The sequence below is a fragment of the Oncorhynchus kisutch genome, linkage group LG3 (genome assembly GCF_002021735.2).
Source record: "Oncorhynchus kisutch isolate 150728-3 linkage group LG3, Okis_V2, whole genome shotgun sequence".
Lineage (NCBI taxonomy): Eukaryota > Metazoa > Chordata > Actinopteri > Salmoniformes > Salmonidae > Oncorhynchus > Oncorhynchus kisutch.
This window is the reverse complement of record NC_034176.2, coordinates 13655638-13727726: the sequence shown is the minus strand read 5'-3', so window position 1 is coordinate 13727726 and position 72089 is coordinate 13655638. Positions and strand designations below refer to the sequence as shown.

The following is a 72089-nucleotide window of genomic DNA, read 5'->3' as shown; positions in this document are numbered from 1 at the left end:
ACTCTAAACACACACAAAAAAAACTATACAAAAACTAGCGTACCCACCCTAGTCACGCCCTGACCTAACCAAAATATAAAAACAGATATCCAAGGTCAGGGCGTGACAGTGGGATCTTGTCTTTGTTTGTTGCACTCCTAAGCTTTTTGTTTGTTGAGTTGTTTATTTTTCAATTTTTTGGGCGGAACATTTTAATAAAGAAAATGTGCGCCTACCACGCTGCACCTTGGTCTTCATTTAACGACGGACGTTACAGGATCAAATAACTCTAATATTTTTTAGCATACAATATAGCTCAGTATTTATATTATTCAGTTTTTGCTCATCTGTATCAAGGGATCCAATAATGCTGGACCTCACTGTATGTGTGAGTACATACAGTGCCTTGCAAAAGTATTCATCTCCCTTGGCGTTTTTCCTATTTTGTTGCATTACAACCTGTAATTTAAATTGATTTTTATTTGGATTTCATGTAATGGACATACATATACACAAAATAGTCCAAATTGGTGAAGTGAAAAAAAAGTACATGTTTCAAAATATTCTAATAAATATAAAATGGAAAAGTGATGTGTGTATATGTATTCACCCCCTTTGCTATGAAGCCCCTAAATAAGATCTGGTGCAGCCAACTAGCCTTAGAAGTGACATAATTAGTCAAATAAAGTCCATCTGTGTGCAATCTAAGTGTCACATGATCTGTCACATGATCTCAGTATATATATATACATCTGTTCTGAAAGGCCCCAGAGTCTGTAACACCACTAAGCAAGGGGCACCACCAAGCAAGCGGCATCATGAAGACCAAGGAGCTCTCCAAACAGGTCAGAGACAAAGTTGTGGAGAAGTACAGATCAGAGTTGGGTTATAAAAAATATCTGGAACTTTGAACATCCCACGGAGCACCATTAAATCCACTATTAAAAAATTGAAAGAATATGGCACCACAACAAACCACCTAAACTCACGGACCAGGCAAGGAAGGCATTAATCAGAGGCAACAAAGAAACCAAAGATAACCCTGAAGGAGCTGCAAAGTTCCAGAGAGGAGATTGGAGTATCTGTCAATAGGACCACTTTAAACCGTACACTCCACAGAGCTGGGCTTTATGGATGAGTGGCCAAAAATAAGCAAACACATTTGGTGGTCGCCAAAGGGCATGTGGGTACTCCCCAAACATATATAAGAAGGTACTCTGGTCATATTTTTGGCCATCAAAGAAAACACTTTTTTGCGCAAACCCAACACCTAGCATGGTGGTGGCAGCATCATGCTTTGGGGATGTTTTTCATTGGCAGGGACTGAGAAACTGGTCAGAATTGAAGGAATGATGTATGGCCCTAAATACAGGGAAATTATTGAGAGAAACCTGTTTCGGTCTTCTAGAGATTTGAGATTGGGACGGAGGTTCACCTTCCAGCAGGAAAATTACCCTAAGCATACTGGTAAAGCAACACTCGAGTGGTTTCAGGGAAAACATTTAAATGTCTTGGAATGGCCTAGTCAAAGCACAGACCTCAATCCAATTGAGAATCTGTGGTATGACTTAACTTCTTGGATATAGGGGGCGCTATTTAAATTTTTGGATGAAAAACGTTCCCGTTTTACACAAGATATTTTGTCACGAAAAGATGCTCGACTATGCTAATTGACAGCTTTGGAAAGAAAACACTCTGAAGTTTCCAAAACTGCAAAGATATTGTCTGTGAGTGCCACAGAACTGATGTTACAGAAAAAACCCAGATAAAAATACAATCAGGAAGTGCCGCATTTTTTGAAACCGCCTCATGGCAATGACTCCTTATATGGCTGTGGAGGAGCTAGGAGTCAGCTCACCTTTTCCATGTTTTCCCCAAGGTGTCTGCAGCATTGTGACGTATTTGTAGGCATATCATTAGAAGATTGACCATAAGACACTACATCTACCAGGTGGTCGCTTGGTGTCCTCCGTCGCAATTATTGCGTAATCTCCAGCTGCAGTATTTTTCCGTTTGCCTCGGATGAGAAACCGACTGCCAGGAATGATTTTTCATCGAATAGAATTGTGAAAAACACCTTGAGGACTGATTCTAAACAATGTTTGCCATGATTCTGTCGATATTATGGAGATAATTTGGAAAAAAGTTCGGTGTTGTGTTGACTGCATTTTCGGGTTTTTTTCTTAGCCAAACGTGATGAACAAAACGGAGCTATTTCTCTTACACAAATAATATTTTTGGAAAAAATGAACATTTGCTATCTAACTGAGAGTCTCGTCATTGAAAACACCCGAAGTTCTTCAAAGGTAAATTATTTTATTTGAATGCTTTTCTTGTTTTTGTGAAAATGTTGCCTGCTGAATGCTAGGCTTAATGCTATGCTAGGCTATCAATACTCTTACACAAATGCTTGTGTAGCTTTGGTTAAAGCATATTTAGAAAATCTGAGATGACAGTGTTGTTAACAAAAGGCTAAGCTTGTGTTTCAATATATTTATTTCATTTCATTTGCAATTTTCATGAATAGGAAACGTTATGGTAATGAGCTTGTAATGAGCTTGAGGCTATGATTACGCTCCCGGATACGGGATTGCTCGACGCTAGAGGTTAAAGATTGCTGTACACCAGCAGAACCATCCAACTTGAAGGAGCTAGAGCAGTTTTGCCTTGAAGAATTGGCAACAATCCCAGTGGCTAGATGTGCCGAGCTATAGAGATACACCCCAAGAGACTTGCAGCTGTAATTGCTGCAAAAGGTGGCTCTACAAAGTATTGACTTTGGGGGGGTGAATAGTTATGCACTCTCAAGTTTTCATTTTTTGTCTTATTTCTTGTTTGTTTCACAAGAAAAATATTTTGCATCTTCAAAGTGGTAGGCATGTTGTGTAAATCAAATGATACAAACCCCCCCAAAAATCCATGTTAATTCCGGGTTGTAAGCAACAAAATAGGAAAAATGCCTAAAGGGGGTGAATACTTCCGCAAGCCACTGTATGTGGGTGTGTTTGTCTGTGTATGGATTTCATGTGTTTACGCTGAGTAACGTATTTGCGAGCTTGTGCTTGTCTGTTTGTTGTTTACCGGGTAGCTGTTTGTGAGCCACAGTAGCCACCTGTTGTACTGTGGTCCTGTGGTCCTGTGGTCCTGTTGTACTGTGGTCATGTGGTCCTGTTGTACTGTGGTCCTGTGGTCCTGCTGTGTGGTGGTCCTGTGCTCCTGCTGTGTGGTGGTCCTGTGTTGTAGTCCAGGCCTGTGACATGCCATACTGCAGTGTTTAGGGGTTTCAACGAATCACGGCTATTTCACACGCCCCCTGCAAAATGAGTGACCCAGAAACAGAATAGACAAGCCAAGCAGAAGCATAAAACCAGATCAGATGATTTTTAACAGTGAATGGTCATCTAAATGTTTCATTCATTCTGTTTTGGTACAGTGTCAGTGTGATAAAAGGTAATGTTCAGTTGGTAAGGTTGAAGCCCTCATTAGCTATTTCTATGAACCTATCAATACACAAGCATGCACTCACAAACACATGCACGCAGGCATACACACACACACACACACACACACACACACACACACACACACACACACACACACACACACACACACACACACACACACACACACACACACACACACACACACACACGCACACACACACACAAATGCGTGCTGGCATGCACGTATACACACACACACACAGGAGAGCAAACATCACATTACTTGTCATGTTAAAACATAGAGCAGAGTACAGTACAAAATGTCTATTTGGTCTAAAATAACAGAGATCAAATGTTACCATCATGTTAAAAAGGGGAGACGGAGAGAAGGGGACATAGGCTACACAGTGATATGCAGGGATGACAGTGAAATAGCTAGCCTACTTGACAAATGCCTTCATGTGAAGGGTATGTTTAAACTCCTTCCACACTCTCGCCATGCTCTGAACAGGATTAAGTTTCTCACACCTCGCAAGGTCATGAATGCAACATCAAAATGGCTGGGGGCCTTGTGGGATCAGGCTTTTCACGGCTGGCTGTTTGTCACACGTATGTTCACTTATACACACACGCACATACACATGGACACACACACACACATACACACACACACACACAACAACAACACTTATGTTTAGTAACTCCACAACTTCCACCTGGTGTGGGCAGCATTTAGGGGGTCATGTACAGCACATAAACTGTAGGCCACACTGTGTGTGTGTGTGTTTGTGTGCGTATCCATAATACACTTGAGAAAAGGGATCATGAGGCATCGCTGAGTAGCTACTGTACATATAGAAGTGCAAAGTGACTAAATCTCTTCTGAATGTTTGTCCAGAGAAGTGGATTATGGGGAATGGGCATTTCTGTACCAGCCTGCTGAGCCTGATACACCCTTAGTCTGGTGTATCTTGCCCTGGGAGAGCCTTAATTAGGAGGGTATTGGGTCTACTGTACCAGCGCTCAAAGTCTCACATCAGAATCAGGCGTTCATCCATGTATCTAAAATGTACAATTTTGAAGGGTTTAAGGTTAGGTTTAGTCATTAACTCCGAATTGTTAAGGTTAGGTATTAACTGTGAATGGTTATTGGTGCTGGAGGGGATGGCTGCCGTTTTACGGTATCCTAAACAACTGTGAATGGTTATTGGTGCTGGAGGGGATGGCTGCTGTTTTACGGTATCCTAAACAACTGTGAATGGTTATTGGTGCTGGAGGGGATGGCTGCCGTTTTACGGTATCCTAAACAACTGTGAATGGTTATTGGTGCTGGAGGGGATGGCTGCCGTTTTACGGTATCCTAAACAACTGTGAATGGTTATTGGTGCTGGAGGGGATGGCTGATGTTTTACGGTATCCTAAACAACTGTGAATGGTTATTGGTGCTGGAGGGGATGGCTGCCGTTTTACGGTATCCTAAACAACTGTGAATGGTTATTGGTGCTGGAGGGGATGGCTGCCATTTTACGGTATCCTAAACAACTGTGCTATTTTGTTTGCTTTTATTTTGTTTGTTTTTTCGCATTGTTTGTAACTCATTTTCTACATAATTTTGCTGCTACCGTCTCTTATAACTGAAAAGAGCTTCTGGACATCAGAATAGCCATTACGCACCTCAAACTATATGAAGATTTTTTCTTTAATGAGTCCTACGCAAAGGATATACTGCTTTGTCAAGACAAGGCCCAAATCCTGTCATCAGCGTGAAGAAAAGACTGAGGAAAATGGGGAGGAGGGCGGGGTGCCTTATCAGAATTAACAGAAAAGTAGGTAAATCACCACTTCCCTACATATTATTGGCCAGTGTGCAATCTTTGGAAAACAAAATGAACAATCTACGATTAAGACCATCCTACCAAAGGGACATAACATTTTTCTAGATTTATGTTTCACCAAGACGTGGCTGAACGGCGACACGGATAATATTGAGCTGTCTGGCATCTTCGTGCATCGGCAGCACAGATCAGCTACGTCTGTTAAGACGCGGGGTGGGGGTGTGTGTCTATTTGTCAGTAACTGCTGGTGCGCGATGTCTAATATTAAAGAAGTCTCTAGGTATAGAGATATAGTAGATCCTCAGGATATGCTGTAGACCACACTACCTACCAAGAGAGTTCTCATCTATATTATTTGTAGCAGTCTATTATTACCACAAACCGATGCTGGCACTAAGACCGCACTCAACAAGCTGTAAAACACCATAAGCAAACAAGTAAAATGCTTATCCAGAAGCGTGGCACTCCTATTGGCTAGGGACTTTAATGCAGGGAAACTTAAATCCGTTTAACTTAATTTCTACCAGCATGTTAAATGTGCAACCAGAGGAAAACAATTCTAGACTACCTTTACTCCACACACAGAGATGCATACAAAGCTCTCCCTCGCCCTCCATTTGGCAAATCTGACCATAATTATATCCTCCTGATTTGTGCTTACAAGCAAAAACTAAAGCAGGAAGTACCAGTGACTTGCTCAATACGGAAGTAATCACTGTGACTGTACGTACACTTCCCAACCAGAAGCCATGGACAACAGGAAACATCCCAAGAAAGCGAAGGTAACCTGTCTAAATGATTACCGACCAGTAGCATTCACGTCAGTAGCCATGAAGTGCTATGAAAGGCTGGTCATGGCTCACAACACCATCTTGCTGGAAACCTGAGACCCACTCCAATTGCCGTTCTGCCCTAAAAGATCCACAGATGACGCAATCTCAATCAGACTCCACACTGCCCTTTCCCACCTGGACAAAATGAACACCTATGTGAGAATGCTGTTCATTAACAACAGCTCAGCATTCAACAACATAGTGCCTACAAAGCTCATCACTAAGCTAAGGATCCTGGGACTAAACACCACCCTCTGCAACTGGATTCTGCAACTGGATCCCACCCCCACATGGCAAGGGTAGGCAACAACACATCCGCCACGTTGATCCTCAACACGGGGCCCTTCAGGGGTGCGTGATCAGTCCCCTCATGTACTCCCTGTTCACCCACAACTGTGTGGCCAAGCATGACTCCAACACCACCATTAAGTTTGCTGATGACACAACGTCTGTAAGCCTGATCACCGACAACGATGATACAAACTATAGGGAGGAGGTCAGAGACCTGGCAGTGTGGTGCCAGGACAACAACCTCTCTCTCATTGTGAGCAAGACAAAGGAGCAGATCATGGCCTACAGGAAAAGGAGGGCCGAATAGGCCTCCATTAACATCGACGGGGTTGTTTTGGAGCGGGTCGAGAGTTTCAAGTTCCTTGGTGTCCTCGTCACCAACGATCTATCATGGTCCAAACACACCAAGACAGTCGTGAAGCGTGCACGACAACACCTTTTCTCCCTCAGGATACTGAAAAGATTTGGCATGGGTCCCCAGATCCTCAAAAAGTTCTAGAGCTGCACCATCGAGAGCATCCTGACCTGTTGCATCACCACCTGGTACGGCAACTGCTCGGCTTCTGACCATAAGGCTCTACATAGGGTAGAGCGTATGAGCCAGTACATCCCTGGGGCCAAGCTTCCTGCCATCCAGGACCTATGTACTAGGCGATGTCAGAGGAAGGCCCCAAAAAATGGTGAAAAGCTTCAGTCACCAAAGTCAGAGACGGTTCTCTCTGCTACCGCACTGCAAGCGGTACCGGAGTGTCAAGTATAGGACCAGAAGGCTCCTTAACAGTTTGTACCCCCAAGTCATAATACTCCTGAGCAATTCATCAAATGGCCACCTGGACTATTTACATCCACCATCCCCGTCCATAACCAAAACCTACTTGAAGGTGCTCACTGCTGTCCCTAGTGGCCAGTTTCTCCATCATCTCCCCATCTCCCATGTCCTCAGATATAGATGAACATCTAATATTGACTTGTATCACGGGTGACCTGGTTGATTGAGCGGCATCTGAGGCCTGTGAATTTCCCAGACCTTTCCAGGGGCTTATATACAGGCGGGGGATGGCTAGACAGGGATAACATCTAGAGGCTTCTGTCCTTTCCTGTCACACATGCCACGGCATGGCATGCATACACGTATGCACATACTAGTGTATATGCACAAGCACATGCATATGCTTGCATGTACGCTTGCATGTACGCTTGCATGTGTGTGTTAGATGAAGATGCAGATGTGTACACACACACACACACACGCACACACACACACGCACACACACACACGCACACTTAATCCCCAAACCCCCCACTGCTTGGCATCAGGATTGTGTGACAGGACAAGCCCTGGGCCCTCTCCTTCTCAGACAACCAGGAAGGGCTTCAGTTCTCAGCCTGGAGTTTGGAAATAATCACTCTGATAGGGGAGGAAGACAGAGGACAGATGAGGACAGATGAGGAGGAGAGAGGACAGATGAGGACAGATGAGGACAGAGGAGAGGGGAGGAGAGAGGAGGAGAGAGGAGGACATAGAACAGATGAGGACAGAGGAGAGAGGAGGGGAGAAGTGGAGAGGAGGATCGAGGAGAGATGAGGAGAGAGGAGGACAGAGGAGAGAGGAGGACAGAGGAGAGACGAGGACAAAGAATAGAGGAGAACAGAGGAGAAGAGGAGAGGAGGGGAGAAGAGGAGAGGAGAGGAGGAGAGGGGAGAGGAGAACCACAATGACTCAGTAAACAGGCCTGGGGGCTAAGAGGTGCATGTCCCCGCCCCAGTGCTTACAGGACTCCTCCCAGCCCAGGAGGGCTGCTTTGTAAGATTGGTAAGGCTGATGTCACACCACTTGAATGAGAGTACAGAGAAAAGGAATCTCTGTGGCCTGTAAAACCCTCACCTCTCAGTAACACAGAGCAGAACTGATACGGCCTAACCACAACTCACCCACATTAGTCAGCAACCATGTAAGGCCACATGTAGGAAAGTCATAAAGCTACTTTGAAACCCCCCCCCCCATGACCCCCCAAAACCCAAGCCAGTGAAATGAAGGAGCGAGCAGAGTGACGTTTGATGAATGAACAGCTCTTTATTGAGATGATGAAAAGTGGCTGGCAGGGAGAGAGAGGCAGTAAGAAAGGGGACAAAGGCCATCTCAATCAGCGGACCACTATGTTTTTCATTGCCCTCCTTTGTGTGGCTGTCATTTTGGCCGGGAGCGGGGTGGCGGTGGCGTGGAGGGAGAGGCGGGCGCTCAGGGAAGCATAAGGTAATCCCTTAAGTGGGAGACTTTAACTCTCCCACACAGTAAACAGGAGGGCATTGTTAATGGCTAATGTTACAGAACCACAAGAGCATCCAGTGCACTGTGTGGGTGTGTTAGACAAGCAATGTGTGTGTGTGTGTGTGTGGCTGTGTGTGTGTGTGTGGCTGTGTGTGTGTGGCTGTGTGTGTGTGGCTGTGTGAGTGTGTGGCTGTGTGAGTGTGTGTACCACAAAATCCATGTGACAGAGTACACTGCCCTGCAGTCAAGTGGCACAGGAAGGGGAACAGATGCTTCTCTTCCAGGAGAATCAAGCCACTGCATTGGACATTTCACTGATCACCTCCCAATTCAATTAAGGACCGCCAACCATCAATTTTGGAAATGTGTGTGTATTTGTGTGTGTGTGTGTGTGTGTGTGTGTGTGTGTGTCGGGGGGGAGGGTGTTAGTATCTGGGTAAGGGGCACAGGGGTGACCCCTCCAGTGAAGCAGGGCAGGACAATACAATAAGAGTCTTGTTAATGAGGTCACGGCATACCTCCCACCTGTTACCCAGAAAACAACACCGCACCAGCTGAGTGCTTCCCTGGGATGGTTCATTTGAGGCCCTCCTTTCTTCATTTAGCCAACGGTCCATTTATTTATCTCCCTGTCTGGAGATTCACATGGCTTACAAAGATTCCTGTCTGCACACTGTAAACTGCACTCTGCCAGTATAATGTTTAGTCTAACCCTTGCTGGAGAAGTGAGGACAGGAGAGGACAAAAAATGACAGGACAAGAGAGGACAGGACAGGAGAAAAGAAGAGAGGAGAGAACAGGACAGGAGAGGAGAAGAAAGGAGAGGACGGGAGAAAAGAAGAGAGGAGAGAACAGGACAGGAGAGGAGAAGATAGACGAGGACAGGAAAGGAGACGATAGAGGAGGACAGGAGAGGAGAAGATAGGAGAGGACAGGAAAGGAGACGATAGAGGAGGACAGGAAAGGAGATGATATAGGAGGACATGAGAGGAGAAGATAGGAGAGGAGAAGATAGGAGAGGACAGGAGAAGATAGGAGAGGACTGGAGAGAAGTGGAGAGTGGAGGACAGGGGATGACAGGAGAGAACAGGAAAGGAGAGGACAGGAAAGGAGAGTAGAGGACCCGAGAGTAGAGGACAGGAGAGTAGAGGACAGGAGAGAAGAGTACATGAAAGGAGAAGAGAGAAAAGAGGAGAGGACAGTCAAGGACAAGAGAGAGAGAGGACAGGACAGGAGAGGAGAAGAGAAGAGAGGACAGGGCAGAGAGAAGTAGACAGGACAAGAAATGAGAGGAGGACAGGACAAGAGAGGACAGGAGATGAGAAGAGAGAACAGAAGAGAAGAGTAAAGGACAGGAGAGGACAGGAGAGGAGAGAAGAAGAGAGGAAAGGAGAGGAGAGAAGAAAAGAGGAGAGAAGAAGAGAGGAGAGGACAGGAGAGGAGAGAAGAAGAGAGGAGGGGAAAGGAGAGGGGAAGAGACTAGAGGATAGGACAGGACTGGATAGGAAAGAAGTAGAGAGTAGAGGACAGGAGAGGGGAAGAGAGGAGAGGGGAAGAGAGGAGAGGAGAGGGGAAGAGAGGAGAGGAGAGGATGGGAGTGGGGTAGTATTGACAGAGAGAGAAGAGATAGTATTGACAGACAGAGAAGAGATAGTATTGACAGAGAGAGAAGAGATAGTATTGACAGACAGAGAAGAGATAGTATTGACAGAGAGAGAAGAGATATTATTGACAGAGAGAGAAGAGATAGTATTGAGAGACAGAGAAGAGATAGTATTGACAGAGAGAGAAGAGATATTATTGACAGAGAGAGAAGAGATAGTATTAACAGACAGATAGTATTGACAGACAGAGAAGAGATAGTATTGACAGACAGATAGTATTGACAGACATAGAAGAGCTAGTATTGACAGAGAGAGAATCGATAGTATTGACAGAGAGAGAAGAGATAGTATTGACAGACAGATAGTATAGACAGACAGAGAAGAGATAGTATTGACAGACAGATAGTATTGACAGACATAGAAGAGATAGTATTGACAGAGAGAGAATAGAAAGTATAGACAGACAGAGAAGAGATAGTATAGACAGGCAGAGAAGAGATAGTATAGACAGACAAAGAAGAGATAGTATTGACAGACAGATAGTATAGACAGACAGAGAAGAGATAGTATTGGCAAGGTTGTTTTCATTTTCAAATTGCTGTACAGAAATAGCATACGCGTCTTGAGCCATGTGAATAAAGGTAATACAGGAGGACATATTAGTGCAAAATCAAGAAGTGCATATCAAGAAGTACATAAAAATTAATAAAATATGAACAAATAGCTATCTCACATCTTATACTTTATATGCCTTGTTATAAAAATGACATCATTGGTACATGGTCAGGAATATGTTGGTTTTGTGTGATTCTCTGTAGACTATATTCACATAATCTAAAATACATCTTTATGACGTTGTTTGTTGTACAAACGTTTGATTTTACTCTGCAAAGAATCTGTTTCACAAATGGCTGCTTACTTCAGAGGTGTTCCGTTACACTGGTAGAACATTGGAAGGGGGGTTGAGAGTAAAAAGATAGAAAGAAAGTGAGACGAATCAGTCAAGAGAGAGTGGGAATGCAAAACAAACTCCCAATGCCATTCCTTCTTTCAAAGTGTGAAAATCTCTATAAACCCATCACCTCCAATGACAGGCATGACAAGAGGAGAAACAGAGGAGATGGAGAGAAACAGAGAGAGACAGAGAGAGACAGAAAGAGAGAAACAAAGAGAAACATAAACAGAGAGAAACAGATAGAGACAGATAGAAACAGAGAGAGACAGAGAAACAGTGAGAGACAGAGAAACAGAGAGAGACAGAGAGACACAGAGAGAGAGATAGAAACAGAGAGAGACAGAGAAAGACAGAGAAACATTGAGAGACAGATAGAAACAGAGAGAGACAGAGAGACACAGAGAGATAGAAACAGAGAGAGACAGAGAGAGAAAGATAGAGACAGATAGAAACAGAGAGAGACAGAGAGACATAGAGAGAGAGATAGAAACAGAGAGAGACAGAGAGAGACAGAGAGAGACAGAGAAACAGTGAGAGACAGATAGAAACAGAGAGAGACAGAGAGACACAGAGAGAGATAGAAACAGAGAGAGACAGAGAGAGAAAGATAGAGACAGATAGAAACAGTGAGAGACAGAGAGAGAGACAGAGAAACAGTGAGAGACAGATAGAAACAGAGAGAGACAGAGAGAGACAGAGAGAGACAGTGAGAGACAGAGAAACAGTGAGAGACAGAGAGAGACAGAGAAACAGTGAGAGACAGAGAGAGACAGAGAGAGACAGAGAGAAACAGAGAGAGACAGAGAGACAGAGAAACAGTGAGAGACAGATAGAAACAGAGAGATACAGAGAGAGACAGAGAGAGACAGAGAAACAGTGAGAGACAGAGAGAGACAGAGAGAGACAGAGAGAAACAGAGAGAGACAGAGAAACAGTGAGAGACAGATAGAAACAGAGAGAGACAGAGAGACACAGAGAGAGAGATAGAAACAGAGAGAGACAGAGAAAGACAGAGAAACATTGAGAGACAGATAGAAACAGAGAGAGACAGAGAGACACAGAGAGAGATAGAAACAGAGAGAGACAGAGAGAGAAAGATAGAGACAGATAGAAACAGAGAGAGACAGAGAGACATAGAGAGAGAGATAGAAACAGAGAGAGACAGAGAGAGACAGAGAGAGACAGAGAAACAGTGAGAGACAGATAGAAACAGAGAGAGACAGAGAGACACAGAGAGAGATAGAAACAGAGAGAGACAGAGAGAGAAAGATAGAGACAGATAGAAACAGTGAGAGACAGAGAGAGAGACAGAGAAACAGTGAGAGACAGATAGAAACAGAGAGAGACAGAGAGAGACAGAGAGAGACAGTGAGAGACAGAGAAACAGTGAGAGACAGAGAGAGACAGAGAAACAGTGAGAGACAGAGAGAGACAGAGAGAGACAGAGAGAAACAGAGAGAGACAGAGAGACAGAGAAACAGTGAGAGACAGATAGAAACAGAGAGATACAGAGAGAGACAGAGAGAGACAGAGAAACAGTGAGAGACAGAGAGAGACAGAGAGAGACAGAGAGAAACAGAGAGAGACAGAGAGACAGAAAAACAGTGAGAGACAGATAGAGACAGAGAGAGACAGAGAGAGACAGATAGAGACAGAGAGAGACAGAGAGAGACAGATAGAGACAGATAGAGACAGAGAGAGACAGAGAGAGACAGAGAGAGACAGAGAGAGACAGATAGAGACAGATAAACAGTGAGAGACAGATAGAAACAGAGAGATACAGAGAGAGACAGAGAGAGACAGAGAGAGACAGAGAGACAGAGAGAAACAGAGAGAGACAGAGAGACAGAGAAACAGTGAGAGACAGATAGAGACAGAGAGAAAGAGAGACAGATAGAGACAGAGAGAAAGAGAGAGAAAGAGAGAGACAGAGAGAGACAGAGAGAGACAGAGAGAGACAGAGAGAGACAGATAGAGAGAGACAGAGAGAGACAGAGAGAGACAAAGAGAGACAGAGAGAGACAGATAGAGACAGAGAGAAAGAGAGAGACAGATAGAGACAGAGAGAAAGAGAGAGACAGAGAGAGACAGATAAACAGTGAGAGACAGATAGAAACAGAGAGATACAGAGAGAGACAGAGAGAGACAGAGAGAGACAGAGAGAAACAGAGAGAGTGCTCACTGCCCACAAAATGAGGTGGAAACTGAGCTGCACTTCCTAACCTCCTGCCCAATGTATGACCATATTAGAGAGACATATTTCCCTCAGATTACACAGATCCACAAAGAATTCGAAAACAAATCCAATTTTGAAAAACTCCCATATCTACTGGGTGAAATTCCACAGTGTGCCATCACAGCAGCAAGATTTGTGACCTGTTGCCACGAGAAAAGGGCAACCAGTGAAGAACAAACACCATTGTAAATACAACCCATATTTATGCTTATTTATTTTATCTTGTGTCCTTTAGCCATTTGTACATTGTTAGAACACTGTATATATATATATAATATGACATTTGTAATGTCTTTACTGTTTTAACTTCTGTATGTGTAATGTTTACTGTTAATTTTTGTTGTTTTTCACTTTATATATTCACTTTGTATGTTGTCTACCTCACTTGCTTTGGCAATGTTAACACATGTTTCCCATGCCAATAAAGCCCTTGAATTGAATTGAATTGAATTGAATTGAGAGACAGATAGAGACAGAGAGAGACAGAGAGAAACAGAGAGAGACAGAGAGAGACAGAGAGAGACAGAGACAGAAAGAGACAGAGAGAGACAGAGAGAGACAGAGACAGAAAGAGACAGATAGAGACAGAGACAGAGAGAGACAGATAGAGACAGAGATAAACAGAGAGAGACAGATAGAAACAGAGAGAGACAGATAGAAACAGAGAGAGACAGAGAGAGACAGAGAGAAACAGCGACAGAGAGAGACAGAGAGATACAGAGAGAGGCAGAGACAGAAAGAGACCGATAGAGACAGAGAGAGACAGATAGAGACAGAGATAAACAGAGAGAGACAGATAGAAACAGAGAGAGACAGAGAGAGACAGAGAGAAACAGCGACAGAGAGAGACAGAGAGATACAGAGAGAGGCAGAGACAGAAAGAGACAGATAGAGACAGATAGAGACAGAGCTAAACAGAGAGAGACAGAGAGAAACAGAGAGAGACAGAGAGAAACAGAGAGAAACAGAGAGAAACAGAGAGAAACAGGGGGAGACAGCGAGAGACAGATCGAAACAGAGAGAAACAGACAGAGAGAAACAGAGAGAGGGAATCAGAGAGAGTGATGGACAGAGAGAGAGTGAAACAGAGAAACAGAGAGAAACAGTGGGAGACGGACAAACAGAGAGAGAGAAACAGTGGGAGAAAAACAGAGCGACAGAGAGAGAGACAGAAAGAAAGAAACAGAGAGAGACAGAGAGAGACAGAGAGAAACAGAGAGAGACAGAGAGAAACAGAGACAGAGCGATTCATTATCTTAGCTGTGTCTGCTAAGATAATAAAGTGGTGCCTCCCAATTCACTTTTAAATGTCCTCCACAGTTGCCTGCACACTATCAATTACAGACAGTCAGATCCCACAACCAGACCCAACCAGTCTGTCCCAGACTAAGCCAGGTAGACCTACACCCAGACCCAGCCAGTCAGTCCCACACTCAGACCAAACCAGTCAGTCCCACACTCAGACCCAACCAGTCAATCCCAGACCAAGCCAGTCAGTCCCACACTCAGACTCAGACCCAGCCAGTCAGTCCCAGACCAAGCCAGTCAAACCCACACCCAGACCCAGCCAGTCAGTCCCAGACCCAGCCAGTCAGTCCCAGGCCCAGACCCAGCCAGTCAGTCCCAGACCAAGCCAGTCAAACCCACACCCAGACCCAGCCAGTCAGTCCCAGACTCAGCCAGTCAGACCCAGGCTCCTTCCCCAGCCAGTCAGTCCCAGACCCAGCCAGTCAAACCCAAGCCCAGACCCAACCAGTCAAACCCACACCCAGACCCAGCCAGTCAGTCCCAGACCCAGCCAGTCAGACCCAGGCCCAGACCCAACCAGTCAAACCAACACCCAGACCCAGCCAGTCAGTCCCAGACTCAGCCAGTCAGATCCAGGCTCCTTCCCCAGCCAGTCAGTCCCAGACCCAGCCAGTCAGACCCAGAACCAGCCAGTCATACCCACACCCAGACCCAGCCAGTCAGATCCAGGCTCCTTCCCCAGCCAGTCAGATCCAGGCTCCTCACACCTAACATAACCATCCACGAGCAGAGCACAGCAGAGCCACCACTAGAATGTCTATAGTCCAGGGATTATGACCCCAAACTGGACCGATTACCAATGTTTACACATGGTATGGTCCTAGACTATGAGATTACACATGGTATGGTCCTAGACTATGAGATTACACATGGTATGGTCCTAGACTATGAGATTACACATGGTATGGTCCTAGACTATGAGATTACACATGGTATGGTCCTAGACTATGAGATTACACATGGTATGGTCCTAGACTATGAGATTACACATGGTATGGTCCTAGACTATGAGATTACACATGGTATGGTCCTAGACTATGAGATTACACATGGTATGGTCCTAGACTACGCAACATACAAAATGTACAACATGTAGACCTATCCGAAATTCAGCCATACACAACAACTGTCATTTTGCCACAAGAAATCACATGACACACACACAGGCTCAAGATCAGCAGTCCCTCAACACAATAATTTTTTTTGTTGCCTTTATTTAACTAGGAAAGTCAGTTTAAGAACAAACTCTTATTTACAATGACAGCCTAGGAACAGTGGGTTAACTGCCTTGTTCAGGGGCAGAACGACACATTTTTACCTTGTCAGCTCAGGGATTCAATCTAGCAACCTTTCGGTTACTGGCCCAACGCTCTAACCACTAGGCCACCTGCCGTCCCAAATCTCCATTTACAACAGCAACTCAAAGCAGTGCTTCTAAAAGCCATTAGAGTGGCGTGGTGATGAAAGCTCATAAAGCCAGCTATGTAAATAAAAACCCTGTAGACAGAGGTGAGGAGAAGGAGACCCTTGGGGATTTGTTGTTTGTGAAGGGCTGCTCCATTAACTTCCAACAGAGAGCTGCCTCTGCTACTGCCCTCATTGAGGTGTCTCCTGTAGACCCTGAAAAGACAAAGCCTGTCAGCGCCATCTTGCAGTTTACTGACTTGAAAGGGCTGAGGAAGAGGGACAGGAGATGAGAAACACACACGCAGAGGCTGACCCTCTCACACACACTACACACACACACACTGCACACACATGTTACACTGACAGTACCAGTCAAAAGTTTGGACACACCAACACATTCCAGGGTTTCTACATTGTAGAAAAATAGTGAAGACATCAAAACTATGAGATAACACATATGGAATAATGTGGTAATCAAAAAAGCGTTAAACAGATTCTTCAAAGTAGCCGCCCTTTGCCTTGTTGACAGCTCTGCACACCCTTTGCCTTGTTGACAGCTCTGCACACCCTTTGCCTTGTTGACAGCTCTGCACACCCTTTGCCTTGTTGACAGCTCTGCACACCCTTTGCCTTGTTGACAGCTCTGCACACCCTTTGCCTTGTTGACAGCTCTGCACACCCTTTGCCTTGTTGACAGCTCTGCACACCCTTTGCCTTGTTGACAGCTCTGCACACCCTTTGCCTTGTTGACAGCTCTGCACACCCTTTGCCTTGTTGACAGCTCTGCACACCCTTTGCCTTGTTGACAGCTCTGCATACCCTTTGCCTTGTTGACAGCTCTGCACACCCTTTGCCTTGTTGACAGCTCTGCACACCCTTTGCCTTGTTGACAGCTCTGCACACCCTTTGCCTTGTTGACAGCTCTACACACCCTTTGCCTTGTTGACAGCTCTGCACACCCTTTGCCTTGTTGACAGCTCTGCACACTCTTTGCCTTGTTGACAGCTCTGCACACCCTTTGCCTTGTTGACATCTCTGCACACCCTTTGCCTTGTTGACAGCTCTGCACACCCTTTGCCTTGTTGACAGCTCTGCACATTCTTTGCCTTGTTGACAGCTCTGCACACCCTTTGCCTTGTTGACAGCTCTGCACACCCTTTGCCTTGTTGACAGCTCTGCACACCCTTTGCCTTGTTGACAGCTCTGCACACCCTTTGCCTTGTTGACAGCTCTGCACACCCTTTGCCTTGTTGACATCTCTGCACACCCTTTGCCTTGTTGACAGCTCTGCACACCCTTTGCCTTGTTGACAGCTCTGCACACTCTTTGCCTTGTTGACAGTTCTGCACACCCTTTGCCTTGTTGACAGCTCTGCACACTCTTTGCCTTGTTGACAGCTCTGCACACCCTTTGCCTTGTTGACAGCTCTGCACACCCTTTGCCTTGTTGACAGTTCTGCACACCCTTTGACCGGTACTGTAAATGTGAGTCCATGAAGGGGCACATGCCATATACACACATGAACATGAACACACACACACACACACCCATGAACATGAACACACACACACACACACACCCATGAACATGAACACACACATGAACATGAACACACACATGAACATGAACACACACACAGATGAATATGAACACACACACACACATGAACATGACCATGAACACACACATGAACATGAACACACACATGATTATGAACACATAAACGTGAACGTGAACTTCCATATACAGTGCACACACACACACCATCCCCACATTCTGATGCCCTAGAAGCGACCACACTAATCAAGAGGATTGACAAAGGTCAGAGGGGGGCAGCTCACATCTGCAGGTTAGTAATGAACAGGTTCAGGGCTAATGGAAGAGAGTGTGACCTCGCTGTAAAGGGAACACAACTCTAAACAACCTGCCCAAATTGTTGTCTTCTCTCTCCCTGTTCCCTTTCTCTCTCCCTGTTCCCCTTCTCACTCCCTGTTCCCCTTCTCTCTCCCTGTTACTCTTCTCTCTCCCTGTTCCCTTTCTCTCTCCCTGTTACTCTTCTCTCTTCCCGGTTCCTCTTCTCTCTCCCTGTTACTCTTCTCTCTCCCTGTTACTCTTCTCTCTCCCTGTTCCTCTTCTCTCTCCCTGTTCCTCTTCTCTCTCCCTGTTACTCTTCTCTCCTTGTTCCCTTTCTCTCTCCCTGTTACTCTTCTCTCTCCCTGTTCCTCTTCTCTCTCCCTGTTATTCTTCTCTCTCCCTGTTCCCTTTCTCTCTCCCTGTTCCCTTTCTCTCTCCCTGTTACTCTTCTCTCTCCCTGTTACTCTTCTCTCCCTGTTACTCTTCTCTCTCCCTGTTACTCTTCTCTCTCACTGTTACTCTTCTCTCTCCACTGTTAATCTTCTCTCTCCCTGTTACTCTTCTCTCTCCCTGTTACTCTTCTCTCTCCCTGTTACTCTTCTCTTCTCCCCGTTACTCTTCTCTCTCCCTACTCTTCTCTCTCCCTGTTCCTCTTCTCTCTCCCTGTTACTCTTCTCTCTCCCTGTTACTCTTCTCTCTCCCTGTTACTCTTCTCTCTCCCTGTTACTCTTCTCTCTCCCTGTTACTCTTCTCTCTCCCTGTTACTCTTCTCTCCCTGTTACTCTTCTCTCTCCCTGTTACGCTTCTCTCTCCCTGTTCCTCTTCTCTCCCTGTTCCCTTCTCTCTCCCTGTTACTCTTCTCTCTCCCTGTTACTCTTCTCTCCCTGTTACTCTTCTCTCTCCCTGTTACTCTTCTCTCTCCCTGTTACTCTTCTCTCTCCCTGTTACTCTTCTCTCTCCCTGTTACTCTTCTCTCTCCCTGTTACTCTTCTCTCTCCCCGTTACTCTTCTCTCTCCCTGTTACTCTTCTCTCTCCCTGTTACTCTTCTCTCTCCCCGCTACTCTTCTCTCTCCCTGTTCCTCTTCTCTCTCCCTGTTCCTCTTCTCTCTCCCTGTTACTCTTCTCTCTCCCTGTTACTCTTCTCTCTCCCTGTTACTCTTCTCTCTCCCTGTTACTCTTCTCTCTCCCTGTTACTCTTCTCTCCCTGTTACTCTTCTCTCTCCCTGTTCCTCTTCTCTCTCCCTGTTCCTCTTCTCTCCCTGTTCCCTTTCTCTCTCCCTGTTACTCTTCTCTCTCCCTGTTCCCCTTCTCTCTCCCTGTTACTCTTCTCTCTCCCTGTTACTCTTCTCTCCCTGTTACTCTTCTCTCTCCCTGATACTCTTCTCTCTCCCTGTTACTTTTCTCTCTCCCTGTTACTCTTCTCTCCTTGTTCCCTTTCTCTCTCCCTGTTACTCTTCTCTCTCCCTGTTCCTCTTCTCTCTCCCTGTTACTCTTCTCTCCCTGTTCCCTTTCTCTCTCCCTGTTACACTCTTCTCTCTCCCTGTTCCTCTTCTCTCTCCCTGTTCCCTTTCTCTCTCCCTGTTACTCTTCTTTCTCCCTGTTACTCTTCTCTCCCTGTTACTCTTCTCTCTCCCTGTTACTCTTCTCTCTCCCTGTTACTCTTCTCTCTCCCTGTTACTCTTCTCTCTCCCTGTTACTCTTCTCTCTCCCTGTTACTCTTCTCTCCCTGTTCCTCTTCTCTCTCCCTGTTCCTCTTCTCTCTCCCTGTTCCTCTTCTCTCTCCCTGTTACTCTTCTCTCTCCCTGTTACTCTTCTCTCTCCCTGTTACTCTTCTCTCTCACTGTTACTCTTCTCTCTCCCTGTTACTCTTCTCTCCCTGTTACTCTTCTCTCTCCCTGTTACTCTTCTCTCTCCCTGTTCCTCTTCTCTCCCTGTTCCCTTTCTCTCTCCCTGTTACTCTTCTCTCTCCCTGTTCCCCTTCTCTCTCCCTGTTACTCTTCTCTCTCCCTGTTACTCTTCTCTCCCTGTTACTCTTCTCTCTCCCTGATACTCTTCTCTCTCCCTGTTACTTTTCTCTCTCCCTGTTACTCTTCTCTCCTTGTTCCCTTTCTCTCTCCCTGTTACTCTTCTCTCTCCCTGTTCCTCTTCTCTCTCCCTGTTACTCTTCTCTCCTTGTTCCCTTTCTCTCTCCCTGTTACTCTTCTCTCTCCCTGTTCCTCTTCTCTCTCCCTGTTATTCTTCTCTCTCCCTGTTCCCTTTCTCTCTCCCTGTTCCCTTTCTCTCTCCCTGTTACTCTTCTTTCTCCCTGTTACTCTTCTCTCCCTGTTACTCTTCTCTCTCCCTGTTACTCTTCTCTCTCCCTGTTACTCTTCTCTCTCCCTGTTACTCTTCTCTCTCCCTGTTACTCTTCTCTCTCCCTGTTACTCTTCTCTCCCTGTTACTCTTCTCTCTCCCTGTTCCTCTTCTCTCCCTGTTCCCTTTCTCTCTCCCTGTTACTCTTCTCTCTCCCTGTTCCCCTTCTCTCTCCTTGTTACCCCTTCTCTCTCCCTGTTACTCTTATCTCCCTGTTACTCTTCTCTCTCCCTGATACTCTTCTCTCTCCCTGTTACTTTTCTCTCTCCCTGTTACTCTTCTCTCCTTGTTCCCTTTCTCTCTCCCTGTTACTCTTCTCTCTCCCTGTTCCTCTTCTCTCTCCCTGTTACTCTTCTCTCCTTGTTCCCTTTCTCTCTCCCTGTTACTCTTCTCTCTCCCTGTTCCTCTTCTCTCTCCCTGTTATTCTTCTCTCTCCCTGTTCCCTTTCTCTCTCCCTGTTCCCTTTCTCTCTCCCTGTTACTCTTCTCTCTCCCTGTTACTCTTCTCTCCCTGTTACTCTTCTCTCTCCCTGTTACTCTTCTCTCTCCCTGTTAATCTTCTCTCTCCCTGTTACTCTTCTCTCTCCCCGTTACTCTTCTCTCTCCCTGTTCCTCTTCTCTCTCCCTGTTACTCTTCTCTCCTTGTTCCCTTTCTCTCTCCCTGTTCCTCTTCTCTCTCCCTGTTCCTCTTCTCTCCCTGTTACTCTTCTCTCCCTGTTACTCTTCTCTCTCCCTGTTTCTCTTCTCTCTCCCTGTTACTCTTCTCTCTCCCTGTTCCTCTTCTCTCCCTGTTCCCTTTCTCTCTCCCTGTTACTCTTCTCTCTCCCTGTTCCCCTTCTCTCTCCTTGTTACTCTTCTCTCTCCCTGTTACTCTTCTCTCCCTGTTACTCTTCTCTCTCCCTGATACTCTTCTCTCTCCCTGTTACTTTTCTCTCTCCCTGTTACTCTTCTCTCCTTGTTCCCTTTCTCTCTCCCTGTTACTCTTCTCTCTCCCTGTTCCTCTTCTCTCTCCCTGTTACTCTTCTCTCCTTGTTCCCTTTCTCTCTCCCTGTTACTCTTCTCTCTCCCTGTTCCTCTTCTCTCTCCCTGTTATTCTTCTCTCTCCCTGTTCCCTTTCTCTCTCCCTGTTCCCTTTCTCTCTCCCTGTTACTCTTCTCTCTCCCTGTTACTCTTCTCTCCCTGTTACTCTCTCTCCCTGTTACTCTTCTCTCTCCCTGTTAATCTTCTCTCTCCCTGTTACTCTTCTCTCTCCCCGTTACTCTTCTCTCTCCCTGTTCCTCTTCTCTCTCCCTGTTACTCTTCTCTCCTTGTTCCCTTTCTCTCTCCCTGTTCCTCTTCTCTCTCCCTGTTCCTCTTCTCTCTCCCTGTTACTCTTCTCTCCTTGTTCCCTTTCTCTCTCCCTGTTACTCTTCTCTCTCCCTGTTCCTCTTCTCTCTCCCTGTTATTCTTCTCTCTCCCTGTTCCCTTTCTCTCTCCCTGTTCCCTTTCTCTCTCCCTGTTACTCTTCTCTCTCCCTGTTACTTTTCTCTCTCCCTGTTACTCTTCTCTCTCCCTGTTCCTCTTCTCTCCCTGTTCCCTTTCTCTCTCCCTGTTACACTCTTCTCTCTCCCTGTTACTCTTCTCTCTCCCTGTTACTCTTCTCTCTCCCTGTTCCTCTTCTCTCCCTGTTCCCTTTCTCTCTCCCTGTTACTCTTCTCTCTCCCTGTTCCCCTTCTCTCTCCCTGTTACTCTTCTCTCTCCCTGTTACTCTTCTCTCTCCCTGTTACTCTTCTCTCCCTGTTACTCTTCTCTCTCCCTGTTACTCTTCTCTCCCTGTTACTCTTCTCTCCCTGTTACTCTTCTCTCCCTGTTACTCTTCTCTCTCCCTGTTACTCTTCTCTCTCCCTGTTACTCTTCTCTCCCTGTTCCCTTTCTCTCTCCCTGTTACTCTTCTCTCTCCCTGTTACTCTTCTCTCCCCGGTTCCTCTTCTATCTCCCTGTTACTCTTCTCTCCCTGTTCCTCTTCTCTCTCCCTGTTACCCATCATAATTAATACCTAAACATAACCCCTCAGAATGAATACCTAAACATAACCCCTCAGAATGAATACCTAAACATAACCCCTCAGAATGAATACCTAAACATAACCCTCAGAATGAATACCTAAACATAACCCCTCAGAATGAATACCTAAACTTAACCCCTCAGAATGAATACCTAAACATAACCCCTCAGAATGAATACCTAAACATAACCCCTCAGAATGAATACCTAAACATAACCCCTCAGAATGAATACCTAAACATAACCCCTCACAATGAATACCTAAACATAACCCCTCAGAATGAATACCTAAACATAACCCCTCAGAATGAATACCTAAACATAACCCCTCAGAATGAATACCTAAACTTAACCCCTCAGAATGAATACCTAAACATAACCCCTCAGAATGAATACCTAAACATAACCCCTCAGAATTAATTCCTAAACATAACCCCTCAGAATGAATTCCTAAACAAAACCCCTCAGAATTAATACCTAAACATAACCCCTCTGAATGAATACCTAAACTTAACCCCTCAGAATGAATTCCTAAACAAAACCCCTCAGAATTAATTCCTAAACAAAACCCCTCTGAATGAATACCTAAACATAACCCTTTAAGTTGTTTCTGTTTTAATCCTGTAACCACGCGCAATTAATGCTTAAAAAAATTGACATTCATCCATAATACTGCAAATTCCAAAGTGAAATTATGAGATCTAGTTCTACACATGCAAGCTAGCACGCACGCACGCAAGCACACACGCACGCACGCACGCACACACACACACACACACACACACACACACACACACACACACACACACACACACGCACACACACACACACACACACACACACACACACATAGTAGTCCTTCGAAGGATGAAGTCTAATGGCAGATGTATGTCTTTTTCTGGTAATTAATCTGAACTGATGTTAAATAGAAAGGGAAGCGGAGTTGTAGACTATTGCTTCCTAATGCTATAGTTCATTTACTATGTATCCTACTATTTCCAGCTTTACAGGCTTTGTCTTTCTCCTGATAGAAGGTGTGTGTGTGTGTGTTTTTGTGGATGACTAAACATGTATTCACTCAACAGAAAATGAAACCTGAAATCTCAAATGTTTTTCTTCCCCCAGAAGATGATGGCAGACATCATTCACAGTACATGTTTTGCTGAGGTGACGTGTCACTAGGTCAACCCTTACCTAAACATCAGCTAGGACGAAAACAGGGCCATGTATCCACACTGCACACCATGCTATTACCATGAAAGGTAGTCGGCGTAAAATTATTTATACATTGAGCGGATTACGTTTCCTTGAGCCACGACTTTCACCCAATTTGTGTGCATGAAAGCAAGTTAAGAAAGGGCTAAATGTTTTTCTCTAGCATTGGGTTTTGTGCTTCTAAGGTTACCACACCCATAACTCAATCAGTCATGTGTAAGTGGGTGCTGAGAGAGCGGAATGCCATGACTTTATGACTTCATGTTAGAATAGGAGCCCGCATGAGGCCTGGAACATGCCCTTCTCCACAAGTCAACTCCATTTAATGTACAATGCCTCACGGGGATAACCTAAAGAGATAATTGAACCTGGAAAACATTTCATAATGACATTTAGTTCAAAACAAATGCATGTAGAAAAGGGCAACACAGCATCATCTACAGTTGATCAGCAGCGTATCAGCAGCAGACAATTGGTGGCGTTGAACGTCTGATGTCTATGGCTCTGGTAAAGTGGGTCATGCTGCAGGACCAGGTCTCAGTGTGTAGTACTGGTGGTATAGATTACATGGTCCCTTGCAGATAGAAATGGGTCCCCACTGCTCGCGTGACACGGGGCTTCCCATTGGCGTGGCATTTCATTTAAGCAGATGAGCTAATCTGGGTCCTGGACAACACACCTGCCTCATTCTGCTAAATAAATAAGCCTTGAACCCCCCCATACCACAACCCCCATTCCCCCATCCCCCGCTGCTCCCCCCTCATCCCGTACCACAACCCCCATCCTCCCCCGTCCCCCGCCGCTCCAGTGCCCTCGATTTATTTCTTCTTCCCATCAGACGGAGAAATGGAGAGATGGAGAGATGGAGAACAGGGAGTGAGGGAGAACAGGGAGAGAGGGAGAACAGGGAAAGAATGGGGAAAAAATAGAAAAGGCTCATATTATCGTGGGTCAAAGGTGACTCGCCTGGGGAGAGAGCGGGAATGAAATTCTCCCAGTCCCATTTTACCAGCCATTCAAACCACATTACTCCCAAGAAGGGAAACTTATAAAGCCCTTTCACTTGAACACATTTCTGTGTGTTTACGGGCGAGAGAGAGGACCTGCTATACTGAAACCTCAGTAATAGATTCCCAATTTAGCCTCTTTCTCCTTTTAACTCCCTCCTCTACGTCCCTTCATCCCTCTATCCCTCCCTCCCGCTATCCCTCTCTCCCTACGTTCGTGTCATCCCTTCTGGCTAAGGGGGGGAGAGGGGAGAGGGAGAGGCAAAGGGAAACTAGTTGTTTGTTTCTGCCACTGTAGGAATCAATGGTTTGACTGAGTAGTGGTGATGGAGTTGATGATATACTGTCATCTCCATAACATTATGGCTGTGTATGATACACACCACGTTGTCTGAGTACACTTCACACACACCTACGACTGCTAGAGCACCACCTCCATCACTGTTGTCAGTACTGTTGACAGTTATTTTTCTGTGGCGTATAAAAGCTGATACCAGCCTGACGACAACACTAATAGTGTGTTTTACAATTGAGCCAATCCGTAAAGACTCTCGATGATCCAACACAAGTTGAAATATCAATGAGAAATCCCATACGCTGTGATGATGTAATTCAATAGGGTTCATTTTACACATAATAGGTCGCTGGAACGTTAATATCATAGACTATGTTTGTTTTTTTTTCTTTCTAAGTTGACATGTGTGATTAGGCCGGCCATGTGGACTATATTTTTTATTGACACAGATACAGTAAGTTTGAGTAAAAGTGAACTAATTATAATATTATGCTTCAATTACATGAGACTGCTCACAGGCTATGATTAACCCATGGACCTCTCCTATTTTAACAACTAAGCGGTCATTGGATATTATATAAAATACTTGTAATTAGGTTACTATGTTACCGTTTGCTTGCTCGTCATTGGCTGCTTGAGGATACAAGTATATCATACATAGTTTTTTACGGCTATACATTTCACTGTGCTAATTTCATGGAATTGAGTTAAAGATGTCATAACACACTAACCATGATGGAAGGAGAGCAAATAGGACAGAGGATCATCATCTCATCACGTGTGTGTGTGTGTGTGTGTGTGTGTGTGTGTGTGTGTGTGTGTGTGTGTGTGTGTGTGTGTGTGTGTGTGTGTGTGTGTGTGTGTGTGTGTGTGTTTGTGTGTCTGTGTCTGTGTCTGTGTCTGTGTCTGTGTCTGTGTCTGTGTCTGTGTGTGTGTGTGTGTGTGTGTGTGTGTGTGTGTGTGTGTCTGTGTGTGTGTCTGTGTGTGTGTGATGCTGCCAGTGGTGGAACAAGACCCTGAGAGAAATGATGTCCAAGGCTTTATAGAAAAATGATGTGTCATAGAGGGAATCCCTGGTGGAGCTTTTCTCTGACTTCCTATTGGTCCCCAGAGACAAATCAGAATTCCTATTGGTCCCCAGAGACCAAGCAGAACAAGTTTGTATACAGGCAGTATAAACCAATCGCATTGTCTATCCATTGGAATACAGTAGATTAATACATGGCTGCATTTTATTTCCCAGAGTTGTTTTTCTCTATGCTGTTATCCTTCACCTCAAACCATTTGCCAACACACTCAATAAGTCTGAACCATGTAGCTCTCCAATAAGCATTTTCAGTGAATTCCGACATTTAAGAAACACAACACAAAACCAAGTCAAACTCGGAGGTAAGATAAACATCTCAGTGTGCCCTGTCAGATCAGATAGACTTAGAGACAGAGAGACAGACAGACAGAGACAGAGAGACAGAGAGACAGAGACAGGCAGACAGAAACAGAGAGACAGACAGACAGACAGACAGAGACAGAGAGACAGGCAGACAGAGACAGAGAGACAGAGAGACAGAGAGACAGAGAGACAGAGACAGAGACAGACAGACAGACAGACAGACAGACAGACAGACAGACAGACACAGACAGACAGAGAGAGAGAGACAGAGACAGAGACAGGCAGACAGGCAGACAGGCAGACAGAGACAGACAGGCAGACAGACAGGTGAGTTTCTGGTGAGTGTGAGTAGCTCTGGAAGCGGGGTGTTTAGAGTGGACCCCAGGCGAGCGGCAGGGCCGTCCGTACCAGGTAAGTCACCCGTGATACAGGTCAGATAGACTTAGAGACAGACAGAGACAGACAGACAGGTCCATACCAGGTAAGTCACCCGTGATACAGGTCAGTATTCCACAACCATCCATGTCTGAGGACGTTGGGAGATGACGTGGAAAACCAGCCACCAGGTTCAACAGTGAGCACTGTTACCTTCAATTAGGTTTCAGTTTTGCTAGGGTGTTGGGGATGGTGGATGGTCGTAAGCATCTTCCTCTGGTTCCAAAGGATGCATGTTTGATCCAGCGATAGAAAGTTGTTTGCGATATTTTTCTTTAAGCCTATCCCAAACCTTACAGTTGAAGTCGGAAGTTTACATGCACCTACATACATTTAAATACATAAATATGAATATATATAAATACATTTAAACTCAGTTTTTCACAATTCCTGATATTTAATCCTAATAAAGATTACCTGCCTTAAGTCAGTTAGGATCACCACCTTATTTTAAGAATGGGAAATTTCAGAATAAAAGTAGAGAGAATGATTTATTTCAGATTTGATTTCTTCCATCACATTCCCAGTGGGTCAGAAGTTTACATACACTCAATTAGTATTTGGTAGCATTGGCTTTCGGGTAGCCTTCCACAAGCTTCCCACAATAAGTTGGGTGAATTTTGGCCCATTCCTCCTGACAGAGGTGGTGTAACTGAATCAGGTTTGTAGGCTTCCTTGCTCGCACACGCTTTATTAGTTCTGCCCACAGATTTTCTATAGGATTGAGGTGATGGCCACTCCACAACCTTGACTTTGTTGTCCTTAAGCCATTTTGCCACAACTTTGGAAATATGCTTTGTCCATTTGGAAGACCCATTTGCGACCAAGCTTTAACTTCCTGAATGATGTCTTGAGAGATGTTGCTTCAATATACACATAATTTTCGTTCCTAATGACGCCATCCATTTTGTGAAGTGCACCAGTCCCTCCTGCAGCAAAGCACCACCACAACATGATGCTGCCACCCCCGTGCTTCACGTTTGGGATGGTGTTCTTCAGCTTGCAAGCCTCCCCATTTTTCCTCCAAACATAACGATGGTCATCATGGCCAAACAGTTCTATTTTTGTTTCATCAGACCAGAGAATATTTCTCCAAAAGTACCATCTTTGTCCTCATGTGCAGTTGCAAACCGCAGTCTGGCTTTTTTATGAAGGTTTTGGAGCAGTGGCTTCTTCCTTGCTGTGTGGCTTTTCAGGTTAAGTCGGTATGGGACTCGTTTTACTGTGGATATAGATACTTTGTACCTGTTTCCTCCAGCATCTTCACAAGTTTATTTTTTTTGTTCTGGGATTGATTTGCACTTTTCGCAACAAAGTACTTTCATCTCTAGGAGACAGAATGCATCTCCTTCCTAAGCGGTATGATGGCTGTGTAGTCCCATGGTGTTTATACTTGGGTACTATTGTTTGTACAGATAAACGTGGTACCTTCAGGCATTTGGAAATGGCTCCCAAGGATGAACCAGACTTGTGGAGGTCTACAGTTTCTTTTCTGGAGTCTTGGCAGATTTATTTGGATTTTCCCATGATATCAAGCAAAGAGGCACTGAGATTGAAGGTAGGCCTTGAAATGCATCCACAGGTACACCTCCAATTGACTCAAATTATGTCAATTAGCCTACCAGAAGCTTCTAAAGCCAATTTTCAAAGCGGTTTAAAGGCAGCGTCTTCTTAGTGTATGTAAACTTCTGACACACTGGAATCGTGATACAGTGGATTATAAGTTAAATAATCTGTCTGTAAACAATTGTTGGAACAATTACTTGTGTCATGCACAAAGTAGATGTCCTAACCAACTTGCCAAAACTATAGTTTGTTAGCAAGAAATTTGTGGAGTGGTTGAAAAACGAGTTTTAATGATTCCAACCTAAGTGTATGTAAACTTTTGACTTCAACTGTATGTTGGCAACAGCCTCTAATGTGCTAGTGATGGCTGTTTAGCAGTCTGATGGCCTTTTTCAGTCTCTCAGTCCCAGCTTTGATGCACCTGTACTGACCGCGGGTGGACCATTTCAGTTTGTCAGTGATGTGTACTCCAAGGAACTTTAAGCTTTCCACCTTCTCCACTGTGGTCCCGTCGATGTGAATAGGGGGGAGCTCCCTCTGCTGTTTCCGGAAGTCCATGACCAACTCCTCCCTGTAGGCTGTCTCGTCATTGTTGGTAATCAAGCCTACTACTGTTGTGCCGTCTGCAAACTTGATGATCGAGTTGGAGGCGTGCATGGCCACGCAGTCATGGGTGAACAGAGAGTACAGGAGGGGGCTGAGCACGCACCCTTGTGGTGCGCCAGTGTTGAGGATCAGTGAAGTGGAGGTGTTGTTTCCTACCTTCACCACCTGGGGGCAGCCTGTCAAGAAGTCCAGGACCCAGTTAAACAGGGTGGGGTTCAGACCCAGGGCTCCGAGCTGAATCATGAGCTTGGAGGGTACTATGGTGTTGAATGCTGAGCTATAGTCAATGAACAGCATTCTTACATAGGTATTCCTCTACAAGCGTTATGAAATGTGATAGTGTGTAATCCCCTATCTACAGTGACAAGAATTATATAGCTATGACGCGCGAACCTTCACGATTTCCTGATTTCCACAGGCGGATCACTTTAAAGTTAAATCATGGGGAAAATGTGTATTTTACCCACTGATAGAATTGACAGGAGTTCCATGATTTTTATTTCTGGGGTGGATTATCCCTTTAACAACTCTGAGTTCATTTGATGTTTGGAACAACTTCAACATTTTATGTTTGAGAAACATGGATGAACGTCTATTTTCAACATGAGACGGTGAGAGCTTGTTGATCTGTACAGCAGTGACTACAACAGGCCGCAGGCTATTGTACAGCACTCTGTCCCAATAGGAGGTGACAGGTGAAACCTGGCCTGGAGTCAGAACACACAGCACAGCTGGGACTAACACACAGCACAGAAGCAACACCCAGCCAGACCAGTGCCACTCAGGTGCTGTGACACAGACACAAATCCAACATGCCAGGAATGTATGCTGAGCAGAGACGTCAAACTCGTCACGCCAAATGTGATTTTCTCTTCTGAACTGCCTGTGGAGAAAAACTAACACAAATAAGATCAAACAATACAATTTCAGAATTTCAAGTTGAGGATCGAATGTGATTCAATATTATCATATAACGTGAGGTGGACTTTTAATGAGATGACCATTATCCTTTCAATGTAGTTTTCCACACCTATACTTTTCAATGTACAGTGTAGGTCTAAAAAGGGACCACTATATCTGTACTGTGCTTCGTAGTGAACCAGAAAAGGTCTTTCTATTGTTTTCTCCATCGGCACATCTCACATTCATGCCTTTCCTCCTAATCATAAACAGAGGGTACACAAATGGCCCTTCTATTCTTGAGACCATAAGGGTGCATTTTAATCAGCCTCGAGTGCAAATGAAATGTCACGCCCTTTAATGTGAGAGCACTCAGGGAAATTTTTATTAAAATGTCAAGTGGTTGCAGGGATGTGGGACCGGGAGGGTTAATGCCATCTATGGTACAGTAAGCTGGTTCAGGAGCCATTGGGCATTCCCAACCTTCCACACAGACACACGCAGTACAGTGGAGACTGAGCCAGGGTCACAAGTTCAGGACTATCCAAAGCTTAATGACTTGCACCCTCTTGCACACACTTTAGTACACACACGTGACTTTTATACATACACACACTTATGCACGCACACACAATATCATTTCAATTATTCATTTGTATTTATTTAACCTTTTTTTAGCTAGGCAAGTCAATTCAGAAAAAAATGGTATTTACAATGACGGCCTACCAAGAGGCTGTTGGACTCTAAGAAAGCTTGTTGTAGAGCATTTAACACAAAATCTGGTGGGGGCTAGCTGAGTATATGACAATCATCTGCATGTAGTGGATGAGAGAGCTTCCTACTGTCTGAGCTATGTTGTTGCTGTTGTTGAGAAGAGTGTGGGGCCTAGGATCACGCCTTGGGGTTCTCCCATGGTGACAGGCAGTGGCTGTTAAAGCTTACACACTGCGCTCTTTAAGAAAGGTAATTAGCAAACGAGGCCAAAGACCCCTCAGAGACACCAACACTCCTTAGCCGACCCACAAGAATGGAATGGTCTACCGTGTCAAAAGCTTTGGCCAAGTCAATCATAATAGCTGCACAACATGGCTTAAAATCAAGGGCAGTGGTCACATCATCGAGGACCTTTAAGGTTGCAGGGACACATGCATAACCTGAGAGGAACCAGATTGCATACCAGAGAGAATACTAAAGGCATTAAGAAGGCCACAAGCACTCAGAGACTCACACAAAAGCCAAATCCAGACATAGACATTGAAGAGTGTGTGCTTCAAATATAGTCACTATTATTAAGAGTGGATTCATTATTCAGTGCAGATTGAAGGTAAGAGCTTGGACTTGGGAGACTGGCAACTGAGACTTCTCATTTTTTGAAAGGTGATCTTCAGAAGAGAGGGATTATTTTCTTCTCTTCATATAATGGCCCACCTGTCAGGGAGTTAGGGATGATGCAGCGGGCCGTCCAATCACTGACAGGTACAGTATCGCCCAGTGAAAACCTAGGAAAATAAGAACACAGTGTGTGCAGTGCATCAGTAGAGTCACTCATAGCTCTATTCATTTTTGCTGATGACTGATTATATGACTGATAGAAAGAGAGAATCTGAGAGAAACAGTTAGGATGAGAGAGAGATGGGGAGAGTAAAAGAAGAGGAGAGAGAGAGTAAAAGAAGAAAAGAGAGAGAGCGAGAGGGAGAGAGAGAGAGAGAGAGAGAGAGTGGAAGAGAGTTAGAGAGAGAGGGAGAGAAGTGTTTGGCATGTACCTGAACAGAATGTGTTAAGTACTAGGGACCTGGGCTCAGGCTCAAATTAACTGTGTGGCAGACTGGACTGTCAGCTGCAATTATCTGCCTCACACTTCCTGGACCATCCTGGTCCCTCCCTCCCTCCCTCCCTCCCTCCCTCCCTCCCTCCCTCCCTCCCTCCCTCCCTCCCTCCCTCCCTCCCTCCCTCCCTCCCTCCCTCCCTCCCTCCCTCCCTCCCTCCCTCCCTCCCTCCCTCCCTCCCTCCCTCCCTCCCTCCCTCTCTGTCTCTCTCTCTGTCTCTCTCTCTGTCTCTCTCTCTGTCTCTCTCTCTGTCTCTCTCTCCCTCCCTCATTCTGGTACCTCGCTCCAAATATCCCCAGCAAACGTAAACAGGCCACAGCCACCTCCTTGTCAGTTTAGACGTCCTAATAATAAGAGTCTTGCCTTGCACATTTGGAAGCTATTTTCTTCAAAGAGTTGGGCCTGACATTCTCTCCCTCTCCTCTTCTAGTTCCCCTCTCCCCCTCTCCAGTCCTCTTGACCACATTACGGGACAATTATCACAGTCTAGTCGGAGAGAGCAAGGAGGGTTATATTGAAAAGCCATTGGCTGTTGCTGATTGCTTGTTGGAATTTATTAGATTACAAATTAGACTGGAGGCTTGGCAGTGGACTGGTGTACTGTGGTTTCTCCAAAGTGACCTGTCCTTCCTCCCAGCAGTATGCTTTGGATGACCTGCCCTGACAGACAGAGTGAGTGGCTCATTAGGGCTTAACGATGTCAGGCCTATGCAGTACTAAACATGAACACACAGACACACACCAGGCATGGACCAGCCAGGGACAGACAGACAGACAACCAGACAGTGCTGCTGGACCCCATCAGTGAATCAAAGTATCAGACTCCTGACCCTGTCTCTCATGCACGCACACACATGCCCCCCCCCCCCCCCCATACACACAGCAGTTGTTGCGGTATCAGTCTCCTCCTGTATCAGTGGGGAATGATAACAGATGAGAAACAAATGTATTAGCATCATTAGGCCGGGCCGTGGGTTCCCCTGTCCCCCTGTCCCTCTGTCCGCCTGTCCCCCTGTCCCTCTGTCCGCCTGTCCGCCTGTCCGCCTGTCCCTCTGTCCACCTTTCCCCCTCATCCCCTGTCCCTCTGCCCGCCTGTCCCCCTGTCCCACTGTCCCTCTGTCCGCCTGTCCCCCTGTCCCCCTGTCCCTCTGTCCCACTGTCTGCCTGTCCGTCTGTCCCTCTGTCCGCCTGTCCCTCTGTCCGCCTGTCCCTCTGTCCACCTGTCCCTCTGTCCGCCTGTCCCCCCGTCCCTCTGTCCCTCTGTCCGCCTGTCCCCCTGTCACCCTGTCCCTCTGTCCCCCTGTCCCCCTGTCCCTCTGTCCACCTGTCCCCCTGTCCCTCTGTCCGCCTGTCCCCCTGTCCCTCTGTCCGCCTGTCCCCCTGTCCCTCTGTCCGCCTGTTCCTCTGACCTCCTGTCCCTCTGTCCGCCTGTTCCTCTGTCCCTCTGTCCGCCTGTCCCCCTGTCCCTCTGTCCGCCTGTTCCTCTGTCCGCCTGTCCCTCTGTCCGCCTGTTCCTCTGTCCCTCTGTCCGCCTGTCCCCTGTCCCTCTGTCCCTCTGTCCGCCTGTTCCTCTGTCCGCCTGTCCCCCTGTCCCTCTGTCCGCCTGTCTTCCTGTCCCTCTGCCCGCCTGTCCCCCTGTTCCCCTGTCCCTCTGTCCGCCTGTCCCCCTGTCCCTCTGTCCCTCTGTCCGCCTGTCCCTCTGTCCGCCTGTCCCCCTGTCCCTCTGTCCGCCTGTCCCCCTGTCCCTCTGTCCGCCTGTCCCCCTGTCCCTCTGTCCGCCTGTCCTCCTGTCCCTCTGTCCGCCTGTCCCCATGTCCCTCTGTCCGCCTGTTCCCCCTACTGCTGTACAGTAATGAAGGGCCCTCTGCTCCCTGAGCCCAAGCACAGCCTGAAGGGAAGGGATGCAAGTGGGAGAGAGGAGGGCTTTAAGGGCAACACTACCCTTAGGACTTGCCTGTAGTGTATAGCATGTGATCCCATAGTGACACCCAAGATGTGGGTGTCCTAGTTAAAGTGCATTTATGCATATTAGCACAGCCCTAGCTGGGTCTCTCTCCAATTGCATCATATCATCTCCGAACTAGCCAGCCAACTGTGTGTGCAGGCAGGCCATCCCTGGGCCATGGCCAGATAGAACTGATCATTTATTCTCTCTCTCTCTCTCTCTCTCTCTCTCTCAATTCAATTCAATACATATGTTAACATTGCCAAAGCAAGTGAAGTAGATAATATACAAAAGTGAAATAAACTATAAAAATGAACAGTAAACATTACAATCACAGAAGTTCCAAAAGGATAAAGACATTACAAATGTCAAATTATGTATATTTACAGTGTTGTAAGGATGTGCAAATGTTTAAAGTACAAAAGGAAAAATAAATGAACATAAATATGGGTTGTATTTACAATGGGGTTTGTTCTTCACTGGTTGCCCTTTTCTTGTGGCAACAGGTCACACATCTTGCTGCTGTGATGCCACACTGTGACCCAGTAGATATGGGAGTTTATCCATCTCTCTCTATTTCTCTCTGCCCATTTCCATGGATGCAAATGCTGTGTATAGGAGTGATGAAGGGATATATTATTCCCTCTCTGCTCTTCTCTGCCCTTCTAATGAAATGATCATTGGGAGCAGGCCGGACCTCACCTCACAGAGTATTGTCCAGGTGAGTTGAGAGTGAGAGACTTGGCAGTAGAAACCCGAAACAGTATGTTTGACCTCTCAGCTTCCCTATCAAATCTAAAAATGTCAAACAGAAACCAAAGAAATGTACAAACAATGACAAATGGTTAGATAAAGAATGCAAAAACCTAAGAAAGAAATTGAGAAACATATCCAACCAGAGACATAGAGAAATCTGAGCCTACACCTTCCTTATGGTGAATCACTAAATAATAGAGAAATACACTACGGAAAAAGAACGAACAGCACATCAGAAATCAGCTCAATGTCATTGAATAATCCATAGACTCTGGAAAACACTAAACAAACAACAACAGGAAGAGCTATCCAAAACAAAGATGTCTGAGTAAACCACTCTTTGGCCCTATAACAAAGATGTCTGGGTAAACCACTCTTTGGCCCTATAACAAAGATGTCTGGGTAAACCACTCTTTGGCCCTATAACAAAGATGTCTGGGTAAACCACTCTTTGGCCCTATAACAAAGATGTCTGGGTAAACCACTCTTTGGCCCTATAACAAAGATGTCTGGGTAAACCACTCTTTGGCCCTATAACAAAGATGTCTGGGTAAACCACTCTTTGGCCCTATAACAAAGATGTCTGGGTAAACCACTCTTTGGCCCTATAACAAAGATTTCTGGGTAAACCACTCTTTGGCCCTATAACAAAGATGTCTGGGTAAACCACTCTTTGGCCCTATAACAAAGATGCCTGGGTAAACCACTCTTTGGCCCTATAACAAAGATGTCTGAGTAAACCACTCTTTGGCCCTATAACAAAGATGTCTGGGTAAACCACTCTTTGGCCCTATAACAAAGATGTCTGGGTAAACCACTCTTTGGCCCTATAACAAAGATGTCTGGGTAAACCACTCTTTGGCCCTATAACAAAGATGTCTGGGTAAACCACTCTTTGGCCCTATAACAAAGATGTCTGGGTAAACCATTCTTTGGCCCTATAACAAAGATGTCTGGGTAAACCACTCTTTGGCCCTATAACAAAGATGTCTGGGTAAACCACTCTTTGGCCCTATAACAAAGATGTCTGGGTAAACCACTCTTTGGCCCTATAACAAAGATGTCTGGGTAAACCACTCTTTGGCCCTATAACAAAGATGTCTGGGTAAACCACTCTTTGGCCCTATAACAAAGATGTCTGGGTAAACCACTCTTTGGCCCTATAGCAAAGATGTCTGGGTAAACCACTCTTTGGCCCTATAACAAAGATGTCTGGGTAAACCACTCTTTGGCCCTATAGCAAAGATGTCTGGGTAAACCACTCTTTGGCCCTATAGCAAAGATGTCTGGGTAAACCACTCTTTGGCCCTATAGCAAAGATGTCTGGGTAAACCACTCTTTGGCCCTATAGCAAAGATGTCTGGGTAAACCACTCTTTGGCCCTATAACAAAGATGTCTGAGTAAACCACTCTTTGGCCCTATAGCAAAGATGTCTGGGTAAACCACTCTTTGGCCCTATAACAAAGATGTCTGGGTAAACCACTCTTTGGCCCTATAGCAAAGATGTCTGGGTAAACCACTCTTTGGCCCTATAGCAAAGATGTCTGGGTAAACCACTCTTTGGCCCTATAACAAAGATGTCTGGGTAAACCACTCTTTGGCCCTATAACAAAGATGTCTGGGTAAACCACTCTTTGGCCCTATAACAAAGATGTCTGGGTAAACCACTCTTTGGCCCTATAGCAAAGATGTCTGGGTAAACCACTCTTTGGCCCTATAGCAAAGATGTCTGGGTAAACCACTCTTTGGCCCTATAGCAAAGATGTATTTATTTTATTTAAAAAAAAAAGTCAGTTAAGAACAAATTCTTATTTTCAATGACAGCCTAGGAACAGTGGGTTAACTGCCTGTTCAGGGGCAGAACAACAGAGTTGTATCGTGTCAGCTCGGGGGTTTGAACTTGCAACCTTCCGGTTACTAGTCCAACGCCACTAGGCTACCCTGCCGCCCCAAGATGTCTGGGTAAACCACTCTTTGGCCCTATAACAAAGAATAAACAGCAAAAACATATACACGATCAAATACAAGTCTAAGAATCAACTATTAAAGATGACCAGAAGACACTGGATTCTCCAATTACATTGAATGAACTACAGGACAAAATACAAACCCTCCAACCCAAAAAGGGCTGTGGTGTTGAAGGTATCCTCAATGAAATTATAAAATATACAGACCCCAAACTCCAATTGGCAATACTTAAACATCATCCTTAGCTCTTGCATCTTCCCCTATATTTGGGACCAAGGACTGATCACCCCAATCCACAAAAGTGGAGACAAATTTGACCACAATAACTACTGTGGGATATTCGTCCACAGCAACCTTGGGAAAATCCTCTGCATTATCAGTAACAACAGACACTTACATTTCCTAAGTGAAAACAATGTACTACTGAGCAAATGTCAAATTGGCTTTTTACAAAATGACTGTACGACAGATCACCCTGCACACCCTAATTGACAAACAAACAAACCAAAACAAAGGCAAAGTCTTCACATGCTTTGTTGATTTCAAAAAAGCTTTTGACTCAATTTGGCATGAGGGTCTGCTATACAAATTGATGGAAAGTGGTGCTGGGGAAGGACATACAACATTATAAAATCCATGTACACAAACAACAAATGTCGGTTAAAATTGGCATAAAACACAAATGTTTCTCCTCAGGGTCATGGGGTGAGACAAAGATGCAGCTTAAGCCCCACCCTCTTCAACATATATATCAACGAATTGGCGCCGGCACTGGAACGGTCTTCAGTACCAGGCCTCACCCTACTAGAATCTGACATCAAATGTCTACTGTTTGCTGATGATCTGGAACAGTCTGCAGCACCAGGCCTCACCCTACTAGAATCTGACATCAAATATCTACTGTTTGCTGATGATCTGGAACAGTCTGCAGCACCAGGCCTCACCCTACTAGAATCTGACATCAAATGTCTACTGTTTGCTGATGATCTGGAACAGTCTGCAGCACCAGGCCTCACCCTACTAGAATCTGACATCAAATGTCTACTGTTTGCTGATGATCTGGAACAGTCTGCAGCACCAGGCCTCACCCTACTAGAATCTGACATCAAATGTCCACTGTTTGCTGATGATCTGGAACAGTCTGCAGCACCCGGCCTCACCCTACTAGAATCTGACATCAAATGTCTACTGTTTGCTGATGATCTGGAACAGTCTGCAGCACCCGGCCTCACCCTACTAGAATCTGATATCAAATGTCTACTGTTTGCTGATGATCTGGTGCTTCTGTCCTCAACCAAGGAGGTCCTACAGCAGCACCTAGATCTCTGCACATGTTCTGTCAGACTTGGGCCCAAACAGTAAATCTTAGTAAGACCGGACCACGAATACAAATTCCATCTCGACATCATTTCCCGAGTACATACAAAAAACAATACATACCTCGGCCTAAACATCAGTGCCACAGATAACTTCCACAAAGCTGTGAACGATCTGAGAGACAAGGCAAGAAGGGCATTCTATGCCATCAAAAGGAACATAAAATTCGACATACCAATTAGGATCTGGCTTTATATATTCAGTTATAGAACCCATTGCCCTTTATGGTTGTGAGGTCTGGAATCCACTCACCAACCAAGAATTGAATTCACAAAATGGGACAAACACCAAATTGAGACTGCTTGCAGCATTCTGTAAAAATATCCTCTGTGTACAATGTAAAGCACCAAATAATATATATAGAGCAGAATTTGATAGATACCCGCTAATTGTCAAAATCCAGAAAAGAGCCATTCAATTCTACAACCACCTAAAAGGAAGCGATTCCCAAACCTTCCATAACAATGACATCACCTACAGAGAGATGACATTGGAGATGAGTCCCCTAAGCAAGCTGGTCCTGGGGCTCTGTACACAAACACAAACAGACCCCACAGAGTCCCAGGACAGCAACGCAATTAAACCCAACCAAATCAAAAAGATAATTACTTGACACATTGGAAAGAATTAACAAAAAAAACAGAGCAAACTGGAATGCTATTTGGCCCTAAACAGAGAGTACACAGTGGCAGAATACCTGACCACTGTGACTGACCCAAAATGAAGGAAAGATGTGACAATGTACAGACTCAGTGAGCATAGCCTTGCTATTGAGAAAGGCCACCTCAAGAGAATTCAGGCTATGTGCACACTGTGTCACGTTCTGACCTTTATTTCCTTTGTTTTGTCATTATTTAGTATGGTCAGGGCGTGAGTTGGGGTGGGCAGTCTATGTTTGTTTTTCTATGATTTGGGTATTTCTATGTTTCGCCCTAGTATGGTTCTCAATCAGAGGCAGGTGTCATTAGTTGTCTCTGATTGAGAATCATACTTAGGTAGCCTGGGTTTCACTGTGTGTTTGTGGGTGTTTGTTTCCGTGTCTGTGTTTTTTCACAACACGGTACTGTTTTGGGTTTCGTTCATTCCACGGTTATTGTTTTTTGTATTCAGTTGTTCATGTGTACTATTTCTTATTAAAGGAACCATGGACACTTACCACGCCGCATATTGGTCCTCCGATCCTTCTCGCCTCTCCTCTTCGTAAAGAAGAGGAGGAAATCCCTTACACACTGCCCACAAAATGAGGTGGAAACTGAGCTGCATTTCCTAACCTCCTGCCAAATGTATGACCATGTTAGAGATACATATTTACCTCAGAATACACAGATCCACAAAGAATTCAAAAACAAACCCAATGCTGATAAACTCCCATATCTATTGGGTGAAATACCACACTGTGTCATCACAGCAGAACAATTTGTGACCTGGTGCCACAAGAAAAGGGCAACTAGTGAAGAACAAACACCATTGTAATTACAACCCATATTTATGTCTTTGTATTTTTCCTTTTGTACTGTAACTATTTGCACATAATATTACATTTAAAATAACTTTATTCTTTTGGAACTTTTGTGAGTGTAATGTTTACAGTACATTACTTTTGTGAGTGTAATGTTTACAGTACATTACTTTTGTGAGTGTAATGTTTACAGTACATTACTTTTGTGAGTGTAATGTTTACAGTACATTACTTTTGTGAGTGTAATGTTTACAGTACATTACTTTTGTGAGTGTAATGTTTACAGTACATTACTTTTGCATTTTTTGAATTTCACATCTTAATATGGAGAAAGCGCTTACTCTCTGAAATCATTTAAAAAAAGGAGGTGAGGGTGGAATTGGGTGGGGGTGAGGGTGGGATTGGTGGTGATTGGGGTTGGTGAGGGGGTTGGGGTCGGTGGGGGGGTGGGAGTTGGTGAGGGGGTATAGGTTGGTGAGGGGGTGTAGGTTGGTGGGGGGGACAGTTGATGAGGGGGTGGGGGTTGGTGAGGGGTGACAGTTGATGAGGGGATGGGGGGGTGGGGGTTGGTGAGGAGGTGGGGGGTTTGTGAGGGGGTGGGGGTTGGTGAGGGGTGGGGTGGGGTGGGGCTTGGTGAGGGGGTAGGGATGTTGAGTGGTGTGGTGTTGGTGAGGGGTTGGTGAGGGGGTGTGGATGTTGAGTGGTGGTGTTGTTGGTGTTGGTGAGGGGGTGGGGTTGGTGAGGGGGTGTGGATGTTGAGTGGTGGTGGTGTTGGTGTTGGTGAGGGGGTGGGGTTGGTGAGGGGGTGTGGATGTGAGTGGTGGTGGTGTTGGTGTTGGTGAGGAGGTGGGGTTGGTGAGGGGGTGTGGATGTTGAGTGGTGGTGGTGTTGGTGTTGGTGAGGGGGTGTGGATGTTGAGTGGTGGGTGTGGTGTTGGTGAGCGAGGTGGGGTGTGAGGGGTGTGGATGTTGAGTGGTGAGGAGGTGGGTTGGTTGAGGGGGGGTGGTGGATGTTGAGTGGTGGTGGTGTTGGTGAGGGGGATAACAATGTGAGGGTATAATGATGACAATAAAATAAAGAACAATGAGAACTCAATTAAAGGCTGAGAGCTGACAGGGCTGGTGCTAGCCTGCAGGTGGAGAGAGATGAGGACAGATCCTGCCTTAATGACGAGGACTCTCCTGTCTTAATGAGGTTAGCTTCAGGGCCTGACTCATTGCAAGACTGCATGGCAGACTGGCTGACTGGCTGACTGATGTCACTTGTTAAATCCACTTCAATCAGTGTAGCTGAAGGGGAGGAGACAGGTTAAAGAAGGAGTTGTAAGCCTTGAGAGACTTGAGACATGGATTGTAAATGTGTGCCATTCAGAGGGTGAATGGGTAAGACAACATTTTTAAGTGCCTTTGAACGGGGAATGGTAGTTGGTTTGAGTGTGTCAATAACAGTTTTTTTTGTGTTTTTTTTTACGTATGTGTGTGTGCCCGACACCTATCCCACTGTGGCATCCCACTTGACACAGACGTCTATTCAACGTCTAGTTCACATTGGTTTAATGTAATTTAATTGAAATGTTGATTCAGCCAGTGTGTGCCCAGTGGGATTAAAGGTTATTTTAACAAATGATTCCAGAGGCCCTTTTCCCTCCCCTTACGATCCATGACCTCACTTCCTCCAAACGGTCACAGATAAATATCCCAAAAAGGAAAAATATCCCATAAAAGAAAAATATCCCAGAATAACCAGGTTACAGAGGAACAATAAAACACAAATCACACAATGAGTTCTCAGTTGAAGTCTATCTTTCCATCCGTCAAGGCAAATATCAGATCATTTCATAACTTCCCCTTCAAATGGTTTCAACTCATGGTAGCCCCGCCAGTTAGAATGACTCCAGAGATTTCCTGTTCACATACAACCTGTTTACTGGGGTCTCTTTCCACACTAGGTCATCATTGACTTTGGGATTTCTATCCCTTTCCATTGACGCTGCTGCATGCATTCGATGGAACACGAACATTTGCTTTCTCAGCGAGGGAAACCTTTCCATTGAAATTTCAAATCTGTATTGCCTATTCGTATCATAATCACATTAGGGGCTGTGTGAGCCTGGAATAAGAGAGAAGTAAAATCTTCACAGTGCCAAGTAGCAAAGTTGAGCTAAAGAAGCTGGAGTGTGGAATCACACAAACTAAACCCCCTGAGGGACAGAGCGAGATACTCACAGCAAGAGAGAGAGAGAGAGAGAGAGAGAGAGAGAGAGAGAGAGAGAGAGAGAGAGAGAGAGAGAGAGAGAGAGAGAGAGAGAGAGAGAGAGAGAGAGAGAGAGAGAGAGAGAGAGAGAGAGAGAGAGAGAGAGAGAGAGAGAGAGAGAGAGAGAGAGAGAGAGAGAGAGAGAGAGAGAGAGAGAGAGAGAGAGAGAGAGAGAGAGAGCTGCTCGACTCTGCTCTGCACAGTGCTGTTGGGTGAATGATAAAGAGAGGGAGAGAGAGAGAAAGAGAGAGCTGCTCGACTCTGCTCTGCACAGTGCTGTTGGGGATGATAAAGAGAGAGAGAGAGAGAGAGAGAGAGAGAGAGAGAGAGAGAGAGAGAGAGAGCTGCTCGACTCTGCTCTGCACAGTGCTGTTGGGGATGATAAAGAGAGGGAGAGAGAGAGAAAGAGAGAGCTGCTCGACTGCTCTGCACAGTGCTGTTGGGGATGATAAAGAGAGAGAGAGAGAGAGAAAGAGAGAGCTGCTCGACTGCTCTGCACAGTGCTGTTGGAGATGATAAAGAGAGAGAGAGAGACAGAGAGAGAGACAGAGAGAGAGAGAGAGAGAGAGAGAGAGAGAGAGAGAGAGAGAGAGAGAGAGAGAGAGAGAGAGAGAGCTTGCTCGACTCTGCTCTGCACAGTGCTGTTGGGGATGATAAAAGAGAGGGAGAGAGAGAGAAAGAGAGAGCTGCTCGACTCTGCTCTGCACAGTGCTGTTGGGGATGATAAAGAGAGAGAGAGAGAGAGAGAGAGAGAGAGAGAGAGAGAGAGAGAGAGAGAGAGAGAGAGAGAGAGAGCTGCTCGACTCTGCTCTGCACAGTGCTGTTGGGGATGATAAAGAGAGGGAGAGAGAGAGAAAGAGAGAGCTGCTCGACTGCTCTGCACAGTGCTGTTGGGGATGATAAAGAGAGAGAGAGAGAGAGAAAGAGAGAGCTGCTCGACTGCTCTGCACAGTGCTGTTGGAGATGATAAAGAGAGAGAGAGAGACAGAGAGAGAGAGAGAGAGAGAGAGAGAGAGAGAGAGAGAGGAGAGAGAGAGAGAGAGAGAGAGAGAGAGAGAGAGAGAGAGAGAGAGAGCTGCTCGACTCTGCTCTGCACAGTGCTGTTGGGGATGATAAAGAGAGGGAGAGAGAGCTGCTCGACTCTGCTCTGCACAGTGCTGTTGGGGATGATATAGAGAGGGAGAGAGAGCTGCTCGACTCTGCTCTGCACAGTGCTGTTGGGGATGATAAAGAGAGAGAGAGAGAGAGAAAGAGAGAGCTGCTCGACTGCTCTGCACAGTGCTGTTGGAGATGATAAAGAGAGAGAGAGAGACAGAGAGAGAGAGAGAGAGACAGAGACAGAGAGTGGAGAGCTGCTCGACTCTGCTCTGCATAGTGCTGTTGGGATGATGAAGAGAGTGAGAGAGAGATACTCACAGCAAGAGAGAGAGAGAGAGAGTGAGAGCTGCTCGACTGCTCTGCACAGTGCTGTTGGGGATGATAAAGAGAGAGAGAGAGAGAGAGAGAGAGAGAGAGAGAGAGAGCTGCTCGACTCTGCTCTGCACAGTGCTGTTGGGGATGATAAAGAGAGAGAGAGAGAGAGAGAGAGAGAGAGAGAGAGAGAGAGAGGGGTACTCACAGCAAGAGTGAGAGAGAGAGTGAGAGAGAGAGAGCTGCTCGACTCTGCTCTGCACAGTGCTGTTGGGGAGGATAAAGAGAGAGAGAGAGAGAGAGAGAGAGAGCTGCTCAACTCTGCTCTGCACAGTGCTGTTGCGGATGATAAAGAGAGGGAGAGAGAGAGCTGCTTGACTCTGCTCTGCACAGTGCTGTTGGGGAGGATAAAGAGAGAGAGAGAGAGAGGGAGAGAGCTGCTTGACTCTGCTCTGCACAGTGATGTTGGGGATGATACAGAGAGAGAGAGAGAGAGAGAGAGAGAGAGAGAGAGAGAGAGAGAGAGAGAGAGAGTGAGAGTGAGAGTTGCTCGACTCTGCTCTGCACAGTGCTGTTGGGGATGATAAAGAGAGGGAGAGAGAGAGCTGCTCGACTCTGCTCTGCACAGTGCTGTTGGGGATGATAAAGAGAGAGAGAGAGTGAGAGCTGCTCGACTCTGCTCTGCACAGTGCTGTTGCGGATGATAAAGAGAGGGAGAGTGAGAGCTGCTCGACTCTGCTCTGCACAGTGCTGTTGGGGATGATAAAGAGAGGGAGAGAGAAAGCTGCTCGACTCTGCTCTGCACAGTGCTGTTGGGGTTGATAAAGCAGTAGGACTGATGCAGTGCCTTGACCTCCAGCTCCATCTTCAGCACCAGTACAGAGAAAGAGACAGAGAGATGCTAGCTGGTATCTAGCTGCTAAAGCACCTGCATCAATGGATGGGCTGACTGCACAGCCCTGACTCATCTTCGGCTACATGTCTAACCCAAGGAAGTCTTCGATTCCCATGAAGACACTAATGGAGCTTAGCAGCGCTCGCTGCTGGGAATGGCAAATCTCCCACTGCAGCAGAAGTCTACACAGGATCAGCTTGCTCCTATCAGCCCTTCAGTGGATGTGGAACTTTCGACTTCAATGTAAACTGTACAAAAGCAGTGTTGTAATCTACAACTAATGAAATGACCTGCTATTAGTGAACTAGCTACCTAATTAACCAACTAACTTACCAGATGTATTTGAAAGATAATTCTCCAGACATAAGTAACAACAGTTCACAGTTCACTGGAGCCAAGTCAGAGAGTAGACTTTCAGTCTCTCAGATATGATCCCTAGAGATGCAACAGAGAGCCAAGAGTTCAATGGCAACCACTGTTTTGAGTGAGGAGCAGAGGCCAGAAAGAGTGAGAGAGAGAGAGAGAGGTAGATACAAAGCGAGAGAGAGAGGGAGAAAAATTTGAAGATTCAGAGGAGACGACTGAAGATGAAACGGGGAGATAAAAGAGAAGTGAATCAGAGATGCATTCATTCATCAAATGTTAGAGACCCCCACCCACGGACCCTCCCACAGAATAAATGTTCTGTTCCAGGGAGGAAGCCTGATGATGAATCCGGGAGGAGGAGAGCACAGCACAGCACAGCACAGATAACTCATAGCTGCTCTCTCTGCTCCTACACAGAACAAAATCAAGAATCTCCCGCGGAAACCCGCTTTTTCGTGTTCTTATCACCGAGAGCGCAAAGGGGAAATGATCTGATAAGACTTTTGAAGTTAAACAGCGGTCTATAGTACAACATAATGCTTAATTAAAATGAAAGTAGCAGCGTGGGAGATGACACGCAGCAGGCTCTAATAGACACCCACAGGTTAATTAAAACTAGTCATGTCTACATGGTGCTTTTTGCTAGACTGTATTAATCATAGATGTGACTAGCATCGCTACGAAGCCTATCAATCACAGCAGACTCTATTATGGTGTGTGCCGTAGACTTCGAGGATCATAAGACCAGCCAGTTTGACCTCACTGATAAAACATGATTAGAATGAAAGACGTGATACACTGTATATCTGATGCCCCTTAAGAGCATTGTCATACATCAGATAACTTTTGTCTGTACATCGTCAGTCAAGGGACTATAGCATTGCGTTCGGCTATTGCCACCTGTCGGAAGACAATGCCTTAAGATGGCATTTACATGACCAAACAGCTCACTAATAGTCTACCAGGATGGAAGAGGCAAAGCCTCCACTGCTCTTGGAAGAGTGATGTACTAGAAGCAATAGATACTTCTCAAACTCTGGGCACTTCTACTACACAAATCCAGTTCACTGTAAGTATCCCAGAAAACCAAAATTGGTTCTGTGAAGTTCCTAGAATATTCGTTAGGTCTCAGCAAATGTTCTCATAACACGAAAAGTGTCCAGTTGTGCTGATAATTATGGAAAGTTTGAATGTTCCCAGAACACATTTTTTAAGGTTCCTAGAATGTTTCTTTCGGTTCTGGGAACATTGTGGAGATATGAGCGATAGGTTCCCAAAACACTAAAACTGTCCAGTTGTGCTGACATTCAGATAATGTTTCTATCAGGGTGCATAAAACATTCCATTGATGTTGCAATAATGTTGACAGAATAGCCTTTCTGAGTTCTTTAAAGGTCTCCAGGCCTCCAGTGCGCCTCCAGGGTCCAGTACTCCCTGTTCCTGCTCCTCGCACTCTCCTTGAGGTGCGTGTCCCCAGCCTGGTACCACCAGTGCCGGCACCACACACCAGGCCTACAGTGCGCCTCGCCAGTCCAGAGCGTCCGGCGACAGTACCCAGTCCAGAGCGTCCGGCGACAGTACCCAGTCCAGAGCGTCCGGCGACAGTACCCAGTCCAGAGCGTCAGGCGACAGTACCCAGTCCAGAGCGTCCGGCTACAGTACCCAGTCCAGAGCGTCAGGCGACAGTACCCAGCCCAGAGCGTCAGGCGACAGTACCCAGCCCAGAGCGTCAGGCGACAGTACCCAGTCCAGAGCGTCAGGCGACAGTACCCAGCCCAGAGCGTCAGGCGACAGTACCCAGTCCAGAGCGTCAGGCGACAGTACCCAGCCCAGAGCGTCAGGCGACAGTACCCAGCCCAGAGCGTCAGGCGACAGTACCCAGTCCAGAGCGTCCGGCGACAGAACCCAGTCCGGAACCTCCGGCGACAGTTCACAAACCGGAACCTCCAATGAAGGGCCACAGTCCGGAACCTCTCACGACGGGCCACAGTCCGGAACCTCCCACGACGGGCCACAGTCCGGAACCTCCCACGATGGGCCACAGTCCGGGGTCGCCAGTGACGGTCCCCAGCCCCGGGTCTCCATCGAGGGTCCCCAGCCCTCAATGTAAAGAAGGGGGGGCACGCCCTGACCTTAGTTATCTGTTAGTTATCTGTTTTCTTTATTATTTGGTTAGGTCAGGGTGTGACAAGGGTGGTGTGTTTAGTTATTGTATTGTCTAGGGGTTTATGTATGTGTAGGGGTTTTCTAGTCTATGGGTTCATATCTCTATGGTTGCCTAGATTGGTTCTCAATCAGAGGCAGCTGTTTATCATTGTCTCTGATTGGGAACCATAAATAGGTAGCCATATTCCTTGGTTTATCTGTGGGTTATTGTCTATGTGTAGTTGCCTGTGTCAGCACTCAGTTTATATAGCGTCCCGTTCGTGTTGTTATTTTGTAAGTTCGTTTAGTGTTTCTTCGTTTTATTAAAAGAAGAATGTATTCAAATCACGCTGTGCTTTGGTCTCCTCTATACGACGAATGTGACAGCAACACTTCCTTTGGCCGCCTTTCCTTCCAATTCTCTGCTGCCAATGACTGGAACTAATAGCAAAAATCACTGAAGCTGGAGTCTTATATCTCCCTCTCTAACTTTAAGCATCAGCTGTCAGAGCAGCTTACCGATCACTGTACCTGTACACAGCCAATCTGTAAATAGCACATCAACTACCTCATCCCCATATTTTTTGTCATCCTCTTTCTATTTTGCACCCCAGTATCTCTACTTGCTCATCATCATCTGCACATCTATCTCTCCAGTGTTAATGCTAAATAGTAATTATTTCTCCTCCATGGCCAATTTATTACCTTACCTCCCTACTCTTCTACATTCGCACACACTGTACATAGATTTTTATTTTGTGTTATTGACTATACGTTTGTTTATGTATAACTCTGTGTTGTTGTTTGTGTCACACTGCTTTGCTATATCTTGGCCAGGTCGCAGTTGTAAATGAGAACTTGTTCTCAACTGGCCTACCTGGTTAAATAAAGGTGAAATAAAAAACATGTTGATAATCTGTACATGTAGGGTTTGAACCTGCAAGGTTTGGTACCCAAGCCAAGTAATTCATTTTTAAACAATACAAACAAACACATACAAAGCACAACATACAGAGACACACAAACATCCACAACAACACCCCTGCTCAGACTCACCTGCTCACACCCCCAACTGCAGCTCCCCCGCATCGCTCTCTGCCAGATGCCCTCAACCTGTACCATTTTGTTTCCCTCAGTCGCCCACAAATTTACACCATTCAGATAATACATGTTTGGTTGATTTCCAGTTTTTAGTTAAGTATATGTTTTTAAAAAAAGATGAAAGATGAGAAATTGTTGGCCAACCCATTGCGTATTTCACCCCCGTGTCACCCCCGTGTCACCCCCGTGTCACCCCCGTGTCACCCCCGTGTCACCCCCGTGTCTTGAAATATGCAGACATACGGATTAAAAGTACAGTTACATTGTAATACTTCAATCAGGAATTGCATGCTTCCTTTTAGCTTTCCAAGACATAACAAACCCAGGGATATACTGGTAACAGGGTTCACTTCACCCATTCTCTTGATAGGCTGCATACGTCTGGGCCCATGTTTACAAGGTATTCAAGACTATGAGCCTGATCTAGGTTCACTTCTGGGCCCATGTTTACAAGGTATTCAAGACTATGAGCCTGATCTAGGTTCACTTCTGGGCCCATGTTTACAAGGTATTCAAGACTATGAGCCTGATCTAGGTTCACTTTTGCTTTTCAGATCACATCAAGTGTCTTAAACTAGGAATTATACAGGGTTTGTTTTTTAAAGTCAAACAGTACATTTTTACACAATGTTTTATTTTTTACCGTTCGTCTGAATTCTGCATTTCAGACTGGATTTAGGGCTTGATTCTAACAGATCGCTTTAGCCAACATTCACATAGATGTGCTTTAGCCAACATTCACATAGATGTGCTTTAGCCAACATTCACATAGATGTGCTTTAGCCAACATTCACATAGATGTGGTTTAGCCAACATTCACATAGATGTGCTTTAGCCAACATTCACATAGATGTGGTTTAGCCAACATTCACATAGATGTGGTTTAGCCAACATTCACATAGATGTGCTTTAGCCAACATTCACATAGATGTGGTTTAGCCAACATTCACATAGATGTGGTTTAGCCAACATTCACATAGATGTGCTTTAGCCAACATTCACATAGATGTGCTTTAGCCAACATTCATATAGATGTGGTTTAGCCAACATTCACATAGATGTGCTTTAGCCAACATTCACATAGATGTGCTTTAGCCAACATTCACATAGATGTGGTTTAGCCAACATTCACATAGATGTGCTTTAGCCAACATTCACATAGATGTGGTTTAGCCAACATTCACATAGATGTGGTTTAGCCAACATTCACATAGATGTGCTTTAGCCAACATTCACATAGATGTGGTTTAGCCAACATTCACATAGATGTGGTTTAGCCAACATTCACATAGATGTGCTTTAGCCAACATTCACATAGATGTGCTTTAGCCAACATTCATATAGATGTGGTTTAGCCAACATTCACATAGATGTGCTTTAGCCAACATTCACATAGATGTGGTTTAGCCAACATTCACATAGATGTGCTTTAGCCAACATTCACATAGATGTGGTTTAGCCAACATTCACATAGATGTGGTTTAGCCAACATTCACATAGATGTGCTTTAGCCAACATTCACATAGATGTGCTTTAGCCAACATTGACATAGATGTGCTTTAGCCAACATTCACATAGATGTGCTTTAGCCAACATTCACATAGATGTGGTTTAGCCAACATTCACATAGATGTGCTTTAGCCAACATTCACATAGATGTGGTTTAGCCAACATTCACATAGATGTGGTTTAGCCAACATTCACATAGATGTGGTTTAGCCAACATTCACATAGATGTGGTTTAGCCAACATTCACATAGATGTGGTTTAGCCAACATTCACATAGATGTGCTTTAGCCAACATTCACATAGATGTGGTTTAGCCAACATTCACATAGATGTGGTTTAGCCAACATTCACAAAGATGTGCTTTAGCCAACATTCACATAGATGTGCTTTAGCCAACATTCACATAGATGTGGTTTAGCCAACATTCACATAGATGTGCTTTAGCCAACATTCACATAGATGTGGTTTAGCCAACATTCACATAGATGTGGTTTAGCCAACATTCACATAGATGTGGTTTAGCCAACATTCACATAGATGTGCTTTAGCCAACATTCACATAGATGTGCTTTAGCCAACATTCACATAGATGTGGTTTAGCCAACATTCACATAGATGTGGTTTAGCCAACATTCACAAAGATGTGCTTTAGCCAACATTCACATAGATGTGCTTTAGCCAACATTCACATAGATGTGGTTTAGCCAACATTCACATAGATGTGCTTTAGCCAACATTCACATAGATGTGGTTTAGCCAACATTCACATAGATGTGGTTTAGCCAACATTCACATAGATGTGCTTTAGCCAACATTCACATAGATGTGCTTTAGCCAACATTCACATAGATGTGCTTTAGCCAACATTCACATAGATGTGGTTTAGCCAACATTCACATAGATGTGGTTTAGCCAACATTCACATAGATGTGCTTTAGCCAACATTCACATAGATGTGCTTTAGCCAACATTCACATAGATGTGCTTTAGCCAACATTCACATAGATGTGGTTTAGCCAACATTCACATAGATGTGGTTTAGCCAACATTCACAAAGATGTGCTTTAGCCAACATTCACATAGATGTGCTTTAGCCAACATTCACATAGATGTGGTTTAGCCAACATTCACATAGATGTGCTTTAGCCAACATTCACATAGATGTGGTTTAGCCAACATTCACATAGATGTGGTTTAGCCAACATTCACATAGATGTGCTTTAGCCAACATTCACATAGATGTGCTTTAGCCAACATTCACATAGATGTGCTTTAGCCAACATTCACATAGATGTGATTTTATTGGTGTTAGAGTTGTACACCGGACTGTGAGACGTAATCTACACCTCCACTGCCATGGCTATATAATGAACAAAGAAGATAGAAATTAGCTTCACCAGTGGTGCAGAGGATTAAATACCTGTCTTGAGACGCTAACACTGCAAGCTCAAATCCTACATGTGCAGGTTGTCAACATATGAAGTGTGAAAAAATATGGTTTTTGTTTGTACGATGAATTGCTGTTCAAATGGTCTATGAATGAAATGAAAATGCCATGAGTCGATATCACCTTGTGGTGGGCCTACATTACAGTTACATCAGGAGAGCACCATAACAGGCATCTATTCCAAACTGTTAAGGAGCTGGTAATGTTACATTTGGTCAAACTGAAATATAACATTTTCAAAATATTCTGAGGACCTCCAAGACAAGGTAAGATGTTTGTTGTGTGAACAGCAATAGAATATTATGGTAATCCTCAAACAAATATGCTATGAACGTCATACAAACTAATATTATGTAACGTTGCGGGAATGTTCTGTCAGCCTTCGTGAATATCAACTCCAATAACTTAACTAGACCAGGTGTTCTGTCAACCTTTGTGAATATCAACTCCCATAACTTAATTAGACCAGGTGTTCTGTCAACCTTCGTGAATATCAACTCCCATAACTTAATTAGACCAGGTGTTCTGTCAACCTTTGTGAATATCAACTCCCATAACTTATTAGACCAGGTGTTCTGTCAACCTTCTTGAATATCAACTCCCATAACTTAATTAGACCAGGTGTTCTGTCAACCTTCGTGAATATCAACTCCCATAACTTAATTAGACCAGGTGTTCTGTCAACCTTCGTGAATAACAACTCCCATAACTTAATTAGACCAGGTGTTCTGTCAACCTTCGTGAATAACAACTCCCATAACTTAATTAGACCAGGTGTTCTGTCAACCTTCGTGAATATCAACTCCCATAACTTAATTAGACCAGGTGTTCTGTCAACCTTCGTGAATAACAACTCCCATAACTTAATTAGACCAGGTGTTCTGTCAACCTTCGTGAATAACAACTCCCATAACTTAATTAGACCAGGTGTTCTGTCAACCTTCGTGAATAACAACTCCCATAACTTAATTAGACCAGGTGTTCTGTCAACCTTCGTGAATAACAACTCCCATAACTTAATTAGACCAGGTGTTCTGTCAACCTTCGTGAATAACAACTCCCATAACTTAATTAGACCAGGTGTTCTGTCAACCTTCGTGAATAACAACTCCCATAACTTAATTAGACCAGGTGTTCTGTCAACCTTCGTGAATAACAACTCCCATAACTTAATTAGACCAGGTGTTCTGTCAACCTTCGTGAATAACAACTCCCATAACTTAATTAGACCAGGTGTTCTGTCAACCTTCGTGAATAACAACTCCCATAACTTAATTAGACCAGGTGTTCTGTCAACCTTCGTGAATAACAACTCCCATAACTTAATTAGACCAGGTGTTCTGTCAACATTCTTACAACATTAAATCAAAATCACATTTTATTGGTCACTTACATGTGTTTAGCAGATGTTATTGCAGGTGTAGCGAAATACTTGTGTTTCTAGTGCAGTAATATCTAACAAGTAACATCTAACAATTTCACAACATATACCCAATACACACAAATCTAAGTAAAGGAATGGAATTTAAAAAATATGAATATATGAATACAGTAGAATAGAATGGAACACAGTGTATAAATATGAGATGAGTAATGCCTAACATTTAACCATTATTAAAGTGACTAGTATTCCATTTATTAATGTTCCATTAAGGGAATGTCCTTTCAACTGAGCATATTTTGTGTTTTGGGAACCTATCTCTTATAATGTATCCACACTGTTCCCACAACCTAATTAAATGTTCTGGGAACCTTTAAAGAACTCAGAAAGGCTGTTCTGTCAATATTCTTGCAACATCAAAGGAATATTTTGTGCACCCTGATACAATCATTATCTGAATGTCAGCACATTTGGACAGTTTTACTGTTTTAGGAACCTGTCTCCTGTCACATTCCCACAATGTTCACACGACCTAAATAAATGCTTTAGGAACTTTTAAAGAATAGAAGAAATGTGTTCTGGGAAAGTTATTGTAACATCTGAGTGTTTTTTGCACACTAAAATAAACGTATAATAATGTTTGAATGTAAAAAAATTTTTTTTAAAGCTATGTTTTGGGAACATAGCTTTTGTAATTTCCCCACAATTTTCCCACCAGACTGTTCCCACAGCCTAATGAAGCATTCTGGGAACCTTTAAAGAACGCACAAAATGTGTTCTGGGAACGTTCTTGCAACTTCAGGCAAATGTTTTATACAAAAATTGTATAATCATCAGGACAACTGCCAGGTTTTGTATTACGAGAACATTTGCTGCAACCTAAAAAAGATTCTGGGAACCAATTTTGATTTGCTGGGAAAACATACAGGTACATTGTGTTATTACATTACTTGGAAACCTAATGAGAACTGTTGGGCAATGTTCTGCGGTGATTGTTACAGATGTTGTGCACAAGATTTTAGTGAAAGTTAGGAGAGCTTTGAATGTTTGGGGATGTCCTCATCCTATTGTTAAATAAAACTTTATCTGGAACTTCAATGGAATCTTAGCTAATGTTCTAGGAATGTTCCCGGTTTGCTGGTCTGGGATGAGGAAGTGTTAGTCTGAGTTCTAGTATCTCCCAGTCCCTGGATTATAATTAATGTAGAGGAAGGAAGAAGACAGCGAGTACATGTGAATATCAGAACTCGCTAAAGGAACACATTTTAGTAACCAGCTTTCTGATTGAACAATTAGCTGTTTAGTTAACAGACAACTACCTCCACCTATAAGGTGTGGCTGAGTGGAGGAACTGTGCAACTTTCCTGGTGAGGATAGGGGATAAGAGTGTGGGCAATGGAAATGAGGAGCTAGTAGATCTTTAGGAAACAGGCTTGAGGAATTTGTCTTGTCCAGGCTCAGTGAAATAATATTACACATATACTTAAACATCAAAGGGTCTGTGCAGCTGGATAAATCCAACCGGCACCCAGGCTAAACTGCTCTCATTAAGTGGTGTGGTGATACAGTCAATAAACAGATAGATAAACACCCTGATACGGAGACACACTCTACTACTCTTCGGTGCCGACGCCATCTAACACCACCAGCCCCTGAAATGAGGCGCTGAAACGTGGTGGCAAAACACATTTCCTTAATATGCCAACATTTGATTGAGCTTTCTTTCGTGTAAATTATGCTGCACATTAACTCCGTCCGTAGCCACTGAATTTAATCCAACAATTACCGAAAGAGCTGTTGCGAATTCTCCCTGTCGCTCGCAAATTGCAGCTCCACACATGGTCTCATGGCAGATTTGCTGCTCTTTATATTTATCTGGTTCCTATGCATATTTATTTCTAATTCTTATATGGCTGCAGGCGGTGCCGTGATTCGCCATCCTGCACTAGCATTAGTGGGCGAATAATAGGGCTTAGAATTACATGTGGAACCCTGTTGTAGCCTCATGGTGGGATTTAAGGTGGGACTTATCATGTTCACAATTATTGACTCCAGAAGTGCCTTTCACTGCTCCATGAAGGGGCTGTGAGTCTTGACATGGGCCAGTTTGGATAGAGGGAGTTAGAACTGGGAACAGCAGAGGAGGGAGTGTGAGGGTGGGAGAGATGTTAGGGAAATGGGAAAAGGGAAAAGGGGGATAGAGGCAACACTTCAGCTCAGATGAGTTGACAAAATACCCGCATGTGACAAAGACATGCTCATACACTGAAGACATATTTTTTAAAGTCAAAATGATAACTTCTTGTGCATTGAAAACAATGTAAAGCTGATTATGACCCCTCTTCGCCTGAACATAATTTATGCAGATGCTGAAACAGAGAGGACAGATACATTATTTTATTTCAAAACGTGTCCATGCAAAAAACAATGTCTTGTCCCTCTCACATACTGACCTTTGGCCTAAAAAGGTGAGAGGAACAGCTGTGGCAAACCTGGTCATATGTTCTGCCTGAGCTTTGTTTTCAGCCAACCCCAAATTCCCAATCCAACACCCTCATGCTTCCCTTTCCAACCCACCTCAGCACTCCAAACTGCCCCCTTTCCTGTCCCAACCCTGATCTGAAGAACATGATGGAACATGAAGTCATGAGAACCAGACCTAGGGGGCTAAAACCTTTCTGTCCATCTTTTTGAACCAGACCTGGGGTGCTAAAACCTTACTGTCATCTTGTTGAACCAGACCTGGGGTGCTAAAACCTATCTGTCATCTTGTTGAACCAGACCTGGCGGGCTAAAACCATCTGGTCAAAATATATAGCCGACCAAACAGAGGACAAAAAAACTCCAAAGCATGCTTGCAATTCACACAAAATCAATGGTGAGACCAACATGAGTGCTGTACAGTGTTACGTTCAATGTGAAGATCCTGTCGTGGACAGAAAGAAAATGGACTGAAATAAAGCAGTAGAAACATTGTGAATATCAGCCCACTGTTTCTTTGTTCAGCCATGATAATAAATCGTAGGTTGAGGAGAGTAAGTAGAATAAAACTGGAAATATGAAGAAAACACAGAGGGGTTTGACCTACTTCCATTGGCAGCAAACCAATCACAAGCAGCTAGCACCCATATCTAAACATATGCCTGGGGAAAAACTAACTCTACACATGCATGGAGGGAGGTAGGAGGGGGAGGAAGGGAGGGAGGTAGGAGGGGGAGGAAGGGAGGGAGGTAGGAGGGGGAGGAAGGGAGGGAGGTAGGAGGGGGAGGAGGGGAGGGAGGGAGGGAGGGAAGGAGGGGGACGAAGGGAGGGGGAGGAAGGGAGGGAGGGGGAGGAAGGGAGGGAGGTAGGAGGGGGAGGAAGGGAGGGAGGTAGGAGGGGGAGGAGGGGAGGGAGGGAGGGAGGTAGGAGGGGGACGAAGGGAGGGGGAGGAAGGGAGGGAGGGAAAGGGAGGGAGGTAGGAGGGGAGGAAGGGAGAGAGGGGGAGAAAGGGAGGGAGGTAGGAGGGGGAGGAGGGGAGGGAGGGAGGAAGGGAGGGAGGTAGGAGGGGGAGGACGGGAGGGAGGGGGAGGAAGGGAGGGAGGTAGGAGGGGGACAAAGGGAGGGAGAGGAAGGAAGGGAGGGAGGTAGGAGGGGGATGAAGGGAGGGAGAGGAAGGGAGGGAGGTAGGAGGGGAGGAAGGGGGAGGAAGGGAGGGAGGGAGCTAAAGCACTGAGAAGAGATCTGCTTTAGCTGTACTAGAGAAGTGAAGACCTCTAGCCATGCAGTTTGGCATTTATGATGACTCATGTACTGGAAGCAGCTCTGCAGAGTGGTCACTAGCTGGCACAGCCACAAATCAAATCAAATCAAATTGTATTTGTCACATGCGCCGAATAAACAGGTGTAGACCTTTCAGTGAAATGCTTGTTTACAAGCCCTTAAGTGGGCGGCAGGGTAGCCTAGAGTGTTGGACTAGTAACCGGAAGGTTGCAAGTTCAAACCCCCGAGCTGACAAGGTAAAAATCTGTCGTTCTGCCCCTGAACAGGCAGTTAACCCACTGTTCCTAGGCCGTCATTGAAAATAAGAATTTGTTCTTAACTGACTTGCCTAGTTAAATAAAGGTTAAATAAAAATGCTTTAAGAAGTTACATAAAAAAATAAGTGTTAAGTTAAAAATAAACAAGTAGAAAATAAAAGTAACAAATAGTTAAACAGCAGTAATAAAATAACAAGCGAGGCTATATAAGGGACTACCAGTACAGAGTCAATGTGGAGGCTATATAAGGGACTACCAGTACAGAGTCAATGTGGAGGCTATATAAGGGACTACCAGTACAGAGTCAATGTGGAGGCTATATAAGGGACTACCAGTACAGAGTCAATGTGGAGGCTATATAAGGGACTACCAGTACAGAGTCAATGTGGAGGCTATATAAGGGACTACCAGTACAGAGTCAATGTGGAGGCTATATACAGGACTACCAGTACAGAGTCAATGTGGAGGCTATATAAGGGACTACCAGTACAGAGTCAATGTGGAGTCTATATACAGGACTACCAGTACAGAGTCAATGTGGAGGCTATATAAGGGACTACCAGTACAGAGTCAATGTGGAGGCTATATAAGGGACTACCAGTACAGAGTCAATGTGGAGGCTATATAAGGGACTACCAGTACAGAGTCAATGTGGAGGCTATATAAGGGACTACCAGTACAGAGTCAATGTGGAGGCTATATACAGGACTACCAGTACAGAGTCAATGTGGAGGCTATATAAGGGACTACCAGTACAGAGTCAATGTGGAGGCTATATACAGGACTACCAGTACAGAGTCAATGTGGAGGCTATATAAGGGACTACCAGTACAGAGTCAATGTGGAGGCTATATAAGGGACTACCAGTACAGAGTCAATGTGGAGGCTATATAAGGGACTACCAGTACAGAGTCAATGTGGAGGCTATATAAGGGACTACCAGTACAGAGTCAATGTGGAGGCTATATAAGGGACTACCAGTACAGAGTCAATGTGGAGGCTATATAAGGGACTACCAGTACAGAGTCAATGTGGAGGCTATATAAGGGACTACCAGTACAGAGTCAATGTGGAGGCTATATACAGGACTACCAGTACAGAGTCAATGTGGAGGCTATATACAGGACTACCAGTACAGAGTCAATGTGGAGGCTATATACAGGACTACCAGTACAGAGTCAATGTGGAGGCTATATAAGGGACTACCAGTACAGAGTCAATGTGGAGGCTATATAAGGGACTACCAGTACAGAGCCAATGTGGAGGCTATATAAGGGACTACCAGTACAGAGTCAATGTGGAGGCTATATAAGGGACTACCAGTACAGAGTCAATGTGGAGGCTATATAAGGGACTACCAGTACAGAGTCAATGTGGAGGCTATATAAGGGACTACCAGTACAGAGTCAATGTGGAGGCTATATACAGGACTACCAGTACAGAGTCAATGTGGAGGCTATATACAGGACTACCAGTACAGAGTCAATGTGGAGGCTATATACAGGACTACCAGTACAGAGTCAATGTGGAGGCTATATAAGGGACTACCAGTACAGAGTCAATGTGGAGGCTGAAAAACAGGACTACCAGTACAGAGTCAATGTGGAGGCTATATAAGGGACTACCAGTACAGAGTCAATTTGGAGGCTATATAAGGGACTACCAGTACAGAGTCAATGTGGAAGCTATATACAGGACTACCAGTACAGAGTCAATGTGGAAGCTATATACAGAACTACCAGTACAGAGTCAATGTGGAGGCTATATACAGGACTACCAGTACAGAGTCAATGTGGAGGCTATATACAGGACTACCAGTACAGAGTCAATGTGGAGGCTATATAAGGGACTACCAGTACAGAGTCAATGTGGAGGCTATATACAGGACTACCAGTACAGAGTCAATGTGGAGGCTATATAAGGGACTACCAGTACAGAGTCAATGTGGAGGCTATATAAGGGACTACCAGTACAGAGTCAATGTGGAGGCTATATAAGGGACTACCAGTACAGAGTCAATGTGGAAGCTATATACAGGACTACCAGTACAGAGTCAATGTGGAGGCTATATAAGGGACTACCAGTACAGAGTCAATGTGGAAGCTATATACAGGACTACCAGTACAGAGTCAATGTGGAAGCTATATACAGGACTACCAGTACAGAGTCAATGTGGAGGCTATATAAGGGACTACCAGTACAGAGTCAATGTGGAGGCTATATAAGGGACTACCTGTACAGAGTCAATGTGGAGGCTATATAAGGGACTACCAGTACAGAGTCAATGTGGAGGCTATATAAGGGACTACCAGTACAGAGTCAATGTGGAGGCTATATAAGGGACTACCAGTACAGAGTCAATGTGGAGGCTATATAAGGGACTACCAGTACAGAGTCAATGTGGAGGCTATATACAGGACTACCAGTACAGAGTCAATGTGGAGGCTATATACAGGACTACCAGTACAGAGTCAATGTGGAGGCTATATACAGAACTACCAGTACAGAGTCAATGTGGAGGCTATATAAGGGACTACCAGTACAGAGTCAATGTGGAGGCTATATACAGGACTACCAGTACAGAGTCAATGTGGAGGCTATATAAGGGACTACCAGTACAGAGTCAATGTGGAGGCTATATAAGGGACTACCAGTACAGAGTCAATGTGGAAGCTATATACAGGACTACCAGTACAGAGTCAATGTGGAAGCTATATACAGAACTACCAGTACAGAGTCAATGTGGAGGCTATATACAGGACTACCAGTACAGAGTCAATGTGGAGGCTATATACAGGACTACCAGTACAGAGTCAATGTGGAGGCTATATAAGGGACTACCAGTACAGAGTCAATGTGGAGGCTATATACAGGACTACCAGTACAGAGTCAATGTGGAGGCTATATAAGGGACTACCAGTACAGAGTCAATGTGGAGGCTATATAAGGGACTACCAGTACAGAGTCAATGTGGAGGCTATATAAGGGACTACCAGTACAGAGTCAATGTGGAAGCTATATACAGGACTACCAGTACAGAGTCAATGTGGAGGCTATATAAGGGACTACCAGTACAGAGTCAATGTGGAAGCTATATACAGGACTACCAGTACAGAGTCAATGTGGAAGCTATATACAGGACTACCAGTACAGAGTCAATGTGGAGGCTATATAAGGGACTACCAGTACAGAGTCAATGTGGAGGCTATATAAGGGACTACCAGTACAGAGTCAATGTGGAGGCTATATAAGGGACTACCAGTACAGAGTCAATGTGGAGGCTATATAAGGGACTACCAGTACAGAGTCAATGTGGAGGCTATATAAGGGACTACCAGTACAGAGTCAATGTGGAGGCTATATAAGGGACTACCAGTACAGAGTCAATGTGGAGGCTATATAAGGGACTACCAGTACAGAGTCAATGTGGAGGCTATATAAGGGACTACCAGTACAGAGTCAATGTGGAGGCTATATAAGGGACTACCAGTACAGAGTCAATGTGGAGGCTATATAAGGGACTACCAGTACAGAGTCAATGTGGAGGCTATATAAGGGACTACCAGTACAGAGTCAATGTGGAGGCTATATAAGGGACTACCAGTACAGAGTCAATGTGGAGGCTATATAAGGGACTACCAGTACAGAGTCAATGTGGAGGCTATATAAGGGACTACCAGTACAGAGTCAATGTGGAGGCTATATAAGGGACTACCAGTACAGAGTCAATGTGGAGGCTATATAAGGGACTACCAGTACAGAGTCAATGTGGAGGCTATATACAGGACTACCAGTACAGAGTCAATGTGGAGGCTATATAAGGGACTACCAGTACAGAGTCAATGTGGAGGCTATATAAGGGACTACCAGTACAGAGTCAATGTGGAGGCTATATACAGGACTACCAGTACAGAGTCAATGTGGAAGCTATATACAGGACTACCAGTACAGAGTCAATGTGGAAGCTATATACAGGACTACCAGTACAGAGTCAATGTGGAAGCTATATACAGGACTACCAGTACAGAGTCAATGTGGAAGCTATATACAGGACTACCAGTACAGAGTCAATGTGGAAGCTATATACAGGACTACCAGTACAGAGTCAATGTGGAAGCTATATACAGGACTACCAGTACAGAGTCAATGTGGAGGCTATATACAGGACTACCAGTACAGAGTCAATGTGGAAGCTATATACAGGACTACCAGTACAGAGTCAATGTAGAAGCTATATGCAGGGACTACCAGTACAGAGTCAATTTTTAATTTTATTGATTTATTTCACATTTATTTAACCAGGTAGGCAAGTTGAGAACAAGTTATCATTTACAATTGCGACCTGGCCAAGATAAAGCAAAGCAGTTCGACACATACAACGACACAGAGTTACACATGGAGTAAAACAAACATACAGTCAATAATACAGTAGAAACAAGTCTATATACGATGTGAGCAAATGAGGTGAGATAAGGGAGGTAAAGGAAAAAAAAAGGCCATGGTGGCGAAGTAAATACAATATAGCAAGTAAAACACTGGAATGGTAGATTTGCAGTGGAAGAATGTGCAAAGTAGAAATAAAAATAATGGGGTGCAAAGGAGCAAAATAAATAAATAAAATAAATACAGTAGGGAATGTGCAGGGGCACCAGTTAGTTGGGGTAATTGAGGTAGTATGTACATGTAGGTAGAGTTCAAGTTAAATGCAAAGTTAAATGCATAGACTATCAACAGAGAGTAGCAGCAGTGTAAAAAAGGAGTCTGGATAGCCCTTTAAGTAGCTGTAACCTTTTTGGGATAGAGGGCAGCATTTTCACTTTTGGATGAATAGTATGCCCAGAGTGAACTGCCTCCTACTCTGTCCCAGATGCTAATATATGCATATTATTATTAGTAATGAATAGAAAACACCCTGAAGTTTCTAAAACTGTTTGAATGATGTCTGTGAGTATAAGAGAACTCATATGGCAGGCAAAAACCTGAGAAAAATCCAACGAGGAAGTGGGACATCTGAGGTTTGTAGTTTTTCAAAGCTTGGCCTACCGAACACACATTGAGATATGGATAAAGTTGCACTTCCTACGGCTTCCACTAAGATGTCAACCGTCATTAGAAACTGGTTTGAGGATTCTACTATAAAGGAGGGGATCATAAGAGCTCTTTGAGTCAGTGGTCTGGCAGAGAGCCTTGGTCTCATGATGCGCGCTCCCGACAGAGTTACCTCTCGTTCCAGTGCTTTTCTGAAGAAGAAGGTCTTCCCCGGTTGGAACATTATTGATGTTTCATGTTAAAAACATCCTAAAGATTGATTCCATACATCGTTTGACATGTTTCTAAAGGACTGTAATGGAATTTTTTGAGTTTTTGTCTGGATGAAGTGCCTGCGCCTCATGAAGATTGATTACTGGGCTGAACATGCTAACAACAAGTGGCCATTTGGACATAAATGATGGAACTTTATGGAACAAATCAGTCATTTATTGTCGAACTGGGATTCCTGGGTGTGCCTTCTGATGAAGATCAAAGGTAAGTGAATATTTATGGTGTTGTTTCGAACTTTGTTGATTCCAAAATAGCGGCTATTCCTCTGGCTGTTTGGGTTCTGAGCGCCGTTCTCATATAATGCTTTTCCCGTAAAGTTTTTAAAAAATCTGACACAGCGGTTGCATTAAGGAGAAGTCTATCTTTAATTCTGTGAATACTACTTGTATCTTTTATCAATGTATCTTTTATCAATGAGTATTTCTGCAAAATCACCAGATGTTTTGGAATCAAAACATTACTGCACGTAAGGCACCAATGTAAACTGAGATTTTAGGATATAAATATGCACATTATCGAACAAAACATACATGTATTGTGTAACATGATGTCCTATGAGTGTCATCTGATGAAGATCATTAAAGGTTAGTGATTCATTTGATCTATATTTCAGCTTTTTGTGACGCCTATCTTTGGTTGGAAAAATGGCTGTGTGTGTTTTCAACTTGGCTTTGACCTAACATAATCATATGTTGTGCTTTAGCTGTAAAGCATTTTTGAAAGCAGACACAATGGGTAGATTAACAAGATGGTTATCTTTCATTTGCTGTATTGGACTTGTTAATGTGTGAAAGTTACATATTTAAAAAAAATATATATAGAATTTTGCGCACTGCCTTTTCAGCGGAACGTTGTGCCCTCGAAAGGTTAAGGAGTCTTATAGCCTGTGGGTAGAAACTGTTAAGAAGCCTTTTGGACCTCGACTTGGCGCTCCGGTACCGCTTGCCGTGTGGTAGCAGAGAGAACAGTCTATGACTAGGGTGGCTGGTCTTTGAACATTTTTAGGGCCTTCCTCTGACACCTCCTGGTATAGAAGTCCTGGATGGCAGGAAGCTTGGCCCCAGGGATGTACTGGGCCGTACGCACAAAGTAATACAATCTGATTTGAAAACGAACCCCTAACCTTAAACCTAACCTAAACCACACTGCTAGCCCGAATGCCTAACATTAACCTTAAATGATCACCAACATTGCAATTGTTTGTTTTTATAAATTTTTATGATATAGCCTATTTAGACTTTTTAGTATTTGATATTTTATTAGAATCCCCATTAGCTGTTGCAAAAGCAGCAACCTCTCTTCCTGGGGTCCACACAAAACATGATATAGAATTACATAATACAGAACATCAATAGACAAGAACAGCTTAAGGACAGAACTACATAACATTTTTTAAAGGCAAATGTAGCCTACATATCAATACACACACAAACTATCTAGGTCAAATAGGCGTTGTGCCGTGAGGCGTCGCCTTATCTGTTTTTTGAAATCAGGTTTGCTGTTTATTTGAGAAATATGAGATGGAAGGAAGTTCCATGCAATTAGGGCGCTGTATAATACTGAACGCTTTCTTGAATTTGTTCTGGATTTGGGGACTGTGAAAAGACCCCTGGTGGCATGTCTGGTGGGATACGTGTGTTTCAGAGTTGTGTGTAAGTTGACTATGCAAACAATTTGGTATTTTCAACACATTAATATTTCTTGTTAAAAGAATAAGTGATGCTGACAGTAACTCCTCAGCTCTTAGCTATGAGAGACTGGCATGCATAGTATTTATATCAGCCCTCTGATTACAATTAAGAGCAAAAGGTGCCACTCTGTTCTGTGCCAGCTGCAGCTTAACTAGGTCTTTCCTTGCAGCGCTGGACCACATGACTGGACAATAATCAAGATTAGACAAAACTAGAGCCTGCAGGACTTGCTTTTTGGAGTATGGTGTCAAAAAAGCAGAGCATCTCTTTATTACGGTCAGACTTCTCCCCATCTTTACAACCATTGAATCTACATGTTTTGACCATGACAGTAGTTTGCAATCTAAAGTACCAGAAAGTGATTTAGTCTCCTCAACTTGTTCAACAGCCACACCATTCATAACCAGATTCAGCTGAGGTCTAGAACTTAACGAATGATTTGTACCAAATACAATGCTTTTCGTTTTAGAGATGCCCAAGGTCAGTTAATTACCGGCCACCCATTCCAAAACAGACTGCAGCTCTTTGTTAAGGGTTTCAGTGACTTCATTAGCTGTGGTTGCTGATGCATATATGGTTGAATCATCAGCATACATGGACACACATGCTTTGTTTAATGCCAGTGGCAGGTCATTGGTAAAAATAGAAAAGAGTAGAGGGCCTAGAGAGCTGCCCTGCGGTACACCACACTTTAAATGTTTTACATTAGAGAAGCTTCCATTAAGGAAAACCCTTTGAATTCTACTAGATAGATAGCTCTGAATCCACAATATGGCAGAGGTTGAAAAGCCATAACACAATTTTTTCAACAACAGGTTATGGTCAATAATATCAAAGGCTGCACTGAAATCTAACAGTACAGCTCCCACAATCTTTTTATTATCAATTTCTTTCAACCAATCATCAGTCATTTCTGTCAGTGAAGTAGTTAATTTGTTTACAGAGAAATAGCATTGCATTTGGTCAAACATCATTTTTTCCAACAGTTTCTTAAGAGCTGGCTGCAAGCTTAAAGGTATGCTGTCAGAACCAGTAAAGGCCTCTATACCACGCTTGGGTAGCGGAATTACTTTGGCTTCCCTCCAGGCCTGAGGACAAAGACTTTCTTCTAGGCTCAGATTAAAAATATGACAGACCGGAGTGGCTATAGAGTCAGCTACCATCCTCAGTAGCTTTCCATCTAAGTTGTCAATACCAGGAGGTTTGCCATTATTGGTCGATAACAATTATTTTTCCACCTCTCCCACACTAACTTTACAAAAGTCAAACTTGCATTATTAGTTTTTTTTATGCCTGAATACATTTGCTCACCGTTTGTTGTTGGCATTTCCTGCCTAAGTTTGCCCACATTTCCAATGAAATAATCATTAAAATAATTGGCAATATCAGCTGGCCCATCTAGCAGAAACCGCTTAGTTCTGCCTCCAGGGCAGGACTGATGACAGTAAACTTCAAAATGCTCTTAGGTACTTCTCCACCTCCAGATGCATGCTCCCCACTCTCCTCTTTTCTCTGTTCTATCCATCACTTGAATTTTTCTTTAGTTGTACCTTACCCATTATTCCCTTCGGTGTCCAGCCAGATCTATCAGTTACGTTTTTTTTTTGTATGTCTTTCTGGCAGTGAAAAGGAGTGATGGTATGGAGAGAGGTGGGGTGTTTGTAGTGTGTATTGTCAGGCAGTTGGGATCTCTGGCTGGCGGTGGTGGTGGGGGCTGGCTGCCTGGGGGAGCCAGGGCTGTGGATCAGGTTCCTGGGCCAGCTGTCTCAAGTGCAGTGAGACCCTGACAGACAGAGCAGGATAATAGGAACAGGAGCTCTGTAACACGAGCCTCATATCTATAAAATCATCCCCACGGTCACAACTATTGGCTTTGGATCCACCACACACATATGCATGCGGGTGCGCACACACACACACACACATCTAATATGTATAGTCAAGTAAGAATTTTAATTGATCTGAAAGCGGAAGGTGCTTATTGCAAAAAGGTCTAATCTCTGGAATTGTGTCTGGGCAAACAAGCCCCTTCCTCATCTCCCTCTCCCATGCCTCTGTGCCAAAGGACCAGGGTCAGGGTAAAGACTATGGACTATGGTCACAATGTGGTCATTACGCCCAATTCACTGTGTTTGTGTCACCTATAGATCTGCAGGGGTGAAGGAGACCACAAGGTGTAAATGTATTGTCTCAGTGTTGCATTGTATAGCCTAGCCTGGTGGCTCACTCTGTACAGGTTTTACACACCGGATGGATGGGACTTGGAAAGGTCGAGTAAAACAACCATGTTATCATGTTGGGTTCAAGTGGATAACCTTTGAGACCCTTCTGTAACTTATAGGGTTGCAAAGTTCACGGTAATTTACCAAAATTACCAGAATCTTCAGTAATTTTGATAATTTACAGAAAATCTATGGCAATCTATGGTTACTTCGTTACTTTATGCATGAATATATACAGTACCAGTCAAACATTTGGACAAACCTACCCATTCAAGGTTTACATTTTATTTTGACTATTTTCTACATTGTAGAATAATAGTGAGGACATCAACAATATGAAATAACACAGATGGAATCATGTAGTAACCAAAAAAGTGTTAAACAAATCAAAATATATGTTCTATTTTTCACACTCTTGGCATTCTCTCAACCAACTTCACCTGGAATGCTTTTCCAACATATCCTGAGCACTTGTTGGCTGCTTTTCCTTCACTCTGCAGTCTAACTCATCCCAAACAATCTCCATTGGGATGAGGTTGGTTGATTGTGGAGGCCAGGTCATCTGATGCAGCACTCCATCACTCTCCCTCTGTAATGGTTTTCTAGGTGTGAAGGAGAGTCGGACCAAAATGCAGCGTGTAGATTGCGATCTATGTTTAATGAACAAAACGAAAAAACACGAATCAATATTAAACACTACAAAAAACAAAGAACGTAACGAAAACCGAAACAGCCTATACTAGTGAAAAACTAACGCATAGACAGGAACAAGGACACTAAGGACAATCACCCACAAAACCCAACACAAAACAGGCTACCTAAATATGGTTCCCAATCAGAGACAATGACTAACACCTGCCTCTGATTGAGAACCATATCAGGCCAAACATAGAAATAGACAAACCAGACACACAACATAGAATGCCCACCCAGCTCACGTCCTGACCAACACTAAAACAAGGAAAACACATATGAACGATGGTCAGAACGTGACACCCTCTTGGTCAAACAGCCCTTACACAGCCTGGAAGTGTGTTGAGTCATTTTCCTGTTGAAAAACCAATGATAGTCCTACTAAGTGCAAACCAGATGGGATGGCATATCGCTGCAGAATGCTGTGATACTGGTTCAGTGTGCCTTGAATTCTAAATAAATCACTGACAGTGTCACCAGCAACCCCCCCCCCCCCCCCCCCCAACACACACACCATCACACCTCCTCCTCCATGCTTCACAGTGGGAACCACACACGCAGAGACATTCTGTTCACCTACTCTACATCTCTTAAAGACACGGCGGTAGAAACCAAACATTTCATATGTGTACTCATCAGACCAAAGGACAGATTTCCACCGGTCTAACGTAAATTGCTTGTGTTTCTTGGCTCAACCAAGTCTCTTCTTCTTATTGGTGTCCTTTAGTAGTGTTTTCTTTGCAGCAATTCGACCATGAAGGCCTGATTCACACTGTCTCCTCTGAACAGTTGATGTTGATATGTGTCTGTTACTTGAACTTTGTGAAGCATTTATTTGGGCTGTAATTTCTGAGGCTGGTAACTCTAATGAACTCATCCTCTGCAGCAGAGGTATCTATGGGTCTTCCTTTCCTATGGCGGTCCTCATGAGAGACAGTTAACTCTAATGAACTCATCCTCTGCAGCAGAGGTATCTCTGGGTCTTCCTTTCCTATGGCGGTCCTCATGAGAGACAGTTAACTCTAATGATTTTATCCTCTGCAGCAGAGGTATCTCTGGGTCTTCCTTTCCTGTGGCGGTCCTCATGAGAGACAGTTAACTCTAATGATTTTATCCTCTGCAGTAGAGGTATCTCTGGGTCTTCCTTTCCTGTGGCGGTCCTCATGAGAGGCAGTTAACTCTAATGAATTTATCCTCTGCAGCAGAGGTAAATCTGGGTCTTCCTTTCCTGTGGCGGTCCTCATGAGAGCCAGTTTCATCATAGCACCTGATGGTTTTTGCAACTGCTCTTGAAGATACTCGAGCTGTTCTTGCCATGATATGGACTTGGTCTTTTACCCAATAGGGCCATCTTCTGTTGTCCATGATTTTCTAATCGATATCATCTAAAATAAGCATCTAATCAACAATTGGATTATTCTCAATTAAACTCTGCATCTCTTCCACCAGTTTGTTGTCAAAACATTGACAACAAATACATATTGACATAATATAACAAAATAAAAGTGTGTGAAGAAATATATAAAGGATATTTCATGCTGAAACCCACATTAGTTTTTTAAATTAAACCTTTATTTATCTAGGCAAGTCAGTTAAGAACAAATTCTTATTGAAAATGACGGCCTATCCCAAAACCCTAAATGGGACGATGCTGGGCCAATTGTGCGCTGCCCTATGCGATTCCCAATCACGGCCGGTTGTGAAACAGCCTGGAATCGAACCAGGGTCTGTAGTGACACCTCTAGCACTGAAATGCAGTGACCTAGACATATTAAAAACCAACAGTATTCACTAAATTGATGGTTTATATTTAATATATTTAATGTTTTACAGCATTATCGTTCTATTTCATTATTTAAAATATATATATTTTTTTATCTGATATTTTAAATGTGATCAGGCCACACAGAGAGCCAGAGATAATTACAGACACCTGTGATAATATGAAGTACCCAAAAGGGCCACTAGATGTCTTGTGATAAATTTCATACAATTCTTGAAAGTTACCAACATTCTGGCAGTGTAGTGGTAAACAAAAGTTTCCAGTAAAATACCCTCCCCTTGCAATCCTAGTTACCACCAGTATACTTGATGTTCAGCCATGCAGGCAGACAGCTCCAGGATTCTCACTCTCTCCGTGGATCTTTAATAATTTATACAACATGACATGGAACATAGGCCTCTCTCTCTCTCTCTCTCTCTCTCTCTCTCCCTCTCCCTCTCCCTCTCCCTCTCTCTCTCTCTCTCTCTCTCTCTCTCTCTCTCTCTCTCTCTCTCTCTCTCCCTCTCCCTCTCTCTCTCTCTCTCTCTCTCTCTCTCTCTCTCTCTCTCTCTCTCTCTCTCTCTCTCTCTCTCTCTCTTTCTTTCCCTCCTTTTCTTTCTGCCATGGAAATTATCATTTTAGCTGTGACATGCTGTTCACTGTGGTTTTGCAGAATTCCTTGTCAATATTCAATTTATTTACACAACACACTGGAAAAGATTAAAGGAATGTGTATTAGATTATCAAAGGCACGGAAGCAACCAGACAGTGAAGTTAAATCATAATAAGAAATTCAAGCAATTCCAGTGGATTATTGAAGTGGTTTGGCTCACGCTCTGCTGTTATACCCATGTTATTGACACATATTACTGACTGACTATGAGACTAAGGATTCCAATGGAAAATACCATTGGCATGTCAAATATAGGTCTGTATTAAGTTTCATGGAAAATATAGCCAGTGTATAGTAGCTTGTGACCCACGATAATCCATCGGAATCCTATTTAAAGTGGAACAAAAAGGATAAATGAGAGAAATAAAGAATAAAAGGATGAAATATGTACAGATAAAATCCAAACACACAGGAATCCCGTTAGAAAAAACACAAAAGCAGTATTTTCTCTACGTGTTTTCTCCTGAAGGGTAGCTTTGCTTTAACTCAGAGGTTCCTACAGGCCCAAACACTATTCCCTGTTTGGAACTTGACAACAATGTCAAATAACAGCAGTGGTCTTACTGAATCAAGCACGCTAATCTTTCACTGAAAGTAATTAGAGTACCAGATATCACACACTAACTATTTGATTAGAAAGGGCCTGAGGGCTAATACTATAGCAACAGAGGGCATGGAGGCTTCTCTTCCCTCTGTCTTCAGTCTGTCCCTGTCCTCCTTTGCTGTCTCTCATCATCTCTCCCCTCTTCCATTCTCCTCCACTCTCTTGACCATTTCCTCCATCCTCTCTCTTTTCCCTGACATGGGAAATATTCATCTCTCCCCTCTCTAACCCCTGGGCATGACGCACCCATATCTCTCTCGTGCCCTGTCCCTTCCTCCTCTTAAACATCCACATCTACTCTTGCACTCTTGCAGTCTCACTCCAATCCGCTCCCTTTCTCCACCTTCTCCTCTACTCCTCCTGTTCTCACCCCTGTGACCTGAGAGACATGGCACAGCACATTGACCCCGGAATGCTAGGGTATACCCAATTACTGGGACCTTTTCGCTCGGCTTCCGTCTCTTCCAATTTCCAATCCGCAGGACAAACCATGAATATGTACACTGGCAATTCTGGACATATTCTTCAGCGCTATTAAAGTTAACCAACGATAAACCAAGTGAATGCTTATGCTGGCGTGGGCTCCAACTAGGCCTAATAATGTGTGATTGTAGACGGGGGAGGGCTAGGGGTTAGCACTCGTTGGTGTGGAGGAGTGTGGAGGATTGTGTGTAAACAGCCTGCGCAAGGGCATTATTTTTTATATCCCGCTTACTGAAGGCTTAAAGGTAACATTGAACAGCATTACAGCAAAGTAGTGATACTGTTATTGTGGGAAAGGTTCAAAAGTTCATGCTGAGGTCTCGTCGACACAAACCCCTATGTCCACCGGAAATAGTGCTGCCTAGATGAATCCACTGATCATCCCCTCCCAGCAAAAGAGCTGGAATAGTGAGCGTGCTTTCAGAGAGGGGGCTGGCTTAGCTGCTAGGGCGTTGGAAACCTTAACACTGCCTCTCTGAAGCCCTTTTTCACTGCGGTCAGGGGTCATTCACACATTGCTGTATGAGGACAGACACAGCAAGGCTTTGATTAAACCTGATTAAACACTATAACTGGGAGCGTATTAGCAGTACAATACCATTTAGATAAAGACATTCTCTTTTCCCACGGTCAGACAGCAATACAACACATCCATCTTTACAAGCTCACAGGGGTGTCAAGTCTGGACTAAAATGACGATTGGGAACTTACTTACATGAGTGTCAGTTTAAACATATAGTTATCGTTAGTTTCTAGGGCAATACTCCAATTTACAGTGATCTGCATTTCCTCAGGCAGTGTTTCTATTTTTATTATGTTGCTTGGTAATACAGTGACAGATGAGCAGAGTGATGGAGGGGATTAGGTGACCATGGTTACTCTGTTTTGTCCCAGTAGCCCTGCTGGATGTGGTAGAGAGGTCAGAGAAGAGAGGGACAAACTACACAGAGAGAGGTAGACAGAAGGGGAGCAGGTGGGGGAGAGGGAAGAAAAGAGGGTATCACCTCTAGCCCCACCTCTAGCCCCACCTCTAGCCACAATTCTAGCCCCACCTCTTGCCCCAAATCTAGCCCCATCTCTAGCCCCATCTCTAGCCCCATATCTAGCCCCACCTCTGGCACCACCTCTAGCCCATCTCTAGCCCCAGCTCTAGCCCCATCTCTAGCCCATCTCTAGCCCCATATCTAGCCCTAGTTCTAGCCCCACATCTAGCCACAGCTCTAGCCCCACATCTAGCCACAGCTCTAGCCCCACCTCTAGTCCCATCTCTAGCCCCATCTCTATTTCCAGCCCCTCCTCTAGCCCATCTCTAGCCCCACCTCTAGCCCCAGCTTAAGCCCCATATCCAGCACCATATCTAGCCTGACCTCTAGCCCACTACTAGCCCCACCACTAGTCCCCCCTCTAGCCCATCTCTAGCCCAACCTCTAGCCCCAGCTTAAGCCCCATATCCAGCACCATATCTAGCCCGACCTCTAGCCCATCTGTAGCCCCACCTCTAGCCACATATATAGCCCAACCTCTAGCCCCACCTCTTGCCCCATCTCTAGCCCCCATCTCTAGCCCCCATCTCTAAGCCCACCTCTAGCCCCATCTCTAGCCCCATCTCTAGCCCCACCTCTAGCCCTGTATCTAGCCCCACCTCTAGCCCATCTGTAGCCCCACCTCTAGCCCCATCTCTAGCCCCAGCTCTAGCCCTAGTTCTAGCCCCACATCTAGCCACAGCTCCAGCCCCACCTCTAGCCCAGCTCTAGCCCCACCTCTAGCCCATCTCTAGCCCCATATCTAGCCCTAGTTCTAGCCCCACATCTAGCCACAGCTCTAGCCCCACATCTAGCCACAGCTCTAGCCCCACCTCTAGTCCCATCTCTAGCCCCATCTCTATTTCCAGCCCCACCTCTAGCCCATCTCTAGCCCCACCTCTAGCCCCAGCTTAAGCCCCATATCCAGCACCATATCTAGCCTGACCTCTAGCCCACTACTAGCCCCACCACTAGTCCCCCCTCTAGCCCATCTCTAGCCCAACCTCTAGCCCCAGCTTAAGCCCCATATCCAGCACCATATCTAGCCCGACCTCTAGCCCATCTGTAGCCCCACCTCTAGCCACATATATAGCCCAACCTCTAGCCCCACCTCTTGCCCCATCTCTAGCCCCCATCTCTAGCCCCCATCTCTAAGCCCACCTCTAGCCCCATCTCTAGCCCCATCTCTAGCCCCACCTCTAGCCCTGTATCTAGCCCCACCTCTAGCCCATCTGTAGCCCCACCTCTAGCCCCATCTCTAGCCCCAGCTCTAGCCCTAGTTCTAGCCCCACATCTAGCCACAGCTCCAGCCCCACCTCTAGCCCAGCTCTAGCCCCACCTCTAGCCCATCTCTAGCCCCATATCTAGCCCTAGTTCTAGCCCCACATCTAGCCACAGCTCTAGCCCCACATCTAGCCACAGCTCTAGCCCCACCTCTAGTCCCATCTCTAGCCCCATCTCTATTTCCAGCCCCACCTCTAGCCCATCTCTAGCCCCACCTCTAGCCCCAGCTTAAGCCCCATATCCAGCACCATATCTAGCCTGACCTCTAGCCCACTACTAGCCCCACCACTAGTCCCCCCTCTAGCCCATCTCTAGCCCAACCTCTAGCCCCAGCTTAAGCCCCATATCCAGCACCATATCTAGCCCGACCTCTAGCCCATCTGTAGCCCCACCTCTAGCCACATATATAGCCCAACCTCTAGCCCCACCTCTTGCCCCATCTCTAGCCCCCATCTCTAGCCCCCATCTCTAAGCCCACTTCTAGCCCCATCTCTAGCCCCATCTCTAGCCCCACCTCTAGCCCTGTATCTAGCCCCACCTCTAGCCCATCTGTAGCCCCACCTCTAGCCCCATCTCTAGCCCCAGCTCTAGCCCTAGTTCTAGCCCCACATCTAGCCACAGCTCCAGCCCCACCTCTAGCCCAGCTCTAGCC

General features: G+C 44.8%; 1 protein-coding gene across 1 annotated transcript; it reads right to left on the bottom strand.

The window, feature by feature from the left end:
* Nucleotides 1-39492: 39492 nt before the first annotated feature.
* On the bottom strand, nucleotides 39493-43683 carry LOC109872273 (extensin-like). Its single transcript, XM_031816214.1, has 2 exons — nucleotides 43624-43683; nucleotides 39493-40284 (listed from the first exon to the last, which is right to left on the bottom strand). Exons 1-2 carry the CDS (start codon nucleotides 43681-43683, stop codon nucleotides 39493-39495), a joined length of 852 nt encoding a protein of 283 aa, XP_031672074.1.
* Between the last annotated feature and the right edge of the window lie 28406 nt (nucleotides 43684-72089).

Excerpts from the sequence above, each read along its gene's own strand:
- LOC109872273 (XM_031816214.1), bottom strand. The coding sequence starts at position 43,683 with ATGGAGCTGGAGGTCAAGGCACTGCATCAGTCCTACTGCTTTATCAAC. Across the intron at positions 40,285-43,623 it reads TTATCAACCCCAACAGCACT|GCTAGCACCAGCCCTGTCAG; the intron begins GTGCAGAGCAGA and ends CTCCACCTGCAG.